Below are 72,089 nucleotides of genomic sequence, written 5' to 3' on the forward strand. Positions count from 1 at the left end.
AGATTCGAGCCTTGACTCGAATTTTTCAGTTCTCCTTCGAAGGTTTGGGTTTTTACTCAAGTCTTCTGTTCCTTCACAAATCTGAACCTTTCCAGTTTTCCCTTGAAATTCGGGCCCTGGCCCGAACTTTCCAACTTTCCTTCAAAAATTTGAGTTTTAAATTTTCTTGCCTTCAGTAAATAAACCTTCAAAATTTTGATTTGAGCCCTGACTCGAACCTTCCTGCTTCCCTTCGAAAATTTGAGTTCTGTCTCAAGTTTTCTTGCCTTCAATAAATGAACTTTCAAGTTTTCCTTTGAGATTTGAGCCCTGACTCAAACCTTCCTGCTGTCCTTCGAAAATTTGAGTTCTATCTCGAGTTTTCTTGCCTTCGATAAATGAACTTTCAAGTTTTCCTTTGAGATTCGAGCCCCGACTCGAACCTCCCAGTTTTCCTTTGAAAATTCGAGTTTTTACTCGAATTTCCCTATTTTCCTTGTAGAATCCGAGTCCTGATACTCTTTTCAAAGGATTACCTTCAAAATCCAGTTTTATATCAAGCTTACCTTCAGAACTTTAAATTCACATTTACCTTCAGAATTCAATCTCATGTTGGATTCTTCCCCAGAATCCCACTGATGTGTCAAAATTTGATGTTAAGCAAAGGTTTCATCATCAAAGGATTTCAGGAATATCTTGCCAAATTGCCATAAAATAGTTGTTGATCTCAAACTTTTATTACATAAAGAATTTCCTCAAATCTCCTTAAGTATTCCTTCCAAAAGGGTGAAGCTTCTGTGAAGAAAGGCTCAAACTCCAAATTTTCTGTTGGTCAACCAAGAGGATGAAAAAAAAATCTTCGACATGACCGGTAAAGAAAATATTCAATGATGCTGAAGAGCCATAAATGAGCTGATATTGATCATAGCTATGGCACATTCTTAAAGATTATTCTTTGGCATTAAGACAAGTGGAAATATCCTGGGCAGTCAGAAAAGAACCTACCCAATTCATGTCTCCTCAAGTCAGCTAAGCTGCAAATCAAATATCCACAAAGGGGATCTCTCAATTGTCGTCAAGATGAAAGCGAATTAAGCGAGTAGACCCCCGAAGCTAAAGAAGATTTGAAACATCTCCAAGATGACGGAGTTTGTGACGGATCCTTCCAGAGAAAGTTCGGATCACCGTCGAGATGAAGGCGGATATGATGGACCTACCGACAAACCCTAAAAGATATTTGATTCCAGCTATCATCTAGGTACCTTTGAGCCAATACCATCATATATAATCCCTGAGATAAATGAAGGATAGGAATATCTCCAAGATGAAGGAGTTTGTGACGTACCCTTCCCTGAAAAAGAGAGAAAAGTCAAGACATCTCCAAAATGAAGGATGATGTAAAAGCCCAAGAAAGCCCCATGACTCAAAAGAGTGCAAAAAGATCATCATGGGAAAATGCCCAGGATATCAAACTGCCCAAACTGCAAAGAATCTTCTTCATCTATGTGAAATTCTTCTATCAATATCTTCTCATTTAATTACTTTTATGAAGCTAAGAATATTTCCTCTCCTTTCATATCAAGGAAATTGATAGCATCCTTGAAGAAGACCAACAACTAAATTTGACTTTGATCCTGGATTCTATAGAGTTAACCTAGTTGGGGGTAATACTCTAGGCGGAAGAAGGAACATCTTTCGAAAGTGCTTACCTTAAAAATTACCTTGAAACAACGACAATTTTGTCACTTTGGCAATATTTTTCCAGCTTTCCTGATGAGAAATAAGAACTTGACATCTGTTTGGATATATCTTGGTGTTGCCTTCTTCGTCTTTCGCTCTGTCGAAAGACTTGCCTTCCCCTTTTCTAAAAAGGATTGCCTTCTCCGTCTTTCGCTTTGTCGAGAGACTTGCCTTCTCCTTGATAAAAGGATTGCCTTCTCTGTCTTTCGCTTTGTCGAGAGACTTGCCTTCTCCTTGATAAAAGGATTGCCTTCTCCGTCTTTCGCTTTGTCGAGAGACTTGCCTTCTCCTTGATAAAAGGATAGCCTTCTCTGTCTTTCGCTCTGTCGAGAGACTCGCCTTCTCCTTGATAAAAGGATTGCCTTCTCCGTCTTTTGCTTTGTCGAGAGACTCGCCTTCTTCTTAATAAAAGGATTGCCTTCCCCGTCTTTCGCTTTGTCGAGAGACTCGCCTTCTCCTTGATAAAAGGATCGCCTTCCCCGTCTTTTCGCTTTGTCGAGAGACTCGCCTTCTCCTTGATAAAAGGATTGCTTTATCCGTCTTTCGCTCTGTCGAGAGATTCGCCTTCTCCTTAATAAAAGGATCGCCTTCCCTGTCTTTTTGCGTTGTCAAAAGATTTGCCTTTCTCCTTGATTAAATGATTGCCTTCTTCGTTTTTCGCTCTGTCAAGAGACTTGCCTTCTCCTTGTTAAAAGGATTGCCTTCTTCATATCTTACTTTTTGCCTTCTCCTTACTAAAAGGATTGCCTTCTTCATATTTTACATTTTACATTCTCCTTGTTAAAAGGATTGCCTTCTTCATATTTCACATCTTACCTTCTCCTTGTCAAAAGGATTGCCTTCTTCATATCTTACATTTTGCCTTCTCCTTACCAAAAGGATTGCCTTCTTCATATCTTACATTTTACATTCTCCTTGTTAAAAGGATTGCCTTCTTCATAATTCACATCTTACCTTCTCCTTGTCAAAAGGATTGCCTTCTTCATATCTTACATTTTGCCTTCTCCTTGCTAAAAGGATTGCCTTCTTCATATCTTACATTTTACATTGCCTTCTTCATATCCTACATCTTACATTCTCCTTACCTAAAGGATTGCCTTCTTCATATCTTACATTTTACATTCTCTATGTTAAAAGGATTGCCTTCTTCATATTTCACATCTTACATTCTCCTTACCTAAAGGATTGCCTTCTTCATATCTTACATTTTACATTCTCCTTGTTAAAAGGATTGCCTTCTTCATGTTTCACGTTTGCCTTCTCTTGTCAAAAGGATTTGCCCTCCTTCATCCTTCACTTTGTCAAAAGATTCGCCTCCCTTATTCATCGTCCATTTTTGTATCACATCTCCTTACTTTCCATTTCTCACATTTTCCGGAAGAGTTACCCCATTCAGTTGAAGTATCTCTCTTGTCCCATCACGGTTTCGAGAAACCCGTGTGGTCGTTTCCCACTCAGGTTAAGGGTCAAAACCTGTACTCCCTGCGAGAGGTCATTAAATTCAAAAGCTGATTTAGTCTCAGCATTGAGACGTCCAAATTCATCCCCTTTTTAAAGCTTTAGGGAGCCCCATTTTCTTCCTCCTTTCGCAAAACCCCTTCCAGATTTGTTCGTCCAAACTCCGAAGGTCCCATCATGGTTTCTTCATTCGAGGATTCCATTTGGTCATCCCCTTCAGGTTAAGGGTTAAGCCTGAACCTCGCCCCTCAAGGTGTTTTTCCTTTTTCAGGTTTGGGTTAAACCTGAGTCTCGTTTCGATGAGGTGTTTTCCTCTAGTCCCATCATGGTTCTTCCTATCGAGGAATCCGTACTTTGTATATCCATCCAGAATAAAATCCTACTTGAGCTTCATCTCATGAGGCGTTTTCTCAAAAATGTCCCATCAAGGTCATCACATACTCCTTTTCCCATTTAGGTTATCTTGATAAATCTTCGTCCCATCCAGGCTAAGGGCTAAACCTGCGTCATTCCCCAAAAAGCTGATCTTGACTTGATCTAAAATCCTTATCTTTCATCATTTCGGGATCTTTGCCCAAAAATCCCGCCACGATGTCCTCATCTCCATCATTCAGTCATATCATTTCCGAGGATTTCGTCCCCCCAAGCCATTCAAGGATAAAGTTTTCAACCTGAAAACCATGTCTTTCAAATAAATTCTCCCACACCCAGTTCAGATCTGCTGACTGGGGCATTTTCAAAATTTGAAGTGTTATCTTTGCCACTAAGCTCGGCTTTCAACCGGCTTAGTAGCAAAGAGGGGCATCTGTGAACACCCCAAAATTTTCAAAATCTTTTAAATATTCCCCTTTTGCCCCTAAATTCATTTTTTGAGTGAATGGGTCATTTCAAATCTAAATTCCAGTTCACTTCTCAAGTTTTATTGAAATTAAATTCATTTCATATGTTTAAATTGATTTCTGATCTGGATCCATTGTCCAGATCCAAATCTGAGTCTCATTGTTCAAATTTTAAATTAAAATTACATAAAATACCAAAAAAAGTTTTTAAAATAGCTCGGACAGTCCCTCCGACATCTGTTTGGATCCATCGAATTGTATTTCTTGATTCGAATATCAAAACTCAAACATTTTCTCAAAACCTGGGTCCAAACCCCTTTTTCTGAAGAAATTTCCCCGAAATGGTCTGAAATTTTCAAGAAAATACTTTTGTAAATATTCCTTTTAGAAAAATACAAAAAAATTAGGGTTTTTGTTTTCTCAGATCTTCATTCCAAAAAAATACAAAAAAAAAAAATATTTAGAAAAGAACAAAAAAATTCAAAAATAAATGAAGAAAATTGCAAAATGGTTTTTAGAAACCCGTTTTAGAGAAAACTTTTTTGGAGAGGCCCTTCCGTGGAAAAACCATATTTTCATTTTAAGAGTCGAGTTAGGGTTTTGAAAAACCCTAACTCTCGCCATCTTCCTTGCTTCACCTCAGCCGCCTCTCTCTCTCCTCCATGGCCGAACCCTCCATTTCCAACCCCTCATCACCAACAACCCCCATCTTCACCCTTCATCCCCCAACCGAGACTTCTTTCTTCCCCTTTAAAATCGGCCAACGAAAACCCTTTTCCTTACCCGTTATCACCCCAGCACCCCTCTTTCATGATCAATCCTTGATCCTTCTCCCTTTTCCCTTCATCCTTGTCTTCCCCTCTATCTCTTCTTTCAGTCCTCGGATGTTCCCTCTGATCAAGGGAATGAAATGAAACCCTCAAGAAAGAAGGATAGCAAGCGACTGCCATTAACTCCTCCTTCACGGTGCCTCTTCTACAGAAGGTTATTCTTCCTCCTTCAGAATCCATACAGCTACAGGGAGTCGACCACTCTGAAGCTTCTGCAACTCGCTTCAAAGATACCATGTTCTTCCTCTCCTTCACATTTTCGTTTTGGCTTTTTCCCAACCGACAGAAAGGGATCGATCAATCTCGAAAGTTACAGGTAAGTAACCTTGCCCTATCTAATTCTTTCTGAAATTCCTCTCTTCCTCCCATAATATCGTCCTGTATTTCTTCTAGTTTTCTTTTTTTTAGGCAAAATGGTGGGTCGGCTTGCCTATAGCAGGATCGACCCATCCTATGCAACATCAACGGAATGTCTATTCCAACAAAAATTTTCTTTTCCCTTTCTCTATTTTTCCTTTTCTTCCATCGTTTTCCTTTTTTTTTTTTTTTGTTGTTTGTTGTTGTTTTGTTTCCTATTCCCTGCCTACATCGAAATCTTATTCCAACCCGATGAAGCAATATAGATCTTGATTTTTTTTTATTTTATGTTGATATTGAATTCGTTATTCTCATGCTTGATGGCTCAAAATGTCACCCCCTTTTATTTTTCTGCATCCTGTAATTAACACTATGTTGGGGATTGAGATTCATTAATGAAGGCATTTGCCTTACTGTACACGGTTGATGGAAGGATTCAGCGTATGGTAATTCTTTTTATGCCATCTGTATGATTGGATATGAAAACAAGGATGTCAATATGCGTGGCATAGTTTGAAGGTCACAAGCACATCTGAAGCATTGCGTTGGGAAAAGAGGAATTACTGCTATCAGTATATTAATATCACAACTACAGTTCATCGGTTGGTCATTGCTCTGAGAGATATGCATCTATTGTGGATAGTTTTGCTCTTCTTGAAATATCAATTGAATTGAAAATGTCAAATATAAGAGTCATATGTCCGAGAAGGGCATTGATGATGAGACATGTGAAATTCCACTAGAGGGGGGTGAATAGTGAAATATGATAATGATCGATAAAATAAAATAATTAAGCAATAAGGCACAACACATAAAACACAGAAGTTATACTGGTTCGGTCAATATCCAGACCTACAGCCAGTCCCCAAGCAAACCACTTGAGATTCCACTATAACATCCGAGTTATCGGATAAATAGTACAACACCCTCTTCCCAAGAGGTCTTCTTCTCTCAACAGAGAAGGGGCACACCCTCTTCCCAAGAGGTCTTCTTCTCTCAACAGAGAAGGGCAACACCCTCTTTCACAGAGGTCTACTTCTTTAAACAAAGAAGGAATACAGTGAATAACAGAGTTACAATACTTCCTATAGAACCTTCAGAATAATATGAATGCACGAATGAAGGATTCTAAGAATGTTCTGTTTGTCACTCAGAGGATACTCTTTGTCAAAGAGCTGGACTTGACTTTTTCTCTTTTCTTCCTTTTTCTTTTTCTCTTTCTTTTTCAAGGCTCTCTTTTCAAATCACGAATAGAAATTTTTCTCTTTGTAAGCTCACACGTCTATTCCATTCCTCTTGTTTGAATAGTTTATTTGAGTGTGTTTATATAGCCTTTAAAAAGTAGTCGTTACATTTTGGAATTGTAACTTTTTGAAATGTGAACTGTTATGTCATTTCAAAAATATCTTTTAGAGAAGATCGAGAATGCCTTTTTCCATAAGAGTAAAATAGAGGGTACACTAGTCGTTGTTTTGTTTTTAGGTAATACATATTTTATGTAAAAAGTCTATTTCTTACAATAGTACATTTGAACGTTGGGTTGTAGTTTTGTCTTTATTCTAATTAATGATTTGAGGTACATTAGTACTTCTTTGCTTTAAATGAGTGTAAGTACTATGAGTGTTTTGAGATATTTATTTGTACATAGTCATGTCAAGTGTTTTCTTTATGTTGTGTATTTCAAAGTCTCCAGAGAGAATGAGGACCAAAAAGAAGGTCGACATTCTTTGAGAAGGATATTTAACAAGGATTTGTTACAGAAGGCATTTAATGCTTTGTAAAGAGAATGATGACTTCAAGTAAGTCGACATTCTATGGTTATGAGAAAAAGTAACTATAGTCCTTTTAAAACCATATTTTATTTGTTTTTCTTATGTGTAGCCGATTTATGTTTTTTTTTGTCTTCTTTTTGTATTTAAGAAACATTTCATTAAAGAAGATAACTAAAGTCTTTTCAAAAACATATTTTATTTGTTTTCTCCATGTAGTCGATGTTATGTTTTTGTCTTTTTCCTACATTCCTTTTTTCATGTTGTCTTGTATATAGTGTAAGGTACAATGATTATATGACAAAAAGTCTTTTTCATAAAAGGTTGTAAGAAGGTACACTTATTGGTTTTCAAAAAAGAAGCTTTTTGAAACTATCGTATACTTTTATGATATAGAATGTATGAATGAGTATGTAATATGCAAAATGCAAGATCCTGAAGGTTCTGTTACATATGACTCTAAAGAAGAAAGAATCTTCATCTTGAGGTAGCCGATATCTTCATTTGAACTTTAGGAAAGCATGGCTCATCAAGCTTTTTCTTCAAGGAGTATGATTGCACCATAGTTGTACTTGAACAGGAAGTCTCCATCCTTATTGGGTGAGATATCCTTGCATCAAATACTCGTTAGATTTAAGGCAAAACATATTCAGTCATACTATAACATTATTTCAAGAGAACATATTATCATATCATACAAAATCAAATAAGACAGTGTATCATATTATGTGACATCAAAACCGAGTTTCTCAACATTCTCCCCCTTTTTGATGATGACAAAATATGCTCCCCCTGTCAAAAAGACATTATGCATAGAAATAATAATATGATAAAAAAGGTGAAATAATGTTTAAAGAGAGAATATTTCTCCAATAATGGAGACAGGTTTTCTCCCCCGTTGTCATGGACAAAAAGGAGGGATCAGAGTAAAAAAAATATTACAGACCGAAAGTATTTAAAAGTTATTACAGACCAAATAAAAAATGAGTCTTAGTCAGAGTCAGTGGTATTGAGCTTGCGGCGACGACGACGTGAATCTTGGCCCATTGTCAAGGAGTCAAAGGCCTGTTGCAGAGAGGCTTGATTCCTGAGAAGTAGAGCCTGGGTATTTTGGATGTCGACGAGGGTAGAGAAGATGTCGGGGTCAGAGCTTGCGGGAGGATCAGCTTCACTGGTGCTTTCATCGTCAGAGTGATCTCAAGGGGACCCTTCCTCAGGGAGGTATGAGTCATCGAAAGCATGATCAGACCGGTGAATGATGTCTTGGTGGAGAGGCACCTGGAAGTGCTGAAGGATATGGGTTATGAAGTACCCGAAAGGAAGAGAGTGGAAGGCCCGAAAATTGATCATGTTATTGAAAATGATACTGGACCAGTTGATGGGAAAGTTGCAGAAGATTGCATATAGGAGAAGGGAGATTTCATTTGCCACGAAACCCTTGGAAGGAAGCTTTGGAAAGACATTGGATGAGAGGATGTGTGAGAGTATTAGAGCATGAGGTTTGAGATTGCTCGTATGCCATGGGAAATGGATGCAGCGAGTGGAGAGAAGGACTTTCTTAAACACAATTCGATCTATCGGAACTATGTTAGGAAGCTCAATGCCATAGGAGGAAAGGTTTAGAATGCAGCCTAGTTGAGAGATATTGAAGGAGATGAGTTTTCCATGTACCATGGATGTAATGGTGGTGTGGTCACGGTCTACAGAGAGGTTGGTATAGAAAATTTTGATGAGATGAGGATAGTAGGTCATGGAGTTAGTCGTTTCTAAGATGGGAACGAAATCTTGAAGAGAGGTATGGAGGTCAAAGGATGTGAAGGCGTCGAAGTTTACTAGTTTGCCAGTTTGAATTGGCAAGGTGCTAATGTACTGAAAGTGGTGAATAAGGTCGGGGTATCTTAGATCTGCGGAGGTGATCGCATTGGTAGAGGAGGAAGCCATTTTCGAGTGTCTTGAAAATAAAGCACTAGGAGAGAAAGGAGCTAGAACCGAGATAAAGTTTGTATAAGGATAGAAAAGATCGAATGGAATGGTAAGAGATGAACCAATTGATTAAATAGAAGGAAGAAAATAATTGTTGATATGAAATGAATGACATTGGAAGTGAGTAATTTTTAGATTTTAGTCAAATAAGGAAATCCGTGAGGAGTAAGTTAATAGACTTGTGAATGACAAATCAAATCAATGTTTGAGGATAGTGTATTATATTAGATTGAGGAGGACATAGTTATTGAAATATATAGATTTTACTATGGGTGAGTTTATCGACTAGTGAGAGAACCCATTAATAGAGTATGGGGTGTCATGTTGAATAACAAAATGATTGATCTTTGAGAATAATGGCCTAACAAGACAAACAACTTGTTATTCTATGTGAAGGGATTCTAAATTCGTGAATGGAGAGTTAAAGACATAAAAAGGATGATGTGGATATCTAGAGAGGAGAGAAAGAAAATAAAGGACAACATTTACTTGATTGAGATATGACATAAAGTAAAGATAGAATAAATAAAGGTTCTCGATTTTAGAGAGATATACAATAAGAGAGAGACAAGGTCACGGATGGAAAGAAAGGTCATAGGGTGATCATGTGATATGACATTTTAACAAAATGTTTTATGATTAATATTTGTAATTTTTTTTTAAAGAGTATACGTGGATATGAGAATGACATATTTGGACTTAGACTAGTGGTGAGAGAGATGATGAGATAAAAAGGAGAAAGAGTTAAAAAAATATATAAGAATTGAAATAAGAATAGACATGTAGGAGTCGGTTTCAAAAATGTATAAAAAAAAACGTATTCGAGAGATGAAATGAGGAGACAAAGAAATATTTATGAATGAAGAGTAATAAATGTGAGTTGTCATAGAGAGAGGTGAGATGACATATATGGATTTTTGTGAAGGATAAAGAAGTAATAAAAAAAGGTTGATGAAAGACATGAGGTTATGATTGATATGAATTATTATTTATATTCTTAAAGAAACTCGACAAGGTTAGGTTAAAACAAGAGTTGACAAGAATGGAGGCTTAATATGTATATGAAAGAGATGATAATAGATAGTTTGTAGGGCTATGATATAACATATGATATAGTAAAAAATAATTTACGTGAGAATATAGCAACTAGATCTTTTAAAGGAACTAAATAGTCATTCGATTTTAACTAATGAAGAGTAATAAGTTCTCATAAACTAAGTAGGACCATTTATCGTAAGAAAAGTTTTTATAAAAGGACAAAAATAATAAAGGAGTAGAGTGATGTGAACATTGTTATGATGGCTTTTAATATAATTAGTTCTTATGGATATGAGAGAAAGGAGATAGGACAAGGAGTTATAATGGATGTGTACTTGAAAGATGACAAGTTTGAATGACATAAAGAATGTGTCTTATAAGAATACGTGAATATGGAAACTTAGTTTGACTAACTAAAAATGATAATAGGGAAAGCAATTTAAAATACGATTTAAACAAGATTTATAAGAAGTATTATATTAAGTGTAATTAATTTATAAGTCACTTAGTTTGCATATTCCTAGTTCTCTTCTAATTCGTGTGAAGTCTTCATGTTTTAATGGTTTAGTGAATATGTCTGCTAACTGTTGATTAGTGGGTATGAATTCTAGTTTAATTATGTTGTTTAAGACTTGTTCTCTTAAGAAGTGGTGTCTTATTTGAATGTGCTTAGTTCGTGAGTGTAAAATAGGATTCTTAGATAGGTTTATAGCACTCGTATTATCACAGAAAATAGTTGTATTTTCAAAATTTAAACCAAAATCTTTTAAAGTTTGTTTCATCCAGATGACTTTAGTACAAGCTAGGCTAGCAGCAATGTATTCGGCTTTAGTAGTTGATAATGATACACAATTTTGTTTCTTACTGAACCATGATACTAGTAAGTGCCCTAGCATGTGACATGTTCCACTTGTGCTTTTTCTGTCAGATTTACTTCCAGCAAAGTCAGCATCACTGTATGAGATTAGATCAAATGTAGAGGATTTTGAATAGAATAATCCAAAATCAACTGTCTTTTAAATATCTCATTATTCTTTTTACAGCTTTAAGACGTGATTCTTTTGGATTTGACTGGAATCTAGCACACAAGCAAACACTAAACATTATATCTGGACGGCTAGCAGTTAAATAAAGAAGTGATCCTATCATACCTCGGTATACTTTTGTATCAACAGACTTACCATCTTCATCTTTGTCCAACACAGTAGTAGTGCTCATAGGAGTAGATTTTGAAGCAGTTGAGTTCATGTTGAACCTCTTCAGAAGTTCACGAGCATACTTAGATTGGTTGATGAAAACTCCATCCTTGGTTTGCTTAATATGCAGTCCAAGAAAGTAGGTGAGTTCTCCCATCATACTCATTTCGAATTCCTTCTGCATGGACTTAGAAAAATCTTCACAGAGAGTGCTGTTAGAAGATCCAAAGATGATGTCGTCGACATAGATTTGAACAATTAGGGTATGAATATTCACTACTTTGACAAATAGTGTAGAATCTGCTTTGCCAACAGAAAAAACAGTTTTTAATAAAAAGGTTTTAAGTCTTTCGTACCAAGCACGAGGTGCTTGTTTTAAACCATACAAAGCACGTTTGAGTTTAAAAACATGATCTGGGTATTGTTCATTTTCAAATCCTGGAGGTTGTTTTACATAGACTTCTTCATTTATAAAACCATTTAAGAAAGCACTTTTAACATCCATTTGAAATAATTTGAAATCCATATAGCTTGCATATGCTAAGAGCATTCTAATAGATTCAAGTCTAGCAACAGGAGCAAATGTTTCATCAAAGTCAATACCTTCCTCCTGGTTGTATCCTTGAGCTACTAGTCTGGCCTTGTTTCTTATAACATTACTTGTTTCGTCTAGCTTGTTTCTGAAGATCCATCTTGTCCCAATGATTGGATAATCCTTTGGTCTCGGTACACGATCCCAAACGTCATTTCTTTGGAATTGATTCATTTCTTCAGTCATGGCTAGCATCCAGAACTCATCAATGATGGCTTCATCAATCTTCTTTGGTTCAAGTTGAGAAATGAATGCCATGTTTGCAATCCGTTCTAGCTGAGCTCTAGTTTGAACCCCCTTTGTTAGTTCTCCTAAAATCTGCTTTTGAGGATGATCTTTGATATCGACAAAGGTTCTTTGGTGATCATCTTCATTAGACTTAGCTGTGTTATCTAAACATAAATCTGTACTTTCAACATCATCATCATTAGTTTGTATATGAACAGATTGATCAATAGATTCACAAAAACTAACATGCATAGATTCTTCAATAGTATTATGACACTTATTGAAAACTCTGTATACTTTACTATAACTTGAATATCCTAAGAATATGCCTTCAACAGATTTAGCATCAAACTTATCCAGGCTATCTTTTGTGTTTAGGATAAAGCATTTACATCCAAAGACTTTGAAGTAGTCTATTCTTGGAGTTCTGTCATAGAATAGTTCATAGGGAGTTTTATTTAATAAGGGTCTAATGAGAACTCTATTTGTTATGTAGCATGCAGTATTAACAGCTTCTGCCCAAAAAGATTTTGCAAGATTATTGTGTTGGAGCATAGTCCTGGCAGATTCCTGAAGGGTTCTATTCTTTCTTTCTACTACACCATTTTGAGGTGCAGCTCTAGGAAAGGCAAAGTTATGAGAAATACCATGCAAGTTACAAAAATTTTCAAAGAGTTCATTTTCAAATTCTCCTCCATGGTTACTACGGATTTTAACAATAGAACATGATTTTTCATTTTGTAATTTTTTACATAAGATTTCAAACTGACAAAACGTGTCACTTTTGTTTTTCAAAAATATTACTCAAGTAAATCTTGAGTAATCATCTACAATGACAAAAGCATATCTATTATGATTAAGGCTAGCTACCCTAGAAGGACCAAAAAGGTCCAGGTGGAGAAGCTCTAAAGGTCTTTTACTTGAAATGACATTTTTTGATTTGAAAGAAGATTTTGACAATTTTCCTAATTGACATGCATCACAAAAATAATCTTTTTCAAAAGATATGTTGGGTAACCCACGTACTAATTTATTTTTAGCTAGTTTGGACATGTATTTTGAATTGACATGGCCCATTCTCATGTGCCATAGATGTTGAGTGTCATTATTAGCTATGAGACAATGTTCTGTGATGTTTTCTAGGTATAGTTCATATATATTATTCTTTCTTATACCTTTTAAGATGATGTTTTCATTTGTGTCAGCTATGAGGCATGCATCATGATTAAAGCTAACATTATAACCTGTGTCACACATTTGACTGATACTTAGTAGGTTATGTTTTAAGCCTTTAACAAGGAGAACGTCTTTGATAAGAGGTTTGTCTATGTTACCAATATTTCCAATACCAATTATCAAACCTTTGTTGTTATCTCCAAAGGTGACGGTTCCTCCTTCTTTATGATGAAGAACAGCAAAAAGGTCTGGATGTCCTGTCATGTGCTTTGAACATCCACTATCTAGTATCCATCTGTTATTCTTCTTTGGAGCCTACAAAACATTAAGTAAATCTTCTTTTTGGTACCCAATTGGGTCCTTTTTTGTTAGACTTTGGAACCCATATCCATTTGGATTTGGGTTTGTCTATCTCTTTAGAGGAGTTAAAAAGATTATCAATATAATACTCCTTATTTGGTTCAGATGAACTTTTCACAAACGTGGTCTTTTGATTTATACAAGAAGGTTTTTTGAAATGAGAATAGCCAATCCCATTCTTGTAAAAGGAGACCTTCTGAGAGGATAAGAGTTTATCCAAGTTCTCTTTACCTTTAGTAAACTTGAAAACGTTTTCATGAGGTTCTCAGTTTTACTTTTTAGCTCTGAAATTTCTACTTGCATATTTTTAGTTTTGGAGCTAGTAGAAGAAATTTCAGATATAAGCAAAAAAAAATTCTTTTTCAACTCAGAATTTTCACTGCTGAGTTTTTCATTCTCTTGAGAAAGCTCTAAATTTTCAGATTTTAAAACTTTATTTTTGAAACTCAATTTTCTAGATTCTTCAAATAGTTCTTGAAAGGCATCTAGAAGTTCTTCAAAGGAAAAATCAGAGATTTCACTTACCGAACTTTCGTTTGCCATGAAGCACATATTTGCAGTTTCGGCTTCATCATCACTTGACTCTTCACTAGTGGATGGTTCTGAATCATCCCATTGAGCATGCAGGGCCTTTTTTTTGAAGAACCTCTTCTTTGGTTTCTCAGTCTTGGACTTTCTTTTGAGAAGGGGACAGTCACGTTTTAAGTGGCCTGGCTTATTACACTGAAAGCACATGGGATCTTCTTTAAGATCTTTTCTTTCCTTGTGCCTGTTTGGAAGCCGGTTCCTTCTCATGAAGCGCTGGAATTTTCTGGTAAGTAGCGCAATTTCTGATTCTTTATCTGAGTCTTCATTCTCAGATAGGGCTGGGAAAGCTAGAGTTTTCTTTACTGGTTGCTCTTCTTCCCTTCTTTCTTTCATGTGGACTTCATAGGCCATAAGATTGCCTATTAAGTCATCCAATGTAAGCTTAGATAAATCTTGAGCTTCTTCAATAGCAGTGGTCTTTTTCTCCCAATCAGTTGTGAGAGATCTCAAGATTTTCTTCACCTTTTCAGTCTGGGAATATGTTACACCCAGATATTTCAGATCATTGGTGATGTTGGTGAATCTGGTAAACATCTCTGTGATGAGTTCATCTTTGTTCATTTTGAACAACTCATATTTTCTAACAAGAGATGATATTTTGGCTTCTTTAACTTTGTTGGTTCCTTCATGAATAACCTCCAAAGAATGCCAAATGTCATATGCAGATTTACATATAGATATTCTATTGAATTCATTCTGATCAATGGCACAATATAAGGCATTCATAGCCTTTGCATTTAGGTTTGCCATTTTCTTTTCTTCATCAGACCATAAGTTATAGTCTGCGGATGGAGATGTGTATGGATGCTCAACAATTTTCCATACAACAAAGTCTATGGATTTGAGAAAGATAGCCATTCTGCACTTCCAATATCCATAGTTGGAGCCATTGAAGAAGGGAGGACGAGATGCGTGTTGACCTTCAATATCACGAGCATAAGAGGTAGATGTCATTTGTGCTGGAAGACTTGTTACGTCGAAACCAGCAAACCTGCTCTGATACCAAATGAAATTCCACTAGAGGGGGGGTGAATAGTGAAATATGATAATGATCGATAAAATAAAATAATTAAGCAATAAGGCACAACACATAAAACACAGAAGTTATACTGGTTCGGTCAATATCCAGACCTACATCCAGTCCCCAAGCAAACCACTTGAGATTCCACTATAACATCCGAGTTACCGGATAAATAGTACAACACCCTCATCCCAAGAGGTCTTCTTCTCTCAACAGAGAAGGGGCACACCCTCTTCCCAAGAGGTCTTCTTCTCTCAACAGAGAAGAGCAACACCCTCTTTCACAGAGGTCTACTTCTTTAAACAAAGAAGGAATACAGTGAATAACAGAGTTACAATACTTCCTATAGAACCTTCAGAATAATATGAATGCACGAATGAAGGATTCTAAGAATGTTTTGTTTGTCACTCAGAGGATACTCTTTGTCAAAGAGCTGGACTTGACTTTTTCTCTTTTCTTCCTTTTTCCTTTTCTCTTTCTTTTTCAAGGCTCTCTTTTCAAATCACGAATAGAAATTTTTCTCTTTGTAAGCTCACACGTCTATTCCATTCCTCTTGTTTGAATAGTTTATTTGAGTGTGTTTATATAGCCTTTAAAAAGTAGTCGTTACATTTTGGAATTGTAACTTTTTGAAATGTGAACTGTTATGTCATTTCAAAAATATCTTTTAGAGAAGATCGAGAATGCCTTTTTCCATAAGAGTAAAATAGAGGGTACACTAGTCGTTGTTTTGTTTTTAGGTAATACATATTTTATGTAAAAAGTCTATTTCTTACAATAGTACATTTGAACGTTGGGTTGTAGTTTTGTCTTTATTCTAATTAACAATTTGAGGTACATTAGTACTTCTTTGCTTTAAATGAGTGTAAGTACTATGAGTGTTTTGAGATATTTATTTGTACATAGTCATGTCAAGTGTTTTCTTTATGTTGTGTATTTCAAAGTCTCCAGAGAGAATGAGGACCAAAAAGAAGGTCGACATTCTTTGAGAAGGATATTTAACAAGGATTTGTTACAGAAGGCATTTAATGCTTTGTAAAGAGAATGATGACTTCAAGTAAGTCGACATTCTATGGTTATGAGAAAAAGTAACTATAGTCCTTTTAAAACCATATTTTATTTGTTTTTCTTATGTGTAGCCGATTTATGTTTTTTTTTGTCTTCTTTTTGTATTTAAGAAACATTTCATTGAAGAAGATAACTAAAGTCTTTTCAAAAACATATTTTATTTGTTTTCTCCATGTAGTCGATGTTATGTTTTTGTCTTTTTCCTACATTCCTTTTTTCATGTTGTCTTGTATATAGTGTAAGGTACAATGATTATATGACAAAAAGTCTTTTTCATAAAAGGTTGTAAGAAGGTACACTTATTGGTTTTCAAAAAAGAAGCTTTTTGAAACTATCGTATACTTTTATGATATAGAATGTATGAATGAGTATGTAATATGCAAAATGCAAGATCCTGAAGGTTCTGTTACATATGACTCTAAAGAAGAAAAAATCTTCATCTTGAGGTAGCCGATATCTTCATTTGAACTTTAGGAAAGCATGGCTCATCAAGCTTTTTCTTCAAGGAGTATGATTGCACCATAGTTGTACTTGAACAGGAAGTCTCCATCCTTATTGGGTGAGATATCCTTGCATCAAATACTCGTTAGATTTAAGGCAAAACATATTCAGTCATAATATAACATTATTTCAAGAGAACATATTATCATATCATACAAAATCAAATAAGACAGTGTATCATATTATGTGACATCAAAACCGAGTTTCTCAACAACATGCTCGCAAGATGACATCACATTGCCTTTAGAGCTCAAGGCTTCGAGACCAATGGCATACGAGCAATCCAAATAGAACTATCTGTTGTATCATTGAATTTTACATGTGATTATATGGTATATTCTATCTTATTTGCAGCACAACATCACTGCACCATGTTCTACATTAGTTTGGTATCATCCATATCATCTTCTGTGTCTTATTTTTCATAACCCAGGCTTACGATTTTATTTCTTACAACATTTTCGTTACAGCTCATTTGATTCTAGTCAATCGGTCATACAGTATCATTTCCATGAGTTGTTGAATCTTCATAAGCATTCACCACATGATCTCCCTTTTTCAACTGCAAAAACAACAAAAAAAAAGGGAAAAGGGACACTTTACATTTACCGGTAAGTATAATATTTGCATCTATTAAACATGGTTTTGATAGTACTGTTACTTTAGCATCATTATATTATCACATTCTGCATGTAATATTTGATCTATCGCATCATGATTTATTCTGCAGATTTCTGGAATAATTGTGCACCCAGTGTCAATATTGTGCCAGTTCGGATTTGCGAGGAGTGCATGTATGGCTCATATATGACTTACCCAACTGGTTCATTTCTTTCAGCAGGCCTTAATGTTAGAAACTGTTTCCTGGCTGAAATTTTGATGTGGTATGTCATTTGCAGTTCAGGCTGCACTGATGTGGTAGTGCAGAAATTGAAATGTACATAGACCAGAAACGCTAAGTGCAGTGATTGAACTCTGTAATCAACCGAAGATAATTTCCTTAGAGGCTAAAGATATTGCAGATTTAGGCTCATTGAAAGAGGTAGCTCAGATCTTCGTTCTTGAAGGAACAACCTCACAGCCGGCACAAACAATAAAGATCAAGGAAGAAGGTCTCAGGACCTATTACTTCTACGAGTTCAATGTGAAGCAACAACATGTGGCTTTAGTTGCATCCGTAAGCAATGGCGAGAAGGATTATGTTGCACCGTCAATTTCTGCAAATGAGAAAAAGATTTCAGTTCAAGGGCCTGGAAATGCTTCCATTTTCTGAGGGGATGATGACCCACAAACACTTGATATGTCAGAGTTATGCTCTAATAATGGTTTCCTCATGACATATTGAGTGGCTATTCTGAAAAGGCTTGAGAAAGCCTCTTCCCAATCAGGTATGAAATAATGAAAATTTAGGTAATTTTATCCGAAATTATCTCCAACTTCATATTTTTCTGTAACATGGATACATCAGATTGATATTTATGTCTTCCCTGTTGTTCAATACAATACATTTTTATATGATATATCTGGTATTTTTATACCCAGCAACTGTACATTGTTTGCCTTCACTGCTGACAAAACAAAAGATCATCAATATAGTCACTTTTTCTGCTGTAATTACCATCCCTTTATCAGCATACATACAGACCCTTCCCCCTGTCCCACCATTGTTTAGCTTGCACAGCATCATCACCTATTTTCAACTACCACAACACTTCATTCCACAGTTGTTATCATCGCAAAATTTTACTTTTACAAATCAAACTGACCTTTGAAAAAGATTTTGAAAATAACTCGCCTCCGTTTTTAAAATGCGGGATAATTCCGAAGAATGAGACTCGCCTGTCGGTACGAGGTTCGACCGTTCCTGCCACCTTTAACAGGGGTAATCGAACCAAGGATCAATCTTAAACTCTGCTCTATTCAACTTGTCTAAACCATATTCTAATTTCTAAATGCACAAAGAATCAGGCATGTGCTATGAATTTCTGAAAATGCACATTTGAAAACATGATGTTTGCTTCAAAGATTGGAAAATAAACCCTTTTGAAATCATGAATCATGATTGAGATACTGTATTTGAGAAAGTGAAAATCGATTTCTGAAGTATTCAAGAGATTTTTGTGAAAATCGATTTTGAGAAATATGAAATAACTTTAAAAAAACTTGATTTCTTTGAATTCAAACTTTGAAATTGAAAATATAACTTAGAAAATCGAATTTGGAACTTGGGAATTACTTGAAATATCACTGGCAAATCCATATTTTGAGAAAATCGATTTTGAAAAAGACTTAGGAAATTTTGAAGAATTTGATTCCTTTGACTTGGAATTTGATATGGAATTGAAATTCAAAAATTCATGAAATGAATGAATATGATTTTGAGGAATTGGGAAAAACTCTTTGTATTTTTGAGAAATGCAGTGCATTTTGAAGTTAGCCTAAGAGTGTAGGCTGAATGTGGCTAATGTGAAGATCATAAATCTGGGTATCATTCGCATTCTGACTATAGCCATAAATACAAATTCCACCAAGTTTATAAACTTCATAAAATCTAGTGTATGTGCCATTTGTGTAGACCATAGTGAGTTTGAATATGCATGAATCATCATCCATCACACATTAACATTATTTAAAAAAATAAACTATATGCAATGCAAGTTAAGCTAAGCAGGAATGTAAATTCTTATTCCAAAGCTTAATTACAAATTACATCACTATTGAAATTTAAATACATGAAAAATAAAGTCTTCAATGTACCTGCAAAACTAGAAAGCTTGGTTAGTGAATATATGTTGACTTTTCTAGGTTTATCCAGTAATATCTAGAAATTATTGGATTTTGCTAGATATAAGCCTTTTTCATGATTCCCTTAAATAAAAATGATAAAGTATGAAATAAAATTGAATAAATATGAAAGAGAAGATATGAAATTTCGAAATTGGGCTCAAAATGACCAAAATACCCCTAATAACAAGACTGTGGCCTTGAAATTAGGGTTTTTAGAAAGATATTTTGATAAAATGCAAGTTTTGAAATTTGAATGGAATAAACTCAAACCAAATATGCTATGACATGATTAAAAATATGAAATTAGGGTTAGGTATTTCGAAATTTAGGTCAAATGACCAAATTGCCCCCGATAGCAAGACTATGGCCTTGAAATCAGGGTTTTTAGAAATAGATTTTTTTGTAAAAACTTAGGTTTTATGCACTAAATGAAATCAAATGAGCACAAAATTAAACCTAAAGCATCCTAATATGATTATGAACATGATTAAATCCTAAAAATATATGCTCATGCACGAAAATCCAATAATATCACAAAAACTGTGATTTCAGCAGTGTTTTGGATCTTTCAGGAACCCAGTTTTGCAATTTGCTTAATTCAGCCATCAAATGGATTCCAAAATCCATAAAAATTGGTACCTGCACTTGTTATAACCCTAATGTTGAATTGGAATTATAAAAATAATTTTTTGACATTGAATAAATCCGAACATTGCATTAAACCCTAAAAATATGCTATTTTTGACCTAATTCACCAACCAGTTTCAATCCAAGACCTGAACCAGGGGCCAAATCTTCATGGAAATTTATGCAGTTTTACAGAGACTAACTAAGAAGAAATACAGATATTTCCCAATTTACAGATCGGAAAAATCATCTCCGGTTAGGGAGAAACCCTTCCGGCAATCTGAGCTAAAATATATCACTTTTAACAGGGATTAAAACGGCTACTTCAGATTGAAAATACAGACATAAACAGCAATCCTAAACAAAAATCTCTTAAATTTTAGTGGTGAACAGTAGCCAGAAAAATAACAATACTCACTTTTTACAGTTTATGAATCAGATCTGTGGTTTGGGATTTATGACTAACACAAGTCTGATTAGGGTTTTGGTAAACCCTAACGAGTGTTAAATTTAAAAACAGATTCTCTAAAAGTGGAAAAATACTAAACAGTGATCAAAAAATCCAAAAATTTCACAGCAGACAGATCTACTCAACGTGAATCTATAGCACTTTACAGATCTAAAATTGGATATAAGATGAGAGAAATATCATAGCAGCAAATTACCTTCTTGATTTTAACCACGATTTTAAAGCTTTAAAAACCTGATTTGATGTCTGATTTTTTTGACAGGGTTCCCGAGATCCAAAACCTCTGATTTTTCTACAGTAACTTAATAACTCATGCATGCATCACATATAAAAAAATCAGAAATAAACAATGAGTACTTCAATCTGAAATAACATTATCTTTACTGTTCTAAACCTAAAACACACAGAAATTTAAGAAACTTGAAAAACCATGCATTAACTAATGTAAATAAATAAAATAAACCATAAAACAGTAAATAAAAATTATTTCTATGCTGTAGAACGTAAAACAAACATGAATAAACCATGAAAATAAAATAAAAACAGGGAATCAATGGCTCGAATTTGATATCACCTTTAAAACATAGATTTAACCCATTAAAAGGGTAAATCATATATTTTATTGGTTAATAATGTAAAGAATCATATTAAAATCAATTCTAACGGATTAAAATCCCTGTAAATCATCCAAAACAGGGTTAGATCACCTTCTTGGATCGTTCTTGCTGATTCTTGATGTTTCTTGAGGTTGAATCCATGGTTTAATCCATGAAGGTGATGGTGCCAATGGCTAAATCATGCTCAAAACAATAAAAAATATTAAATAAAAGCTAAAAATTAAAGAAAATAATTACCTTGAGATTGCTGCAATGGAGGAAGGGCTAAAGAGGAGAGAGAAGCTCCAAGAATCCAATAGGAAAGAGATGGGAAAAATCGACCCCCCTTATGCATCTATTTATAATAAAAAAATTAGGTTTAAATTTTAACACTTTTGAAAATCTTGGACTCTCTAAGGGGGGCGATTTTGGTGTGAGTTTACCTAACTAACCCTAGCCTAGATTATCCTAATTAAGTCCTAATTATACCCTAGCTAAACCTAGAAAATCCCCAAATGTGGTGCCACTTGGCATTTTCTCACATTGGGTTTTTAAAACACCTTTAAAAACCTTTAAAAACACTAGTTTTTAAAACTAACTTTTAAAAATGAGTTTTTCAAAATGGTTTTGACTCTTCTAAACCTCTAACACTAACCAAGACATCAACTAACCCTAGTCTAGCCCTGACTGACACGAATATGGCACCACCCCGAGTGGGCCCTACTTGAGTTTTTACAAAAAGATGATTTTAAAACTTGAAATTGAAGGAGTTTTCAAAAGGATTTTCAAAAGTAATCTTAAAATTAGGATTTTTGAAATGGCATAGGGTTCTAACTGAATTAGAATTCCTCTGGATATGGTGCCAACTGAGTGGGCCCACATCGAGTTTTAGAAATTTTGAAATAAACACTGAAAATGGCTTTGAAAAGGGGTTAAAATCGATATTTGAAATTCAAGATCTTTGAAAATAGGGTCTCAAGCGAACTGGAACTCCGAGTTAGAGTCCTGAACTCTTAGGACTCTGAGATTTTAGATTTTAAAAGCCAAATGAAAGAATTTTCAAAAGATTTTATCAAGAAATGATGAAATAAGTCAGAAAACACAGTCAGGGTTAGACTCCTAACTCAACCGAACTCTAAAATAGAATCCTGAACTAACTGGACTATGTAAAATGACCTAAATTTTGAAAATAATCGAAAAAGACTGAAAATGGAAGTAAAACAGACTTAAAAACCAAACTCCTGACCGGATTAGGACTCTGAGACAGAGTCCTGATCGGACTGAAACTTTCAAAGATTTGAGAAATTTGATGAATAGAGGAATTCAGAAGCGACACCACCTCAATGGGTCTCATCTGTGAATTGAAATCGATTAAAATTTGAATTTGAAATGAATCCAGATTGTTTTCTGAGAAAATATTTCGAAATATAAAGTCCTGGGGTTGGAAAATGACAGAGTATTGAATAAAAACCCAGGTTTTGAAATTGATTTTGAAATAAAAGCTTTTAAAATTCAAATCTGGATTGAATGTTTTGAAATAGGAGTGCTGGATCTCGAAAATGAGATGCAATGACATGCAATGCTTTGCAATGACATGCAATGCTATGCAGAATACATGCAATGATCTGTAATGACCCTGGATGAGGGTGAAAATTTGGGGTGTTTACAGATGCCCCTCTTTGCTGCTAAGCCGGTTGAAATCCGAATTTGGATTATAAAAATGCCCCGGTTAGATGAATCTGACTGGGTATGAAAGAATTAGTTCAAGTGATGATGGTAGATATGAAATGGAGAATAAGGAGAAAATTTTACTTCAAAAAGAAATGAGATTCAGGTTTTGCCCTTAACCTGGATGGGACGGGAAATACCTCATATGGAACGAAGCTCAGGCTTAACCTTTAACCTGATTGGGAAATGAAATACCTCATCAAAGGAGGCTCAGGTTTGTACCCTTAACCTGATTGGGTGGAAAATGGAATACCTCATCAAAGGAGGCCTAGGTTTATACCCTTAACCTGATTGGGCAGAAAAATGGAATACCTCATCAAAGGAGGCTCAGGTTTATACCCTTAACCTGATTGGGCAGAAAAATGGAATACCTCATCAAAGGAGGCTCAGGTTTATACCCTTAACCTGATTGGGCAGAAAAATGGAATACCTCATCAAAGGAGGCTCAGGTTTATACCCTTAACCTGATTGGGCAGAAAATAGAATACCTCATCAAAGGAGGCTCAGGTTTATACCCTTAACCTGATTGGGCAGAAAAATGGACGGAATCCTCGAAAGAAGAAACCGTGATGGAACCTTCGGATTTCCGCACAATGAATCCGATAGGGGTTTTGCAAAAGGAAGGAAATTGGGGTCCCTAAAGTTTGAAAAGGGAATGATTTTGTGCGCCTCATTGCTGAGGCTAATTAACTTTTGAAATTGCCTTTTGCTGAAAATGGTGGCTTAACCTCAAGCCGAAATTGGACTGTCTATGGTGGGACAGTGGGGACACAGGGAAGTGTGCGAATCTGAGAGCCCGTGCGCTCAAATTATACCAAAGAAGGGAAGGAATCTTGAAAACTCCCGTAATCAAGTCCTAAAAGGGATGGTGTCAGGATGCGCCAAAGATGAACCTCAAGCTCTCGCTTCATGCCAGGATAGCTAGAAAATATTGTCAAAATGTTGAAAATTGTTGTTGATTGAAAATGATGCACATTGTTTTGAAAGTATTCCTTCTTTTCTACCTGAAGTATTACCTCCGACTGAGCTTAACTCCGTAGAATCAAGATTCGAATTCAAATTGCTTGCGATTGACTTTCTTTCAAGGAAGCTATCAATTTCCTTGATATGGACGAAAAAGAAAGTATTCTTGATATTGCGAGAGCTATTGGTGAAAGAATATTGATAAAAGAATTTCACAAAATTAAAGAAGATTCTTGAAAGATTTGGAAGTCTGATATCCTGGGATCCTTTTCTCATGATGATCTTTCTGCACTCTCTTTTTAGAAGATTGGAGCTCTCTTGGATTTTTCAGGAATTACATCATCCTTCATTTTGGAGATGTCCTGACTTTTCTCTCTTTTTTTCTTGGGAAGGGTACGTCACAAACTCCTTCATCTCAGAGATGTTCCGATCCTTCTTTTCTCTCAGGGATTATCTTGATAGCTATTGGCTCTTTGGTAGGAAATCTCTTGATGATAGCAGAAATTAAACACCTTTTAGGGTTTGTCGGTAGGCTCATCACACTCGCCTTCATCACGACGGTGATCTGAACTTTCCCTGGAAGGATCCGTCACAAACTCCGTCATCTTGGAGATGATTCAAATCTTCTTTGGCCCCGGGGGTCGACTCGCTTAATTCGCCTTCATCTTGACGACAATTGAGAGATCCCTTTTGCAGATATTTAATTGCAGCTTAGGTGATTGAGGAGATATGGAGATTGAGTGGATTTTTTTTTTGTATCACCCAGGATATTTCGACTGCTTTATTTTTCAAGAAAGGTCTTTAAAAATGTGCCATTGACTGCGATCAATATCAATCACTTATGACTTTGCAACAACATTGAGTTTTCTTTACTGGCCATATCGCGGATTTATTCTTCATCCTTTTGGTTGGCCAATAGAAAGATTTTGAACTTTGAATCCTTTTTCGTGAAAGCATTGCCCTTTCGGAAGTAATAGTGGAGGTATTTTGAAGTAATAATTTTGTACAATAAAGATTTTTGAAATCAACAAATATTTAATGACAAATTGGCAAAATTTTCTTGAAATCCTTTGTGAAAGCGAGCATTTGAAGCACAACGCAACACATCCATGACAGAAATTCTCTTCTCCTTTCCCCAAAGGAGAAGATTCAGAAATTAGAATTGGGAATTACTCCTCTCTTCCCTGAAGAGGAGGTGTTTGCAAAACGAACTTTCGAAGAGAAATTAAGCTTTCGTCAAAACTTCCTAACATTAGGCTTCTCTTATGGAAAGGGGCCGGAATTGGTGAGGTTGGTAAATTGGTCATGAAGGAACGAGTTCATCACACTCTCCCTGAAAAGAGGGTCTTTCATGATGAAATGACCTAGTCTGAAATTATGGGGCCACAAGGAAAGCAAGTCTCCGTCGAGTTTTTCCCTATAAAAAGGGTTCCTTGTGTGAAATTTGGAATTTTGTTTTGCAAACGGTTCACAAAGACACGAGTCCCTTCAAACTCTCCCTGAAAAGGGGCTAAGTGAACGAATTGGATAGCATGCGAAAAGAGCGAGCTCCCTCGAACTCTCCCTATACAAAGGGTCTCTCGCAAGAGAAATTTTTGGAATTGGTATTGAGTGACCAAAAGGTCGAAATTTGGAATTTTGAATTTTGAATTTTGCTATTTGAAATTAGAAATTGGAAGTTTGGAATTTGGAATTTGATATTCGAAAATTGGAAATTGGAAATTGGAAATTGGAAATTGGAAATTTGGGAATTGATTGGCTAAAAAAATCGAAATTGTGAATTGGTTTACTGAGAATGACATGGGTTCTATTGGGATTCGACCTACAAACTATCTATTCCATAGGGATTTAACCTAAGGATCATAGTTTAAGAAGGAATGATTCCAACTTGTGAGCTTTGAATGGACCAGGTGCTAAACTGGGTTTTTGAGGGAAGATTCGAATCGGAATTCAACTCTTCAAGGAAAACTAGATGAATTGGATTTTGAAAGAGAATTCGAGTCGGAACTCGAATCTTCTAGACCAGTTCTGAATTGGATTTTGAAGAAGATTCAAGTCGGGACTCGGATCTTCTAGACTAACTCTGAAGGAAAGGAAAACTCGGATCGGAACCCAAATCTTTGAAGGAAAACTAGATCCATCGTGGAAGGAGAAGAAATTCGAGTCAGAACTCAAATCCTGAAGGAAAGGTAGATCAATTTGGAAGGAGAAGAAATTCGAGTCGGAACCCGAATCCTGAAGGAAAGGTAGATCAATTTGGAAGGAGAAGAAATTCGAGTCGGAACCCGAATCCCAAAGGAAAGGTAGATCAATTTGGAAGGAGAAGAAATTTAAGTCGGAACCCGAATCCCAAAGGCAAGGTAGATCAATTTGGAAGGAGAAGAAATTCGAGTCGGAACCCGAATCCCAAAGGCAAACTGGATCAACTAGAAGGAAAGAAGATTCGAGTCGGAACTCGAATCTCGAAGGAAAACTAAACCGGTTAGAAGGAAAGGAAATTCGAGTCGGAACTCGAATTCCGGAGGAAAACTAGATTAATTAGAAGGAAAGAAGATTCGAGTCGGAACTCGAATCCCGCAGGAAAACTAGACCGGTTGGAAGGAAAGGAAATTCGAGTCGGAACTCAAATTCCAAAGGAAAACTAGGTTAACCAAAAGGAAAGAGGATTCGAGTCGGAACTCGAATCCCGCAGGAAAACTTAAACCGGTGTGGAAGGAAAGGAAATTCGAGTCGAAACTCGAATTCCGAAGGAAAACTAGGTTAACCAGAAGGAAAGAAGATTCGAGTCGGAACTCGAATCCCAAAGGCAAACTTAAACCGGTGTGGAAGGAAAGAAAATTCGAGTCAGAACTCGAATTCCGAAGGAAAACTAGGTTAACCGGAAGGAAAGAAGATTCGAGTCGGAACTCGAATCCCAAAGGCAAACTTAAACCGGTGTGGAAGGAAAGGAAATTCGAGTCGGAACTCGAATTTCAAAGGAAAACTAAACCGGTTAGAATGGAAAAGAAATTCGAGTCGGAACTCGAATTCTTGACGGAAAACTAGATCAATTATAAGGAAAGGAAATTCGAGTTGGAACTCGAATCCCGAAGGAAAACTAAATTAGTGGACACTGAATTTTAAAGTGTACCAGTGCAAACACCGGATTTTGAAAATGTGCCAATACAAGCATTATGTTTTGAAAAATTACCAGTACGAATACCGAGTTTTGGAAGATTATCAGTACGAGCGCTGGATTTTGGAAGGTTACCAGTACGAGCACTGGATTGTAAAAGGTTACCAGTACGAGCGCTGGATTTTACATGGTTACCAGTACGAGCACTGGGTTTTGGAAATTTACCAGCACGAACAGTGGATTTTTGAAAAATTACCAGCACAACACTAGATTCTGAAGAATTACTAATTGATTTTGATGGAAAATTTTCAGTCTTCACCCTCACGACGACTTGGACAACTGTCGGGGTCTCAGGATTTATCCCTTATCCTGAATGGGTAATCGATGTAAATGCAAATTGATGCAGATGAATGTGAATGAATGCATGTAAATGCAAATGAATGTAAATGGGTGCGCATGCGTGCAAAATGAGAGATTTGTTTGATCCTGCCTGCATACAGAAAGTTTTGAAGATAAAATGAAAATTTAAAAATGCCCCAGTGTAACTGGGAAAGAAGAATTTGAACAAAAGGATAAATGATTGTTGTTCGAAGAGCGCTCTCCGAAGGTGACACGACAACTGGCTTTTAATTGATTTAGAAGAGACTCGGAAGAGGTTATTCCTCATAAAAGAACATTTTGCCGAGGAGAATAAAAAAAAAAATGGCACCGAGCTTGCGAGAAAAATTGAAACTTTATTGATGTATTGAAGGAAAGGTAACAAATAAGGGAAAGACAGACGGGATTACATCATCCCTTTGAAATAGTAAAAGCAAGATGAGAAATTGGGAAAGCACTAGTGTTATCAACTTTTGAATGATTGGGGAGAAACATGATCAAGATGAATGGTCCTCCTTTTCATCTCCAACGAGGAGATTCTTGTCAATGTCGTCTTGAACAATATTTTTAAGGACAAAACAATGCTCGGTATCGTGACCCATTGCCCGATGAAATTCGCAGAACTGATCTTTAAACCTTCCCATGGCTGTTGCGGGATCAGCTACTTTAGGTAAACGGATCATATCTTTTACGAGCATGTATTTCAGAACATTCTCTAGTGTCTGATCTAGAGGGGTGAACTTTCGATCCGTATTCCAATCCTTGTGCTTTGGCTTTTCTTGATCTTTCCCTTTATGCTGAGGACTAGATTAGAGAGACTTATCATTGTTGGAGAACTTTCCTTTTTGGCCCTTGGATCCCTCTGAAGGATGATCATAATCTTTCTTGTTGCTTTTGCTATCATTGGCAGAGAGAGTGAAATGAGACTTCAGAGATCTGACTGTATCTTTTGTAAGCATGTATTTCAGAAAAGTATCAAATATTTAATCCAATGGGGCTATCTTGCGATCCTGGTTCGGATCATCACACTGCACCTCTTGTCGAGTGTTTGATTTCTGCTGAGACTTGGATAAGACAGTCGATTGGTATTCTTTCTTATTCTCAACGAAGAAATTCTTGTTGATATGATCTTGGACAATGTTCTTGAAGACGAAACAATGGTCGGTATCATGTCCTACTGCCCTATGAAATTTACAGAATTGATCCCTGAATTTTCCCATGACTGTGGGAGGATTTGCGACTCTTGGGAGTTTTACCAATTCCTTGGCCAACATATATTCAAGGATTTCGTCGAGAGGCTGCTCAAGAGGAGTAAACTGGCGATTGCAATCCCAACCGTCCCGCTATATCTTTTCTTTCTGCTGACTCAATTTTCCACTCTGCTTTAAAGAATTCTCTTTCTGACTTGTGTGATTGCCTTTGTTATCCTTGCACCCCTCGCGGTGGGCCTTGACAGAATTTGTCTTTTTTGAATCTTGATTATTCCTGACGGGAGTGATGCTCTTGTAGAAATCTTTGCCCGTGAAGACCTTCTTGCCCTTGTCGCAGGCTTCCAAATCTTTAATCTTCTTTGCCATTTCCTTCAGTTGTATTTGGATTGGATCATCCATTGCTTGATTTTTCAATTTATAGGCTGTCCCTTGTCTATGAGGGGATCTTTGAAATGCTTGCTGAACTTCATACTCTTCATCGGTGTTACCTACCGATCCTGATTCATCCGATGTATCTTCCTGTTGGATATGTTTCTTGGATAGCTTCAGAACTTTCTTGACTGCCTGGTCTTTTTCCTTCTGCTTAACCCGAGTCTCTTCTATACTAGTTTCAGTTTGTTCTGCCAGCATCTTGGTCATCATTTCTTTGAACATAACATACATTCGGGGATCGATGCCATCATCCGCTTGCTGACTCTGACTTATGACTGATCGGAGTGAGTCCATTTCCTCTTCTGAAGCGATCGACTATGCCACACCTTCTACTGATGCAGTTTTCTTTCCGGACCTTGTCTGAACCACTAAGTATCACGAATACTCTTTTGAATGTTATTAATGCTATCTCTGTAAGGCAGAACTGATGGTTAGGCTTCTGAAGGAAATTTGGTTGGAGGAAAATATTTGTTGAGAATTTTGGTAGACAATTGAAAGAGTATCCCATTTACTAGGGATTGAGTCGTCGCTGGACTTACGACAATTGCGCTGCTATTCTTTGCAAAATAAACAACTGGAAATATGCCTTGTTACCTAGGCGAGGTCGTCAAACCAAGATGAGATGTAGAATAAAGGAATTTTATTAAGGGGAAAAACATGATTTTATCAATAATACTCTTGACAGAGGGGAGGGGGACAAACAATTTTCCACCACTCTGGATAATCAGAGGACACTCGAGGACCAGGAAAAATAGTAAGATTGACAAAGGAATCCTAGCCATGTCTGGCAGAATGGTATGCTTCGGACCACTGATCTGATGAGAGGTTGAATTCTGGCAGAACCCCTGATAATGGATGAATTTCTACGCGCTTCTGTCTCTGAGAGAACTGCCTGACACACCGCTCGGGATGATAGTATGCGTAGAAGAACGGGCCAAGTAGTCTGAATCGCTTGCCGTAAGCATAAGTGTATCTGGGAGGTGATTCCTGACGATCAAAGTAATCCCATACGACTTCTTCATCCTGAAGGTTGTCGATCAGGAATCAGTATCGCGCAACTGGCAGAAGCTTTTCACCATTGTATCTGAATGAACGGGCTCGGCACATGCTGGAGGAACCAAGATTGTAATGCATAGGTGCACCCTTCGACTAGAATGGATTCTCCCAGTGTGAAACGAGTCAACCCTCGGTATAGAAAGGCGAGTGCGGCCATGGCTATTGAGAGGTGGCTGGTCTGTCGACTTCCCCATCTCCTTAGAAGCTGAACTATTCTGATATCCATGTAATTCCGTCCATCTGGAAAGAAAGCTAATCCTACCGTGCACAGAACCATCACGTGCTGAATTCTCTCTCAAGCTGTCCTGGACAACGAGCTGACTTCCACAAATATCCCATACTGTCTGTAGATTTCGAGCAGGTCCACATATTCATTTCCATCTTCTTCAATCAGAGGCCAAGACTTGTGTCCCGTCATGCGAGCTAAAGCATCTTTTGGGTCCAGACCCTTGACATTAATCAGAAACTGCTTCTCCAATGGATCTCCAGGCTGACCGGCTGGCTCGGGCAATCCCATAATCTCTGAAAATTCATCCATCAGTACTGTCATCTCGCCCCACGGGAACCAGAAGGTAGAAGTGCTCGGATTCCACCGCTCTGCTAGTGCATGAATCAAGTTGCCGTTGACTGTCTGCTTTCCCACTGCGGACGCCAGTTCCAATCCACACTCGTCCAGATGGTCCGAAAACATACGAGAGAAGTTCTTGAACCATGAATAATACCACCGGGGAAAGAAGGATCCGGTGCTGAGGACTCATTATTCGGGAAGACTTTGTCGCACCTCGTAGGAGATGTGACCCTCAGGAAAGACTGAATCAAGTTGACTGGATGCCATCAGAGTAGACTGGAAAATATGGAAAATTGAAATAAGACTTTGGAAAACATAGAGATTTTGAAAAAAATGCAGGCAGGATAAAATGAAGCAGAAATTCGAGATCCAGAAGAAAGTGAGGATGGAAAATCACCTGGAGTTTTGAAGGAAATTAAGGGAAATTTGGAAAATCGTCCAGGGTTTGATGAAATATGAAGAAATAAATGAAGTATTTGAAAAATCGTCCAAGGTTTAAAACATGGACAGCACATGGACATAGATTGGGGAATTTTGAGAAAATCGTCCAGTATTTTTAGAAAATTGGGAAAATATGGAAAATAAAAGGAAATGACTATAACATATTCAATCACATTCCGCACAAACAAGTATGCACATACAGCATTCCCTAAAAGCTGACTCTAGATGCACAAATTTTGAAATGGTTGTAGGACCTTAATTCTAACTCTAAGGTTCAGATCAACTGTGTCCAATCATGCTATGCCTATATACTCAAGCCAAGGCTCGATGTACGTGGCATAAAATCAATTTCTTCGATTCTAGGTTCAAGTTTTCCAACATCCTTGAGCACCTGCCGATATACGTTAGACTATGGCCCTTGGTACGTGGCAGGGGGGTTTTCACCCAAATAGGTGACCCAGTTGTGAGGCTCTGTCCCGAACTATGGTTCTGGAAGAGAGCCCAGCAACGTGAAGACCGGGACAATATTGGTAGGGTGGTTTTTGAAAAACATGAGCACATGCAGGCAAATAGAATGCTCTAAGTCCTAAAGAGATAGATTTTTGAAATATTTGAAGAAGCAAGCATTGTTTTCATACAATTCCTAAATTGAGGAGTGTTGTATTAGACCTAAGTCTATGTGAGCATGAATAATTCTCCTCAATATGGTCCTACCAAACCATACCTAGTCTATATGCATTCCATGTCAGCTGGGTTCAAGTTTAGGCTCCTAGGTTCACATGATATCATAAAGCAAAGCTGACATTCTATGGAAATCGATTTTGACAATTTGAACTAAGTAGAGCATTAAATTGATCAGGCGAAGACAGGTCTCATCACGGTCGCCAAACCTGTTATCATCGCAAAATTTTACTTTTGCAAATCAAACTGACCTTTGAAAAAGATTTTAAAAATAACTCGCCTCCGTTTTTAAAATGCGGGATAATTCCGAAGAATGGGACTCGTCTGTCGGTACGAGGTTCGACCGTTCCTGCCACCTTTAACAGGGGTAATCGAACCAAGGATCAATCTTATACTCTGCTCTATTCAACTTGTCTAAACCATATTCTAATTTCTAAATGCACAAAGAATCAGGCATGTGCTATGAATTTCTGAAAATGCACATTTGAAAACATGATGTTTGCTTTAAAGATTGGAAAATATTTGGAAAATAAACCCTTTTGAAATCATGAATCATGATTGAGATACTGTATTTGAGAAAGTGAAAATCGATTTCTGAAGTATTCAAGAGATTTTTGTGAAAATCGATTTTGAGAAATATGAAATAACTTTAAAAAAACTTGATTTCTTTGAATTCAAACTTTGAAATTGAAAATATAACTTAGAAAATCGAATTTGGAACTTGGGAATTACTTGAAATATCACTGGCAAATCCATATTTTGAGAAAATCGATTTTGAATAAGACTTAGGAAATTTTGAAGAATTTGATTCCTTTGACTTGGAATTGAAATTCGAAAATTCATGAAATGAATGAATATGATTTTGAGGAATTGGGAAAAACTCTTTGTATTTTTGAGAAATGCAGTGCATTTTGAAGTTAGCCTAAGAGTGTAGGCTGAATGTGGCTAATGTGAAGATCATAAATCTGGGTATCATTCGCATTCTGACTATGGCCATAAATAGAAATTCCACCAAGTTTATAAACTTCATAAAAGCTAGTGTATGTGCCATTCGTGTAGACCATAGTGAGTTTGAATATGCATGAATCATCATCCATCACACATTAACATTATTTAAAAAAATAAACTATATGCAATGCAACCTAAGCTAAGCAGGAAATGTAAATTCTTATTCCAAAGTTTAATTACAAATTACATCACTATTGAAATTTAAATACATGAAAAATAAAGTCTTCAATGTACCTGCAAAACTAGAAAGCTTGGTTAGTGAATATATGTTGACTTTTCTAGGTTTATCCAGTAATATCTAGAAATTATTGGATTTTGCTAGATATAAGCCTTTTTCATGATTCCCTTAAATAAAAATGATAAAGTATGAAATAAAATTGAATAAATATGAAAGAGAAGATATGAAATTTCGAAATTGGGGTCAAAATGACCAAAATACCCCTAATAACAAGACTGTGGCCTTGAAATTAGGGTTTTTAGAAAGATATTTTGATAAAATGCAAGTTTTGAAATTTGAATGGAATAAACTCAAACCAAATATGCTATGACATGATTAAAAATATGAAATTAGGGTTAGGGATTTCGAAATTTAGGTCAAATGACCAAATTGCCCCCGATAGCAAGACTATGGCCTTGAAATCAGGGTTTTTAGAAATAGATTTTTTTGTAAAAACTTAGGTTTTATGCACTAAATGAAATCAAATGAGCACAAAATTAAACCTAAAGCATCCTAATATGATTATGAACATGATTAAATCCTAAAAATATATGCTCATGCACGAAAATCCAATAATATCACAAAAACTGTGATTTTAGCAGTGTTTTGGATCTTTCAGGAACCCGGTTTTGCAATTTGCTTAGTTCAGCCATCAAATGGATTCCAAAATCCATAAAAATTGGTACCTGCACTTGTTATAACCCTAATGTCGAATTGGAATTATAAAAATAATTTTTTGACATTGAATTAATCCGAAAATTGCATTAAACCCTAAAAATATGTTATTTTTGACCTAATTCACCAACCAGTTTCAATTCAAGACCTGAACCAGGGGTCAAATCTTAATGGAAATTTATGAAATTTTACAGAGACTAACTAAGAAGAAAAACAGAGATTTTCCAATTTACAGATTGAAAAAATCATCTCCGGTTAGGGAGAAACCTCTCCCGCAATCTGAGCTAAAATATATCACTTTTAACAGGGATTAAAACAGCTACTTCAGATTGAAAATACAGACATAAATAGCAATACTAAACAAAAATCTCTGAAATCTTAGTGGTGAATATTAGACGAAAAAATAACAATACTCACTTTTTACATATCATGAATCGGATCTGTGGTTTGGGATTTATGACTAACACAAGTCTGATTAGGGTTTTGGTAAACCCTAACGAGTTTTAAATTTAAAAACAGATTCTCTAAATAGAGAAAAATACTAAACAGTGATAAAAAAATCCTAAAATTTCACAGCAGACAGATCTACTCAATGTGAATCCATAGCATTTTACAGATCTAAAATTGGATATAAGATGAGAGAAATATCATAGCAGCAAGTTACCTTCTTGATTTTAACCACGATTTTAAAGCTTTAAAAACCTGATTTGATGTCTGATTTTTTTGACAGGGTTCCCGAGATCCAAATCCTCTGATTTTTCTACAGTAACTTAATAACTCATGCATGCATCACATATAAAAAAATCAGAAATAAACAATGAGTACTTCAATCTGAAATAACATTATCTTTACTGTTCTAAACCTAAAACACACAGAAATTTAAGAAACTTGAAAAACCATGCATTAACTAATGTAAATAAATAAAATAAACCATAAAAAAGTAAATAAAAATTATTTCTATGCTGTAGAACGTAAAACAAACATGAATAAACCATGAAAATAAAATAAAAACAGGGAATCAATGGCTCGAATTTGATATCACCTTTAAAACATAGATTTAACCCATTAAAAGGGTAAATCATATATTTTATTGGTTAATAATGTAAAGAATCATATTAAAATCAATTCTAACGGATTAAAATCCCTGTAAATCATCCAAAACAGGGTTAGATCACCTTCTTGGATCGTTCTTTCTGATTCTTGATGTTTCTTGAGGTTGAATCCATGGTTTAATCCATGAAGGTGATGGTGCCAATGGCTAAATCATGCTCAAAATAATGAAAAATATTAAATAAAAGCTAAAAATTAAAGAAAATAATTACCTTGAGATTGCTGCAATGGAGGAAGGGCTAAAGAGGAGAGAGAAGCTCCAAGAATCCAATAGGAAAGAGATGGGAAAAATCGACCCCCCTTATGCATCTATTTATAATAAAAAAATTAGGTTTAAATTTTAACACTTTTGAAAATCTTGGACTCTCTAAGGGGGGCGATTTTGGTGTGAGTTTACCTAACTAACCCTAGCCTTGATTATCCTAATTAAGTCCTAATTATACCCTAGCTAAACCTAGAAAATCCCCAAATGTGGTGCCACTTGGCATTTTCTCACATTGGGTTTTTAAAACACCTTTAAAAACCTTTAAAAACACTAGTTTTAAAAACTAACTTTTAAAAATGAGTTTTTCAAAATGGTTTTGACTCTTCTAAACCTCTAACAATAACCAAGACATCAACTAACCCTAGTCTAGCCCTGACTGACTCGAATATGGCACCACCCCGAGTGGGCCCTACTTGAGTTTTTACAAAAAGATGAATTTAAAACTTGAAATTGAAGGAGTTTTCAAAAGGATTTTCAAAAGTAATCTTAAAATTAGGATTTTTGAAATGGCATAGGGTTCTAACTGAATTAGAATTCCTCTGGATATGGTGCCAACTAAGTGGGCCCACATCGAGTTTTAGAAATTTTGAAATAAACACTGAAAATGGCTTTGAAAAGGGGTTAAAATCGATATTTGAAATTCAAGATCTTTGAAAATAGGGTCTCAAGCGAACTGGAACTCCGAGTTAAAGTCCTGAACTCTTAGGACTCTGAGATTTTAGATTTTAAAAGCCAAATGAAAGAATTTTCAAAAGATTTTATCAAGAAATGATGAAATAAGTCAGAAAACACAGTCAGAGTTAGACTCCTAACTCAACCGAACTCTAAAATAAAATCCTGAACTAACTGGACTATGTAAAATGACCTAAATTTTGAAAATAATCGAAAAAAACTGAAAATGGAAGTAAAACAGACTTAAAAACCAGACTCCTGACCGGATTAGGACTCTGAGACAGAGTCCTGATCGGACTGAAACTTTCAAAGATTTGAGAAATTTGATGAATAGAGGAATTCAGAAGCGACACCACCTCAATGGGTCTCATCTGTGAATTGAAATTCATTAAAATTTGAATTTGAAATGAATCCAGATTGTTTTCTGAGAAAATATTTCAAAATATAAAGTCCTGGGGTTGGAAAATGACAGAGTATTGAATAAAAACCCAGGTTTTGAAATTGATTTTGAAATAAAAGCTTTTAAAATTCAAATCTGGATTGAATGTTTTGAAATAGAAGTGCTGGATCTCGAAAATGAGATGCAATGACATGCAATGCTATGCAATGACATGCAATGCTATGCAGAATACATGCAATGACATGCAATGATCTGTAATGACACTGGATGAGGGTGAAAATTTGGGGTGTTTACAACAGTTAAACACCTTCATTCACCTCTTTAACATTCACCACAACATGTGCTGGTTTTATTTCATGCGACAATGTCATTATATACCCTGCATTCATTACTTACACTTATCATTCCATCTTCACATGTTAGCATCACCCTCATATTGATAGGCTTCCACCCTTCAGCATAATCTCCATATCAGAGCCAGATCTTCCAAAGTATACCATTGGCGGAAGGAGCTGTACAATGCTTACAGTTGACGAGTTTACCTTATCTAAATCAAGGCAGCCAGAATTTCCGGATATTTGTTTTGACATGAAGCTATCTTTTTGATAAATAGGCTCTAGAGCTCCTTTGGGTTTGGGTTATATATCATGTATCAAGTTTTACATACGGCTGGGCATGGGTTTTAAGGAAACAGGAGTGCCTACCTGTAAACACCTCAAATTTTCACCCTCATCCAGTGTCATTACAGATCATTGCATGTCATTGCATGTATTCTGCATAGCATTGCATGTCATTGCATAGCATTGCATGTCATTGCATCTCATTTTCGAGATCCAGCACTCCTATTTCAAAACATTCAATCCAGATTTGAATTTTAAAGCTTTATTTCAAAATCAATTTCAAAACCTGGGTTTTTATTCCATACTCTGTCATTTTCCAACCCCAGGACTTTATATTTCGAAATATTTTCTCAAGGAAACAATCTGGATTCATTTCAAATTCAAATTTTAATCGATTTCAATTCACAGATGAGACCCATTGAGGTGGTGTCGCTTCTGAATTCCTCTATTCATCAAATTTCTCAAATCTTTGAAAGTTTTAGTCCGATCAGGACTCTGTCTCAGAGTCCTAATCCGGTCAGGAGTCTGGTTTTTAAGTCTGTTTTACTTCCATTTTTAATCTTTTTTGTTTGTTTTCGAAATTTAGGTCATTTTACAGAGTCCAGTTAGTTCAGGATTCTATTTTAGAGTTCGGTCGAGTTAGGAATCTAACCCTGACTGTGTTTTCTGACTTATTTCATCATTTCTTGATAAAATCTTTTGAAAATTCTTTCATTTGGCTTTTAAAATCTAAAATCTCAGAGTCCTAAGAGTTCAGGACTCTAACTCGGAGTTCCAGTTCGCATAAGACCCTATTTTCAAAAATCTTGAATTTCAAATGTCAATTTTAACCCTTTTTCAAAGTCATTTTCAGTGTTTATTTCAAAAACTCGAGGTGGGCCCACTCAGTTGGCACCATATCCAGAGGAATTCTAATTCAGTTAGGATCCTATATCATTTCAAAAATTTCAATTTCAAAGTTTGCTTTTGAAAAGCTTTTGAAAACTCCTTCAATTTCAAGTTTTAAAATTGCTTTTTGAAAAACTCAAGTAGGGCCCACTCGGGGTGGCGCCATATTCGAGTAAGTCAGGGCTAGACTAGGGTTAGTTGATGTCTTGGTTAGTGTTAGAGGTTTAGAAGAGTCAAAACCCTTTTGAAAAACTTATTTTTGAAAGTTAGTTTTTAAAACTAGTGTTTTTAAAGGTTTTTAAAAGTGTTTTAAAAACCCAATGTGAGAGAATGCCAAGTGGCACCACATTTGAGGGATTTTTAGGATTAGCTAGGGGTTAATTAGGAACTATTTAGGATAATTTAGACTAGGGGTAGTTAGGTAACTCCACCCCAAAATCGCCCCCCCTTGTTAGAGTCCAAAAAATTCAAAATTCCCAATTTTTAAACCTAAAAAAATTCTATAAATAGTCTCCATAGGGGGGTCGATTTTTCCAATTGGCTTTCCTTTGGATTCTTGGAGCTTCTCTCTCCTCTCCAGCCCTTCCTCCATTGCAGCAACCTCAAGGTAACTATTTTATCTAATTTTTAGTTTTTATTTAATGTTTTTCATTGTTTTAAACATGATTTAGTCATTGGTACCATCATCTTCATGGATTAAACCATGGATTCAACCTCAAGAACCATCAAGAATCAGCAAGAACAATCCAAGAAGGTGATCCAACCCTGTTTTGGGTGATTCACAGAGATTTTAATCCATTAGAATTGATTTTAATATGATTCTTTGCATTAATAACCAATAAAATATATGATTTGCCCTTTTTAATGGGTTAAATCTATGTTTTAAAGGTGATATCAAATTCCAGCCATTGATTCCCTGTTTTTATTTTATTTTCATGGTTTATTCATGTTTGTTTTACGTTCTATAGCATAGAAATAAGTTTTATTTATTGTTTTATGGTTTATTTTATTTATTTACATTAGTTAATGCATGGTTTTTCAAGTTTCTTAAATTTCTGTGTGTTCTAGGTTTAGAACAGTAAAGATGATGTTATTTCGGATGGAAGTTCTCATTGTTTATTTCTGATTTTTTTATATGTGATGCATGCATGAGTTATTGAGTTACTGTAGAAAAATCAGAGGTTTTGGATCTCGGGAATCCTGTCAAAAAAATCAGACATCAAATCTGGTTTTTAAAGCTTTAAAATCGTGGTTAAAATCAAGAAGGTAACTTGCTGTGATGATATTTCTCTCATCTTATATCCGATTTTAGATCTGTAAAGTGCTATGGATTCACATTGAATAGATATGTCTGCTGTGAAATGTTTGGATTTTTTTATCACTGTTTAGTATTTTTCCCCTTTTAGAGAATCTGTTTTTAAATTTAAAGCTCGTTAGGGTTTACCAAAACCCTAATCAGACTTGTGTTAGTCATAAATCCCAAACCACAGATCCGATTTTAGATATGTAAAAAGTGAGTATTGTTATTTTTCTGTCTACGGTTCACCACTAAAATTTCAGAAATTTGTGTTTAGAATTGCTATTTATTCCTGTATTTTCAATCTGGAATAGCTGTTTTAATCCCTGTTAAGAGTGATATATTTTAGCTCAGATTGCCGGAAGGGTTTCTCCCTAACTGGAGATGATTTTTACGATCTGTAAATTGGGAAATCTCTGTTGTTCTTTCTAGTTAGTCTCTGTAAAATTTCATAAATTTACATGCAGATTTGACCCCTGGTTCAGGTCTTGGACTGAGACTGGTTGGTGAATTAGGTCAAAAATAGCATATTTTTAGGGTTTAATGCAATTTTCGGATTAATTTAATGTCAAAAAATTATTTTTATAATTCCAATTCGACATTAAGGTTATAACAAGTGCAGTTACCAATTTTTATGGATTTTGAAATCCATTTGATGGCTGAATCAAGCAAATTGTAAAACCGGGTTCCTGAAAGATCCAAAAACACTGCTAAAATCACAGTTTTTGTGATATTCTTGAATTTTCGTGCATAAGAATATATTTTTAGGGTTTAATCATGTTCATAATCATATTAGGATGCTTTAGGTTTAATTTGATGCTCATTTGATTTCATTTAGTGCATAAAACCTAAGTTTTTACCAAAAATCTATTTCTAAAAACCCTGATTTCAAAGCCATAGTCTTGCTATCGGGGGCAATTTGGTCATTTGACCTAAATTTCGAAATACCTAACCCTAATTTCATATTTTTAGTCATGTCATAGCATATTTGGTTTGAGTTTATTCCATTCAAATTTCAAAATTTGCATTTTATCAAAATATCTTTCTAAAAACCCTAATTTCAAGGCCATAGTCTTGTTATTAGGGGTATTTTGGTCATTTTGACCCCAATTTCGAAATTCCATATCTTCTCTTTTGTATTTATTCCATTTTATTTCATACTTTATCATTTTTATTTAAGGGAATCAAGGAAGAGGCTTATATCTAGCAAAATCCAACAATTTCCTGATATTATTGGATAAATCTAGAAAAGCCAATATATATTCATTAACCAAGTTTTCTAGTTTTGCAGGTACATTGAAGACTTTATGTTTCATGTATTTAAATTTCAATAGTGATGTAACTTGTAATTAAACTTTGGAATAAGAATTTATATTTCCTGTTTAGCTTAGGTTGCATTGCATATAGTTTATTTTTATAATTTTAATGTGTGATGGATGATGATTCATGCATATTTTTACAAATTCACCATGGTCTACACGAATGACACATGCACTAGCTTTTATGAAGTTTATAAACTTGGTGGAATTCGTATTTATGGCCATAGTCAGAATATGAAGGATATCTAGATTTATGATCTTCACATTAGCCACATTCAGCTTACACTCTTAGGCTAACTTCGAAATGCACTGCATTTCTCAAAAATACAAAAAGTATTTCTCAATTCCTCAAATCCATATTCATTCATTTCATGCATTTGACAACACCAATTCAAAATCCAAGTCAAGGAAATTGAATTCCTCAAAATCTCCTAAGCCTTATAGCAAAAATCGATTTTCCTAAAAGCATTGAATTTCAAAGAATATTTCAAATATTTCCCAAGTTCCAAATTCAAATTTTCTAAGTTAGAATTTCAATTTCCAAGTTTGAATTCAGAGAAACCAAGTCTCTCAGAATCGATTTTCACCAAATGTCAAGAATTTCTCAAAATCGATTTTTATTTCTCTCAGAATTATATTTTAAATCCCAATTCACGATTTTCCATGTGATACCTATTCTAAATATTTCAATCATTCAAAGCAAACATCATGTTTTCAAAATGTGCATTTTCTGAAAATTCATAGCACATGCCTGATTCTATGTGCATTTAGAAATTAGAATATGATTTAGACAAGTTGAATAGAGTAGAGCATAAGATTGATCCTTGGTTCAATTACCCCTGTTAAAGGTGGCAGGAACGGTTGAACCTCGTACCGACAGGCGAGTCCCATTCTTCGGAATAATCCCGCATTTTAAAACGGAGGCGAGTTATTTTCAAAAACTTTTTCAAAGGTCAGTTTGATTCGCAAAAGTTAAAAATTTTGCGATGATAACAGGTTTGGCGACCGTGATGGGACCTGTCTTCGCCTGATCAATCTAATGCTCTACTTAGTTCAAATTGTCAAAATCGATTTCCATGGAATCTCAGCTTTGTTTTATGATATCATGTGAACCTAGGAGCCTAGACTTGAACCCAGCTGACATGGAATGCATATAGACTAGGTATGGTTTGGTAGGACCATATTGAGGAGAATTATTCATGCTCACATAGACTTAGGTCTAATACAACCCTCCTCAATCTAGGTTTGATTGAAAACAATGCTTGCTTCTTCAAATATTTCAAAAATCTATCTCTTTAGGACTTAGAGCCTTCTATTTGATTGCATGAGCTCATGTTTTTCAAAAATCACCCCACCTATATTGTCCCGGTCTTCACGTTGCTGGGCTCTCTTCCAGAACCATAGTTCGGGACAGAGCCTCACAACTGGGCCACTTATTTGGGTGAAAACCCCCCTGCCACGTACCAAGGGCCATAGTCCAACGTATATCGGCAGGTGCTCAAGGATGTTGGAAAACTTGAACCTAGAACCGGAGAAATTGATTTTATGCCACGTACATTGAGCCTTGGCTTGAGTATATAGGCATAGCATGATTGGACACAGTTGATCTGAACCTTAGAGTTAGAATTAAGGTCCTACAACCATTTCAAAATTTGTGCATCTAGAGTCAGCTTTTAGGGAATGCTGTATGTGCATACTTGTTTGTGCAGAATGTGATTGAATATGTTATAGTCATTTCCTTTTTATTTTCCATATTTTCCCCAATTTTCTAAAATACTGGACGATTTTCTCTAAAATCCCCAATCCATGTCCATGTACTGTCCATGTTTTAAACCTTGGACGATTTTCCAAATACTTCATTCTCTATTTATTTCTTCATATTTCATCAAACCCTGGACGATTTTCCAAATTTCCCTTAATTTCCTTCAAAACTCCAGGTGATTTCCCATCTTTCCTTTCTTCTGGATCTCGAATTTCCTGCTTTATTTTTATCCTGCCTGCATTTTTCTCAAATTTCCTGTATTTTCCCAAGTCTTATTCCAATTTCCATGTCTTCCAGTCCGATGGCATCCAGTCAGCTTGATTTAGTCTTCCCTGAGCGTCACATCTCCTACGAGGTGCGACAAAGTCTTTCCGAACATCAAGTCCTCAGCACCGGATCCTTCTTTCCCCGGTGGTACTATTCATGGTTCAAAAACTTCTCTCGTATGTTTCCGGACCATCTGGATGAGTGTGGATTGGAACTGGCGTCCGCAGTGGGAAAGCAGACAGTCAACGGCAACTTGATCCATGCACTAGCAGAGTGGTGGAATCCGAGCACTTCTACCTTCTGGTTCCCGTGGGGCGAGATGATAGTACTGATAGATGAATTTTCAGAGATTATGGAATTGCCCGAGCCAGCCGGTCAGCCTGGATATCCATTAGAGAAACAGTTTTTGATCAATGTCAAGGGTCTGGATCCCCGAGATGCTTTAGCTCGCATGACAGGACGCAAGTCTTGGCCTCTGATTGAAGAAGATGGAAATGAATATGTGGATCTGCTCGAAATCTACAGACAGCATGGGGCATTTGTGGAAGTCAGTTCATTGTCCAGGACAGCTCGAGAAAGAATTCAGCACGCGATGGTTCTGTGCACGGTGGGATTAGCTTTCTTTCTCGATGGACGGAATTACATGGATATCAGAATAGTTCAGCTTATAAGGAGATGGGGAAGTCGACAGACCAGCCACCTCTCAATAGCCATGGCCGCATTCACTTTTCTATACCGAGGGTTGACTCGTTTCGCACTCGGAGAGTCGATCCTAGTCGAAGGGTGCACCTATGCCTTGCAGTCTTGGTTCCTCCGGCATGTGCCAGTCCGAGCCAGTTCCTTCAGATACAATGGTGAAAAGCTTCTTCCAGTTGCGCGATACATATTTTCAGTTGTTTATCTTGCAAAGAATAGCAACACAATTGTCGTAATCCCAGCAACGACTCAATCCCTAGTAATGGGATATTATTTCAATTGTCTACCAAAATTCTCAACAAATATTTTCCTCCAAACCAAATTTCCGTCAAAAGCCTAATCATCAGTTCTACCTTGCAGAGAGCATCAGTAACATTCAGGAGAGCATTTGTGATATTCGATGGGTCAGACAAGGTCCGAAAAGAAAACCTCATCAGTTGAAGGCGTTGCATACTCAGTCACTTCAGAAGAGATGGACTCACCTCGATCAATCCAGAGTCAGGATCAGCAAGCAGAGGATGATGTTGATCCTCAGATATATGCTATGTTCAAAGAGATGATGACCAAAATGTTGACAGAACAAGCTGAAGCTAGTACAGAAAAGATCCAAGTCAAGCAGAGGGCAAAATGCCAGTCAACCAAGAAAGTCTCGAAACTATTTAAGAAACATATCCAACACGAGGATACATCTGATGAGTCAGAATCAGTAGGTGGCACTGATGAAGAGTATGAAGTCTGGCAAGCACTTCAAAGATCCCCTCATAGGCAAAGGACAACCTATAAAGGGAAAAATCAAGCAATGGATGATCCGGTCCAAATACAGCTGAAGGAAATGGCAAAGAAGATTAAAGATTTGCAAGCCCGCGACAAGGGCAAGAAGGTCTTCAGGAGCAAAGATTTCTACAAGAGCATCACTCCTGTCAGGAATAATCAAGATTCAAAAAAGACAAATTCTGTCAATGCCCACCGCGAGGAGTGCAAGGATAACAAAGGCAATCATACAAGTCAGAAAGAGAAATCTTTAAAGCAGAGTGGAAAATTGAGTCAACACAAAGAAAAGATAAAGCGGGACGGCTGGGATTGCGATCGCCAGTTTACTCCTCTCGAGCAGTTTCTTGATGAAATCCTTGAATATATGTTGGCCAAGGAATTGGTAAAGCTTCCAAGAGTCTCAAATCCTCCCACAGTCATGGGAAGATTCACAGACCAGTTCTGCAAATTCCATCGGGCAGTAGGCCATGACACCGACCACTGTTTCGTCTTCAAAAACATTGTCCAAGATCATATCGACAAGAATCTCTTCATTGAAAATGAGAAAGAGTACTGGTCAATTGTCTTATCCAAGTCTCAGCAAAAATCAAGTACTCGACAAGAGATGCAGCGTGATGATCCAAACCAGGACCACAAGATGGCCCCGTTATCTCAAATACTCGAGAGTTTCTTGGAATACATGCACACAAAAGATACAGTCGGATCTCTGAAGTCTCATTTCACTCTCTCTGCCAATGATAGCAAAAGCAACAAGAAAGATTATGATCATCCTTCAGAGGGATCCAAGGGCCAAAAAGGAAAGTTCTCCAACAATGATAAGCCTCTCCAATCTAGTCCTCAGCATAAAGGGAAAGATCAAGAAAAGCTAAAGCACAAGGATTGGAATACGGATCGAAAGTTCACCCCTCTAGATCAGACACTAGAGAATGTTCTGAAATACATGCTCGCAAAAGATATGATCCGTTTACATAAAGTAGCTGATCCCGCAACAGCCATGGGAAGGTTTAAAGATCAGTTCTGCGAATTTCATCGGGCAATGGGTCACGATACCGAGCATTGTTTTGTCCTTAAAAATATTGTCCAAGACAACATTGACAAGAATCTCCTCGCTGAAGATAAAAAGGAGGACCAATCATCCTAATCATTCTCAATCATTCAAAAAAATTGACAACACTAGCGCTTTCCCAATTTCTCATCTCACTTTTATTATTTTAAAGGGATGATGCAATCCCGTTTGTCTTTCCTTGATTTATCACTTTCCTTCAATACATCAATAAAGTTGTCAATTTTTCTCGCAAGACGTCCTTTTATGAGGAATGACCTCTTCTGAGTCTCTTCTGAATCAATCAAAAGTCAATTGTCGTGTCACCTTCAGAGAGCGCTCCTCGAACATTAATCATTTATCCTTTTATTCAAATTCTTCTTTCCCAGTTACACTGGGGCATTTTTAAAATTTTCATTTTATCTTCAAAACTTTCTGTATGCAGGCAGGATCAAACAAATCTCTCATTTTGCACGCATGTGCACCCATTTACATTCATTTGCATTTGCATGCATTCATTTGCATTCATCCGCATCGATTTGCATTTGCATCGAATTACCCATTCAGGATAAGGGATAAATCCTGAGGCCCCGACAGTTGTCCAAGTTATCGTGAGGGTGAAGATTGAAAATCTCACATTGCAATCATCAAGCGCTTTCTAAACACCAATCTTTTTCAAGTTCGGGCCGAGTTTTTATCAAAACCATTTTTACCAGTCAACCTTCGGGTGAAGCGAACTTCCAAAATCCAGTTTTCGCTGGTCGAACTTCTAAATCCAGTTTTCACTGGTCAAACTTCTTAAATCCAGTTTTCACTGGTCGAACTTCTTAAATCCAGTTTTTACTGGTCGAACTTCCTAAATCCAGTTTTTGCTGGTCGAACTTTCTAAATCCGGTTTTCGCTAGTCGAACTTCTTGAATCCAGTTTTTACTGGTCGAACTTCCTAAATCCAGTTTTCACTTGTCGAACTTCCTAAATCCAGTTTTCACTGGTCGAACTTCCTAAATCCGGTTTTTACTGGTCGAACTTCCTAAATCCGGTTTTTACTGGTCGAACTTTCTAAATCCGGTTTTTACTGGTCGAACTTCTTGAATCCAGTTTTTACTGGTCGAACTTCCTAAATCCGGTTTTCGCTGGTCGAACTTCCTAAATCCAATTTTCACTGGTCGAACTTTCTAAATCCATTTTTCATTAGTCGAATTTCCTAAATCCAGTTTTCACTGGTCGAACTTCCTAAATCCGGTTTTTACTGGTCGAACTTCTTGAATCCAGTTTTAACTGGTTGAACTTTCTAAATCCGGTTTTCGCTGGTCGAACTTCTTGAATCCAGTTTTCACTGGTCGAACTTCCTGAATCTGTTTTTACTGGTCGAACCCTCTAAATTCAGTATTCACTAGTCAGACTTTTTCAAAGCCCAGTATTCGTGCGGGTACTTTTAAATCCAGTGCTCATGTTGGTATCCTTCCAAAATCCAGTGCTCGTATTGGTAGTCTTTTAAAGTCCAGTGCTCGAACTGGTATCCTTTAAAAATCTAGAGCTCGTACTAGTAATCTTCCAAAATCCAGCACTCGTACTGGTAATCTTCCAAAGCTCGGTATTTGTATTGGTAATTTTTCAAAACATAGTGCTTGTATTGGCACATTTTCAAAATCCGGTGTTTGCACTAGTACACTTTAAAATTCAGTGTTCATTAATTTAGTTTTCTTTCGGGATTCGAGTTCCGACTAGAATCTTCTTTCCTTCTGGTTAACCTAGTTTTCATTCAGAATTCGAGTTCCGACTCGAATTTCCTTTCCTTCCACACCGGTTTAAGTTTTCCTGCGGGATTCGAGTTCCGACTCGAATCCTCTTTCCTTTTGGTTAACCTAGTTTTCCTTTGGGATTCGAGTTCCGACTCGAATTTCCTTTCCTTCTAATTGATCTAATTTTCCTTCAGGAATTCGAGTTCCGACTCAAATTTCTTTTCTTTTTGACCGGTTTAGTTTTCCTTTGGGATTCGAGTTCCGACTCGAATCTTCTTTCCTTCTAGTTGATCTAGTTTTCCTTCGGAATTCGAGTTCCGACTCGAATTTCTTTTCCTGCCAACCGGTCTAGTTTTCCTTCAGGATCCGAGTTCCGACTCGAATCTTCTTTCCTTCTAGTTAATCTAGTTTCCTTCGGGATTCGGGTTCTGACTCGAATTTCTTCTCCTTCCAAATTGATTTACCTTTCCTTCAGGATTCGAGTTTCGACTCGGATTTCTTTTTCTTCCATAATGGACTTGGTTTTCCTTCGAAGATTCGGGTTCCGACTCGAGTTTTCTTTTCCTTCAGAGTTGGTCTAGAAAATCCAAGTTCCGACTTAAATTTTCTTTCAAAATCTAATTCATCTAGTTTTCCTTGAAGAATTGAATTCTGATTCGAATCTTCCCTCAAAAACCCAGTTTAGCACCCGGTCCATTCAAAGCTCACAAGTTGGAATCATTCCTTCTTAAACTATGATCCTTAGGTTAAATCCCTATGGAATAGATAGTTTGTAGGTCGAATCCCTACAGAACCCATGTCATTCTCAGTAAAACCAATTCACAATTTCGACTTTTTTAGCCAATCAATTTTCAAATTTCCAAATTTCCAATTTCCAATTTCACATATCAAATTTCAAAATTTCAATTTCCAAAATTTGACCCTTTTGAGTCACCCAATACCCAATTTCAATTATTTTCTCTTGCGAGAGACCCTTTTTATAGGGAGAGTTCGAGGGAGCTCGCTCTTTTCGCATGCTATCCAATTCGTTCACTTAGCCCCTTTTCAGGGAGAGTTTGAAGGGACTCGTGTCTTTGTGAACCGTTTGCAAAACAAAATTCCAAATTTCACACAAGGAACCCTTTTTATAGGGAGAGACTCGACGGAGACTTGCTTTCCTTGTGGCCCCATAATTTCAGACTAGGCCATTTCATCATGAAGGACCCTCTTTTCAGGGTGAGTGTGATGAACTCGTTCCTTCATGACCAATTTACCAACCTCACCAATTCCGGCCCCCTTTCCATAAGAGAAGCCTAATGTTAGGAAGTTTTGATGAAAGCTTAATTTCTCTTAGAAAGTTCGTTTTGCAAACACCTCCTCTTCAGGGAAGAGAGGAGTAATTTCCAATTCTAATTTCTGAATCTTCTCCTTTGGGGAAAGGAGAAGAGAATTTTTGTCATGGATGTGTTGCGTTATGCTTCAAATGCTCGCTTTCACAAAAGGATTTCAAGAAAGTTTTGCCAATTTGTCATTAAATATTTGTTGATTTTAAAAATCTTTATTGCATAAAATTATTACCTCAGAATACCCTCAGTATTACTTCCGAAAGGACAAAGCTTTCGCAAAAACGGATTCAAAGTTCAAAATCTTACTATTGGCCAACCAAAAGGATGAAGAATAAATCCGCGATATGGCCAGTAAAGAAAACTCAATGTTGTTGCAAAGTCATAAGTGATTGATATTGATCGCAGTCAATGGCACATTTTTAAAGACCTTTCTTGAAAAATAAAGCAATCGAAATATCCTGGGTGATACAGAAAAAATCTACTCAATTTTCATATCTCCTCAATCACCTAAGCTGCAATTAAATATCTGCAAAAGGGATCTCTCAATTGTCGTCAAGATGAAGGCGAATTAAGCGAGTCGACCCCTAGGGCCAAAGAAGATTTGGATCATCTCCAAGATGACGGAGTTTGTGACGGATCCTTCCAGGGAAAGTTCAGATCACCGTCGAGATGAAGGCGAGTGTGATGAGCCTACCGACAAACCCTAAAAGATATTTAATTCCAGCTATCATCAAGAGATTTCCTACCAAAGAGCCAATAATCATCATGATAATCCCTGAGAGAAAAGAAGGATCGGAACATCTCTGAGATGAAGGAGTTTGTGACGTACCCTTCCAAAAAAAAAAGAGAGAGACAAGTCAGGACATCTCCAAAATGAAGGAGGATGTAATTCCCGAAAAATCCAAGAGAGCTCCAATCTGCTAAAAAAAAAAAAGAGTGCAGAAAGATCATCATGAGAAAAGAATCCCAAGATATCAGACTGCCAAATCTATCAAGAATCTTCTTTAATTTTGTGAAATTCTTTTATCAATATTCTTTCACCAATAGCTCTCGCAATATCAAGAATACCTTCTTTCCCGTCCATATCAAGGAAATTGATAGCTTCTTGAAAGAAAGTCAATCGCAAGCAATTTGAATTCGAATCTTGATTCTACGGAGTTAAGCCCAGTCGGAGGTAATACTTCAGGTAGAAAAGATGGAATACTTTCAAAACAATGTGCATCATTTTCAATTATTTTGAATCAACAACAATTTTCAACATTTTGACAATATTTTCTAGCTATCCTGGCGTGAAGCGAGAGCTTGAGGTTCATCTTTGGCACATCCTGACATTAGTTGTTATCCCTTTTAGGACTTGATAACGGGAGTTTTCAAGATTCCTTCCCTTCTTTGGTATAATCTAAGCGCACGGGCTCTCAGATTCGCACACTTCCCTGTGTCCCCACTGTCCCACCATAGACAGTCCAATTTCGGCTTGAGGTTAAGCCACCAATTTCAGCAAAAGGCAATTTCAAAAGTTAATTAGTCTCAGCAATGAGGCGCCCAAAATCAATCCCTTTTCAAACTTTAGGGACCCCAATTTCCTTCCTTTTGCAAAACCCTTATTGGATTCATTGTGCGGAAATCCGAAGGTTCCATCACGGTCTCTTCTTTCGAGGATTCCGTCCATTTTCTGCCCAATCAGGTTAAGGGTATAAACCTGAGCCTCCTTTGATGAGGTATTTCATTTTCTGCCCAATCACGTTAAGGGTATAAACCTGAGCCTCATTTGATGAGGTATTCCATTTTCTGCCCAATCAGGTTAAGGGTATAAACCTGAGCCTCCTTTGATGAGGTATTTCATTTTTTGCCCAATCAGGTTAAGGGTATAAACCTGAGCCTCATTTGATGAGGTATTCCATTTTCTGCCCAATCAGGTTAAGGGAATAAACCTGGGCCTCATTTGATGAGGTATTCCATTTTCTGCCCAATCAGGTTAAGGGTATAAACCTGGGCCTCATTTGATGAGGTATTCCATTTTCTGCCCAATCAGGTTAAGGGTATAAACCTGGGCCTCCTTTGATGAGGTATTTCATTTTCCGCCCGATCAGGTTAAGGGTTAAACTTGAGCTTCACTTTGATGAGGTATTTCATTTCCCGGTCAGGTTAAGGGTCAAACCTGAGCTTCGTTTCTACACGAGGTATTTTCTGTCCCATCCAGGTTAAGGGCAAAACCTGAATCTCACTTCTTTTCGAAGTAAAATTTTCTCCTTATTCTTCATTTCATATCTATCATCATCACTTGAACTAATTCTTTCATACCCAGTCAGATTCATCTAACTGGGGCATTTTTATAATCCAAATTTGGTGTGTTTTCTTTGCCACTAATCTCGGCTTTTAACCGGCTTAGCAGCAAAGAGGGGCATCTGTAAACACCCCAAATTTTCACCCTCATCCAGTGTCATTACAGATCATTGCATGTCATTGCATGTATTCTGCATAGCATTGCATGTCATTGCATAGCATTGCATCTCATTTTCGAGATCCAGCACTCCTATTTCAAAACATTCAATCCAGATTTGAATTTTAAAGCTTTATCTTAAAATCAATTTCAAAACCTGGGTTTTTATTCAATACTCTGTCATTTTCCAACCCCAGGACTTTATATTTCGAAATATTTTCTCAAGGAAACAATCTGGATTCATTTCAAATTCAAATTTTAATCGATTTCAATTCACAGATGAGACCCATTGAGGTGGTATCGCTTCTGAATTCCTCTATTCATCAAATTTCTCAAAATTTTGAAAGTTTCAGTCCGATCAGGACTCTGTCTCAGAGACCTGATCCGGTCAGGAGTCTGTTTTGAAGTCTGTTTTACTTCCATTTTTAATCTTTTTTGTTTGTTTTCGAAATTTAGGTCATTTTACAGAGTCCAGTTAGTTCAGGATTCTATTTTAGAGTTCGGTCGAGTTAGGAATCTAACCCTGACTGTGTTTTCTGACTTATTTCATCATTTCTTGATAAAATCTTTTGAAAATTCTTTCATTTGGCTTTTAAAATCTAAAATCTCAGAGTCCTAAGAGTTCAGGACTCTAACTCGGAGTTCCAGTTCGCATAAGACCCTATTTTCAAAAATCTTGAATTTCAAATGTCAATTTTAACCCTTTTTCAAAGCCATTTTCAGTGTTTATTTCAAAAACTCGAGGTGGGCCCACTCAGTTGGCACCATATTCAGAGGAATTCTAATTCAGTTAGGATCCTATATCATTTCAAAAATTTCAATTTCAAAGTTTGCTTTTGAAAAGCTTTTGAAAACTCCTTCAATTTCAAGTTTTAAAATTGCTTTTTGAAAAACTCAAGTAGGGCCCACTCGGGGTGGCGCCATATTCGAGTAAGTCAGGGCTAGACTAGGGTTAGTTGATGTCTTGGTTAGTGTTAGAGGTTTAGAAGAGTCAAAACCCTTTTGAAAAACTCATTTTTGAAAGTTAGTTTTTAAAACTAGTGTTTTTAAAGGTTTTTAAAAGTGTTTTAAAAACCCAATGTGAGAGAATGCCAAGTGGCACCACATTTGAGGGATTTTTAGGATTAGCTAGGGGTTAATTAGGAACTATTTAGGATAATTTAGACTAGGGGTAGTTAGGTAACTCCACCCCAAAATCGCCCCCCCTTGTTAGAGTCCAAAAAAATCAAAATTCCCAATTTTTAAACCTAAAAAAATTCTATAAATAGTCTCCATAGGGGGGTCGATTTTTCCAATTGGCTTTCCTTTGGATTCTTGGAGCTGCTCTCTCCTCTCCAGCCCTTCCTCCATTGCAGCAACCTCAAGGTAACTATTTTCTCTAATTTTTAGTTTCTATTTAATGTTTTTCATTGTTTTAAACATGATTTAGTCATTGGTACCATCATCTTCATGGATTAAACCATGGATTCAACCTCAAGAACCATCAAGAATCAGCAAGAACAATCCAAGAAGGTGATCCAACCCTGTTTTGGGTGATTCACAGAGATTTTAATCCATTAGAATTGATTTTAATATGATTCTTTGCATTAATAACCAATAAAATATATGATTTGCCCTTTTTAATGGGTTAAATCTATGTTTTAAAGGTGATATCAAATTCCAGCCATTGATTCCCTGTTTTTATTTTATTTTCATGGTTTATTCATGTTTGTTTTACGTTCTATAGCATAGAAATAAGTTTTATTTATTGTTTTATGGTTTATTTTATTTATTTACATTAGTTAATGCATGGTTTTTCAAGTTTCTTAAATTTCTGTGTGTTCTAGGTTTAGAATAGTAAAGATGATGTTGTTTCGGATGGAAGTTCTCATTGTTTATTTCTGATTTTTTTATATGTGATGCATGAATAAGATATTGAGTTACTGTAGAAAAATCAGAGGTTTTGGATCTCGGGAACCCTGTCAAAAAAATCAGACATCAAATCTGGTTTTTAAAGCTTTAAAATCGTGGTTAAAATCAAGAAGGTAACTTGCTATGATGATATTTCTCTCATCTTATATCCGATTTTAGATCTGTAAAGTGCTATGGATTCACATTGAATAGATATGTCTGCTGTGAAATGTTTGGATTTTTTTATCACTGTTTAATATTTTTCCCCTTTTAGAGAATCTGTTTTTAAATTTAAAGCTCGTTAGGGTTTACCAAAACCCTAATCAGACTTGTGTTAGTCATAAATCCCAAACCACAGATCCGATTTTAGATATGTAAAAAGTGAGTATTGTTATTTTTCTGTCTACGGTTCACCACTAAAATTTCAGAAATTTGTGTTTAGAATTGCTATTTATTCCTGTATTTTCAATCTGGAATAGCTGTTTTAATCCCTGTTAAGAGTGATATATTTTAGCTCAGATTGCCGGAAGGGTTTCTCCCTAACCGGAGATGATTTTTATGATCTGTAAATTGGGAAATCTCTGTTGTTCTTTCTAGTTAGTCTCTGTAAAAGTTCATAAATTTACATGCAGATTTGACCCCTGGTTCAGGTCTTGGACTGAGACTGGTTGGTGAATTAGGTCAAAAATAGCATATTTTTAGGGTTTAATGCAATTTTCGGATTAATTTAATGTCAAAAAATTATTTTTATAATTCCAATTCGACATTAAGGTTATAACAAGTGCAATTACCAATTTTTATGGATTTTGGAATCCATTTGATGGCTGAATCAAGCAAATTGTAAAACCGGGTTCCTGAAAGATCAAAAAACACTGCTAAAATCACAGTTTTTGTGATATTCTTGAATTTTCGTGCATAAGAATATATTTTTAGGGTTTAATCATGTTCATAATTATATTAGGATGCTTTAGGTTTAATTTGATGCTCATTTGATTTCATTTAGTGCATAAAACCTAAGTTTTTACCAAAAATCTATTTCTAAAAACCCTGATTTCAAAGCCATAGTCTTGCTATCGGGGGCAATTTGGTCATTTGACCTAAATTTCGAAATCCCTAACCCTAATTTCATATTTTTAATCATGTCATAGCATATTTGGTTTGATTTTATTCCATTCAAATTTCAAAATTTGCATTTTATCAAAATATCTTTCTAAAAACCCTAATTTCAAGGCCATAGTCTTGTTATTAGGGGTATTTTGGTCATTTTGACCCCAATTTCGAAATTCCATATCTTCTCTTTCGTATTTATTCCATTTTATTTCATACTTTATCATTTTTATTTAAGGGAATCAAGGAAGAGTCTTATATCTAGCAAAATCCAACAATTTCCTGATATTATTGGATAAATCTAGAAAAGCCAATATATATTCATTAACCAAGTTTTCTAGTTTTGCAGGTACATTGAAGACTTTATGTTTCATGTATTTAAATTTCAATAGTGATGTAACTTGTAATTAAACTTTGGAATAAGAATTTATATTTCCTGCTTAGCTTAGGTTGCATTGCATATAGTTTATTTTTATAATTTTAATGTGTGATGAATGATGATTCATGCATATTTTTACAAATTCACCATGGTCTACACGAATGGCACATGCACTAGCTTTTATGAAGTTTATAAACTTGGTGGAATTCGTATTTATGGCCATAGTCAGAATATGAAGGATATCTAGATTTATGATCTTCACATTAGCCACATTCAGCCTACACTCTTAGGCTAACTTCGAAATGCACTGCATTTCTCAAAAATACAAAAAGTATTTCTCAATTCCTCAAATCCATATTCATTCATTTCATGCATTTGACAACACCAATTCAAAATCCAAGTCAAGGAAATTGAATTCCTCAAAATCTCCTAAGCCTTATAGCAAAAATCGATTTTCCTAAAAGCATTGAATTTCAAAGAATATTTCAAATATTTCCCAAGTTCCAAATTCAAATTTTCTAAGTTAGAATTTCAATTTCCAAGTTTGATTTCAGAGAAATCAAGTCTCTCAGAATCGATTTTCACCAAATGTCAAGAATTTCTCAAAATCGATTTTTATTTCTCTCAGAATTATATTTTAAATCCCAATTCACAATTTTCCATGTGATACCTATTCTAAATATTTCAATCATTCAAAGCAAACATCATGTTTTCAAAATGTGCATTTTCTGAAAATTCATAGCACATGCCTGATTCTATGTGCATTTAGAAATTAGAATATGATTTAGACAAGTTGAATAGAGTAGAGCATAAGATTGATCCTTGGTTCAATTACCCCTGTTAAAGGTGGCAGGAACGGTTGAACCTCGTACCGACAGGCGAGTCCCATTCTTCGGACTAATGCCGCATTTTAAAACGGAGGCGAGTTATTTTCAAAAACTTTTTCAAAGGTCAGTTTGATTCGCAAAAGTTAAAAATTTTGTGATGATAACACTACCTGGGCTAGAGATAACAGATGGGAGCCATTGTCTGTAACTAGCAGCTGGATTGTTTAGGGATTGAAGAATCAACTAGCCTTAACTGATATATCATCTGGCCGTAAGCCTTAGCTTAATCTTTAGATACTATTGAAAATTTGGTAATTTTCTGAATAGTGAAAGATGTAGTTTGAAAAAGTAGCTGAATATGATTACATATCCTTAGGTATACTGTTTAATGGCTATCTGTGATCATCGCAAAATTTTTCCTCTCTTTATGGTTTCTCTCTCTTCCTTCTCTTTTCCTTTTCTAACCTCTATTCTCCTCCTTTTTGAAGGGAGAAGGATAAAAGAAAGAAAAGAAAGAGAGAAGAGAAAAGAAAGAAAGAAAGAGAGAGAAGAGGAACTATTTTGCGGGTTTTCACTTGACCTTTATTTGAAAATATTTAGAAAATAACTCGCCTCCGTTTTGAAAATTTGCGGGAAAAATGGAGAGACGGGATTCGCTCGTCGGTACGAGGTTCGACCGTTCCTGGCGCCTTTACCAGGGGTAATCGAACCAAGGATCGAATCTATGCCTTTTGCTTTGCCTAAATATAATCTAAGAATTTATTCTACTTCTAAATGCTGCAAGGATGTATGCTCTTTTTGAAAGATGTTTTGAAAATTTCCAAGTGTTCTGAGATGGATTTGATAAGGGAGTGAAGAAATGATTTGAATCTAACTTAGAACTTTGAGACAGATCAGAGAAGTTCTAAGTCTTTGAAGTAAATTAGAGTTGGAAGAATAAATGAGAAAGAATGATTTGAACTTTTGAAAATGAAATTTTAAAGTCAGAAAGGGACTTTGAATTTGAACTTTGGATTTAGGAGGGGAAATGAATATATGAGACGGAATTGAATTTAGATTTTGAAGTTTGAAATTGGAATGGATTGGGAAAATCAAATGGCATTTAAGAATAGAAAAATGGATTTAGGGAGTTCAGATGAGATCTGGAAGTTGACTTGGATTTGAAATCTAGATTTTGAAATTGGATCTCAAAATGGACTTAAGGTCTGGGATCTGAGATCCGATATAAAATTGGGTTCTGGATTCTAAGATGGATTTGGATCTGAAGTCTGAGATCCAAAATGTGATTGAATTCTGGATCCTAAAATAGAACCGGATCTGAAGTCTGAGATCCAATATAGAATTTGGATTCTGGATCCTAAAGGGGAATTGGATCTGAAGTCTGAGATCCAATGGTGAAATTGGAGTCTGGATCCTATAAGGAATATTGGATTCGAAATCTGAGATCCAAAAGTGGAATTGGAGTTTGGATCCTAAAAAGGAATTGGATCTGAAGTCTGAGATCCAATATGAGTGTTGGATTCTGGATCCTAAAATGGATTTGGAGTTGAATTTAGAAGATGAATCAAGAACTTCCAAGTTTAAATTGAACTTAAAAATGAAATTTAGAATTTGAATATACAGATGAATTTCGAAGTCAAAATAAACCTTGAATTTTTTAATTTGGAATTTAGAAGATGAATCAAGAGTCTCAAAGTTAAAATTGAGCTTTGAGTTTAGAGTTTTGAATGTAAAATGAATTTGGAATTTCAAAACCAATTTGAACTTTGAAATCTGATTTGAATTTAAATATAACAATGACTTTGAAACCTCAAAGTTAAATTGAACTTTGAGATTGAAAATGAAATTGAATTTGAAAATGAAAGGATGAATTGGATTTTATAAGGGTTGAAGATAGATTGAGGAAGATATTTACATCACTTGGAGTTTTCGAAAAAGGAATTTTGAAAATATGATGCAATTCTATCCTAGATGATGAATGAATTTAAAGAATTTAAAATTGGATTTTGAAAAGCTATTCCATTCTTTAAATGAATTTGAAATAAGATTGAAAATATAATACATCCTTGACTATGGTCATTGAATGTATTACATAATAATCTGTATTTAAATTCAGGTGAAGAATAAAACCCATTTGGTGCTTTTATAGAATTTAAAATGAAATTAACTCTCAATATACCCTGACTATGGCCATTGGTATATATTTTGAATTAATTTTAAATTAAATTCTAATAAAAGGAGAAAATATTTAAGGAAATATGATGAATTTTGAAAACGGATCCAGTGTGGATCCAGTGTTATTTCGTAAGAGATAAAAATCCTAAGTTTTGTCAACACCCTGACTATGGCCATTGATGTGGATCATCAACTTAGGATTGATTTACCTCTTACGAGATGGTGCACGTGCCATTCGTGTTTCACCATTGTGAGATTTTGAGAAATAAAGGAAAATGCATGAAGAACAAGTAATTCATGATATTTATAATGCTCATTCATCCTAATCTAAAACTGGAAATGTAATTTCTTATTAGTATCTAACTATTACAGATTTTGAATGAAATTGAATTTACAAGATTTCCTAATTTTAAAGGGAGGCGATACCCTTTACACATTTCCGGGATTCTATCGAAGTTCTGAAAGAGGGGCTTCTCTTCCTTCTGTGATGGAAGTCTCCTATTTCTGCAGAAGAGGAGGTAGCCGGTATGGATGAGCTGGATCAAATCGTCTGGCGGATCGGTGATTCGCCGCTGCAATAGATGCCTTGGATGAAGACTCGATGCTGAAGTTGATGAATCTTTTGCAGTTGATCGTTCCTTCCGCCAATGGGGAGGGTCAGGAAGAGGAGACGATAGGAAAGGACAAGGGAAGAAGAGTTGCAGAGGGATTGTGGGTGTCGATAAGGGTTGCCAATGGGTTAATTCTCAATCCTTTCTCCCCTCTCATTGCGCCTCTTTTATAGAGAGAGGAGGAAAAGTCCGGAAGAAAGGAGGTTCTTGTTGGAGATTGACAGGTGAGGACGAGGCGAGGGCCATCGATGGCCATGGGATGAAGGACGATGAAGGATAATTCGAGAAGGGGATTCTGTTGGGAATCAAGGGTGGAGAAGGAAGGTTCGGAGATGGAGGGCGATGGGGCCACCGGATCGCACATGGGGGGGGGGGGGGGGGGGTTCTAGAGGGTTTGGTGGGAGCTTCGTGAAGGAGGAAAGTGGTTAAAGATGAAGGGTTCAGGGTGCTTGTTGATGGAAGAAGAGGATCGGAGGGTGGAGGCCATGGAGGAAGACTCTCCTCCCTCAGAGGCGCCGCCCTCTCCTCTCCTACACAGGAAAACCCTAAGCCACCAATTTTACGAAAAAGGGGCTCTTTCAAAAACAATTTCAAAAAGATGTTTTTCTAAAATGATTTTTTTCCAAAAACGGGTTTTCAAAAACCACTGCAACTTCCTTCATTTACTTTTGATTTTGATTGATTTTTTTTTTGTTCTTTTCTCAATATTTCTATCTTTTTTTATATTTTGGAATGAAAAACTAAGAAAACAAAGACTAAACCCTAATTTTTTTGTATTTTTCTAAAAAAGAATATTTACAAAAGTATTTTCCTGAGAATTTCAGACTATTTCAGAAAAATTTCTTCAGAAGAATGGGTTTAGATCCAAGTTTTGAGAAAACATTCGAGTTTTAAACCTCGATTTGAGGACTATAATATGATGGATCCAAACGGATGCCGGATGAAGTGTTTGAGCTTTTCAAAAAGTTATTTTTGATAATTTTGAGAATTTGATTTAAAATTGGATAATGAAGCTCAGATTTGGATTTTGATGTAGATCCGGATCCGAAATTGAGTCAGATATGTAAAATGAATTTAATTTCAACAAAATTTGAGAAATAAAAATGGAATTTAGATTTAAAGCCGACTCAATTACCCAAAAGATGGGGGAAAAGGGCAAAAAGGGGATATTTACAACATTTTGAAAAATTTGGGGTGTTCACAGATGCCCCTCTTTGCTACTAAGCCGGTTGGAAGCCGAGCTTAGTGGCAAAGAAACACTCCAAATTTTGAAAAATGCCCAGTCAGCCGATCTGAGCTGGGTGTGGAGGAATTATTTCAAAAACATGGCTTTTCAGGCTTAAAAACCTTATCCTGAATGGTCCTGGGGGGGACGAAATCCTCGACAATGATACGACTGAATGATAAAAATGAGGAAATCGTGATGGGACTTTGGGCAAAGATCCCAAAATGGTGAAAGGTAAGAATTTTGATCAAGTCTCATGGGTGAGACGAGATCTACCTTTTGGAATGACTCAGGTTTAGCCCTTAACCTGGACGGGACGAAGATAGATCAAGATAATTTGGATGGGGGAAGGAAACATAAACGGACCTCGATGGGACATTTTGAGAGAAATGCCTCAGGAGATGAAACTCAAGGACGATCCTTTTTCTGGATGGATGTACAAAGAGCATGGATTCCTTTGTGGGAAAAACTATGATGGGATGGGAAGGATTACCTCGTCTAAGCGAGGCTCAGGTTTAACCCAAACCTGAAAGGAAGGTAACTCGCGAAGCTTGGTTCAGGCTTCACCCTTATCCTGAGAGGGACGACCATACAGAATCTTTGAGTGAAGAAACCGTGATGGGACAACCAATGCATCGCTGAAGCGAGGTTCAGGTTTAACCCTTGACCTGAGTGGGAGATGATGCAGAATCTTCGAATGGAGAAACCGTGATGAGACTAGAAAGGATATGTAGTCGGAAAATGGGACTCAGGTTTAACCCTAACCTGAACGGAAGGTACCTCGTGAAGTGAGGTTCAAGCTTAACCCTTAACCTGAAAGGGATGATCACACGGAATCCTCGGACGAAGAAACCATGATGGGACCTTCAGAATTTGGACGAACAAATCCGGAAGGGGTTTGCGAGAAGAGAAAAACAAAGGATTCCCTAAAGCTTGGAAAGGGGATGATCTTGGGCGCCTCATTGTTGAGACTAAAAATCAACTTTCTAAAACAGACGACCTCTCGCAGAAGGTTTGGGTGATACCTCGAGGAGCGAGGTAACAGGTTTAATCCTTAGCCTGAATGGATACAGAATCCTCGAGGAGCAAGGAAAACTGCGAAGGGCCTCTAGACTTTGCACAACAAGTCCAAGAGGGGTTTTGCAAAAAGGATAAAAATGGGGGTCCCTAAAGCTTGAAAAGGGATTGTTCTTGGGCGCCTCATTGCTGAGACTAAAAATAGCTTTTGACAATAACAGATCTTTTGCAAAAAGTTCAGGTTTAACCCTTATCCTGAGCGGGAACTGTCTATGGCGGGACAGTGGGGAGCACACGGAAGTGTGCGAATCTGAGAGCGCTCAGATCAGACGGAAGGAAAGGACCTTTCAGTCCTAAGGAGGGATGACGTCAGGATACGTCAAAACGATCTCAAGTTCACACTTCATGTTGGGATAATTAGAAAATATTGCCAATAAGATGCCAAAAATTGTAGTTGATTCAGAATGATTGAATTGTGCTCATGTGTGAAAATATCACCTCTTTCTACCTAGAGTATTAGCTTCAATTGGGCTAACTCTGTAGAACTTAAGAATCAATTTCAAATTTGTTGTTGTTGAGTTTCTTTAAGGAAGATATCAATTTCCTTGACATGAAAAGAGAGGAAAACATTCTTAGCTTCATAAAAGCAATTAAGTGAAAAGACATTGACAAAGAATTTCACATAGATAAAAGATGATTCTTGACAGTTTCGGGCAGTTTGATATCCTGGGCATTTCCCACGATGATCTGTTTGCACTCTTTTGAACCATGGATCTTTTCTGGGTTCTTTTACATCCTCCTTCATTTTGGAGATGTCCTGACTTTTCTCTCTTTTTCGAGGAAGGGTACGTCACAAACTCCTTCATCTTGGAGATGCTCCGATCCTTCTTTTTCTTTCTCGGGAATTATGACATTGGCTCTTGGGTTGAAGTCTCTAAATGATAGCAGAAATCAAATATCTTTTAGGGTTTGTCGGTAGGTTCATCGCATCCGCCTTCATCTCGACGGTGATCCGAACTTTCTCTGGAAGGATCCGTCACAAACTCCGTCATCTTGGAGATGTTTCAAATCTTCTTTGGCCCCGGGGGTCCACTCGCTTAATTCGCCTTCATCTTGACGACAATTGAGAGATCCCTTTTGCGGATATTTGATTACAGCTTAGCTTGGATGACTGAGGATATATGGATTAGGTAGGTTCTTTTTACTGCCCAGGATATTTCCACTGTCTTACCGCCAAAAGAATAATCTTTAAGAATGTGCCACTGCTATGATTAATATCAGTTCACTTATGGCTTTTCAACATCATTGAATTTTCCTTTGCCGGTCATATCAAAGATTTTTCTTCAACCTCTTGGTTGACCAACAAAAAAAGCTTGAATTTAGTTCTTATTTCGCAAGAGTCTTGCTCTTTTGAAAATGATACTGAAGGTAGTTTGAGATAATTCTTTGTGCGATGAAAGTTTTGAGGTCAATAATGACTTTTGATAGCAAATTGGCAACGTATTCTAGAAGTCCTTGATGAAAGAGATTGCTTGATATCGAACTGACACGTCCATGACAAAATTCTCCTCTCTTTTTCCCCAAAAGAGAGACTCAGGCTTAAACCCTTACCTGAATGGGAAGTTGGAAATACTCCTCTCTTCCCTGAAAAAGGAGGTGTTTGCAAAACGGAACTTTCGAAGAGAAATTAAGTTTTCGTCAAAACTCCCTATCTCTAGGCTTCTCTTATGGAAAGGCGGCCGAAAAACAAAGTTAAGAAAGTATCACAGAGGAACGAGTCCATCATACTCTCCCTAGAAGAGGGTCCTCTGTGAAGGGGTTGGCCAAAGATGATAAAACAGGGGCCACAAAAGAAACGAGCTTCCGTCGAAGCTCTCCTTGGAAAAAGGGTTCTCTTGTGTAAAGTTGGTTGTTGTTTTGCAAACAGTTCGCTAAGAAAACGAGTCCCTTCAAACTCTCCCTGGAAGAGGGTTCTTGCGAACGGAAGATGGTTGCATGCGAAAGGAACGAGCTCCCTCGAACTCTCCCTGAAGAGGGTCCTTCGCAAGAAAAGATTGATTTTTGATAAAATGATAACCCGAAGATTGAAATTGAGAATTTAAGACTTGAGTTGTTGCTTGGTTAGTACAAAGACTGAACCTGGATAGCTAACTGATCAGTCAGCCAAACACTAGCGCAAGCGCTAGATGCACCAGCACGAGTGCTGGATTTCGAAAAATGCCCCAGTACGAGCGCTGGGTTTTTGAAAAAATGCACACCAGTACGAGCATTGGGTTTTCGAAATGCACACCAGTACGAGCACTGGGTTTTCGAAATGCATACCTAGTACGCGCACTGGGTTTTCGAAATGCATACCTAGTACGAGCACTGGGTTTTTCAAAAGGAGGATTTGAAAAATGAGACTGACATTTGAAGATACTTGAGAATTAAGCGAGAATGACTACCGGTGTTTCAGGATTATCGCTTGTCCTGAAGGGAAAGTTCAAGGAGGAACTTTGGGAAAATAAGGGTATACAAAAGCGAAAATCCAAGTCGAAACTCAGTTTTTCAAATATAAGAAATCAGTGAAAATCGAGTTTGAAAACTCGGATTTCTCAACCCAATAATTTTGTCCAACACGAGCATTGGATTCAAAAGAAAGTTCAAGTAGGAACTTGAGACTTCAAATAAAAGGAAAAACCCGAGTCGGAACCCGGATCTTTAAAACAATGATAAAAATGGGGAATCCGAGTTTCGAAAAAAAAATCGAGTCTTCAAGGGTACGATCGATTCCAACACGAGCATTGAATCCGATAGGAAGTCCGAGTCGGAACTCGAAACTTCAGATGATATATAAAAGAGAAAACTCGAGTCGGAACCCGGATCTTCAAAATAATGATAAAAATGGAAGAACCCGAGTTTTGAAAAACTCGAATCTTCAAGGGTACGATCGGTTCCAACACGAGCGTTGAATCCGATAGGAAGTTCGAGTCGGAACTCGAAACTTCAAATGATATATAAATATGAAAAGGGAAGACCCGAGTCGGAACCCGGATCTTTAAAAATAATGATAAAAATGGAAGAACCCGAGTTTTGAAAAACTCGAATCTTCAAGGGTACGATCGGTTCCAACACGAGCGTTGAATCCGATAGGAAGTTCGAGTCGGAACTCGAAACTTCAAATGATATATAAATATAAAAAGGGAAAACCCGAGTCGGAACCTGGATCTTTAAAAATAATGATAAAAAGTGGAAGAACCCGAGTTTTGAAAAACTCGAATCTTCAAGGGTACGATCGGTTCCAACACGAGCGTTGAATCCGATAGGAAGTTCGAGTCGGAATTCGAAACTTCAAATGATATATAAATATGAAAAGGGAAGACCCGAGTCGGAACCCGGATCTTTAAAAATAATGATAAAAAGTGGAAGAACCCGAGTTTTGAAAAACTCAAATCTTCAAGGGTACGATCGGTTCCAACACGAGCGTTGAATTCGATAGGAAGTTCAAGTCGGAACTCGAAACTTCAAATGATATATAAATATGAAAAGGGAAGACCCGAGTCGGAACCCGGATCTTTAAAAATAAAAATGAAAACAAAAAACAAAAACAAAAACCTGAGTCGGAACTCAGACGAGAAGGAAATAATTTCCACCCAAGAGTCGGAACTTGAAGGATTGACAGAAGCATGAGTAGATTTTGATGATGAAGATGAGGGATTTATTCGAGATCCTAGACCCAAGACGGCCTAAGGTTCGAACGGCTTCAGGATCTCCTCCTATCCTAAAGGAGTATGGAATAAAATTTGATGAGAATTGAAGAATTTTTTGGGGGAATAATCCAGATTTATCCCTTAATTTGAAGAAGAATAAAATTTATAAACATGGAGAGGAATTTAAATAGATTTATTTGGAAATTTGTTTTTGGAAAAGAATTCTCACGGGTAGCAACGATGCTCCTATGAGGGGTATCAGGATTATCCCTTATCCTGAATGGGAAAAGAATAGAATTTAAGAAAAATTTAAATGAAGAGAAATTGATATAAATTTAGAAAATCAAATGAAGGTTGATAAAACTTGTTATTTACAAAAGAATCCTCATAGGTAGCACTATCGCTCCTGCGAGAGGTTTCAGGATTATCCCTTATCCTGAATGGAAAGAAGAATAGAATTTAAAGAGTTTTAATGAAGAGAAACTGATATAAATCTAGAAAATCAACAAAGATTAATAAAACTTGTATTTACAAAAGAATTCTCATAGGTAGCGTCGTGGCTCCTACGAGGGGTTTCAGGATTATCCCTTATCCTGAATGGGAGGACCTCGGACAACGAGGGTCAGGTTTTTCCCTTAACCTAAAAGGGCAGCACCTCGGACAACGAGGGTCAGGTTTATCCCTTAACCTGAAAGGGGTTTTCAAGAATAAAAATTGATAGAATTTAATGAAATTGATGAAAACTTGACAAAAAATTGATAAAGATAATAAACTGACGAAAATTTGATTAAATTGAAGATGAAATGAATGCAACTAATAAAGATAATAAGATTAACTGAAAAATTGAGAAGATTTTTTTGAAAAAGAGTTTGTCTGATCCTGCCTGTACGTGGGATCTTTAAAGGAAAATGTTTATTTAAGTGAAACATCATTTTTGGAAAGAAAATCCACCGTAAGAAGAATGATCAGTGCGAGGACTGATCCTTCAAATCAACATGAGAGATCATCATGAGGGTCAATTTTTGAAGAAAATGGTTTGAAATCTAATTTTCGAAAAAGAATATCAATAGTAGATCTGATTTCTGAAAGTAATAGTTCGAAACTGATAATAAGATCAACACAAGGGTTGATGCTTTTGAAACCAATTTTTAGAAGATAAGACCAACACAAGGGTTGATCTTTGGATATACTGTTCTAGAAACCAATCTTGGAAGATAAGACCAACATAGGGGTTGATCCTTGAATACGATGATTTAAATTTAATACAAAGATTGATTTTTTTGAATGATTTGAAAACCATTTTGAAAGATTAGACCAACACAAGGGTTGATCTTTGAACATAAAGATTTGAAATCCATTTTGGAAGATAAGACCAACACAAGGATTGATCTTTGAATATAAAGGCTTAGAATTCATTTTGGAAGATAAGATCAACGCAAGGGTTGATCCTTAAATGCAATGGCTCAAAAAAAATCTATTTTGGAAAACATGATCAACACGAGGGTTGATTGCCAATGCAATGGTTCGAAAACCTATTTTTGAAGATATGATCAACACGAGGGTTGATTTTTGACAAAGGTCGGGCCAAAGAACATTTGAACTCCTTGGTCATAACAAAGATTTTCAAAATTTCATGATTTTTTTGAAAAGCCCTCATAGGTAATATCATTTCTCTCATGAATGATGTCAGGATTGTCCCGCATTCTGGAAAGAACAGGAATTTAAATGCCCCAGTATGGCAAAAGAAGAAGGTATTTGAATACCAAAGATATAAAGAAAACTTGACATTTCATTGATAAGTAAAGGTTCGATGACAAAAACTGAATATTTACAAGAACTTTTAAAAAGGAAAAGATCTATAGAAGGCTGAACCGACTTGCCCCTACAAGACAACTAACAAAAAGAGACGAAAGCAGGAAACTTTGGCTTTATCAATTCTTTGGGTGATCCGGAAGAGTCTAGGTTGGAACTGCAGGTTGCTCCCCTCCTTCCTCTGGTACCAAAATTTCTTTGTCGATGAAATCCTGTATGATGTTTTTTAGGACGAAGCAATGCTCTGTATCGTGCCTCCTTACTTGATGAAATTTGCAAAAACACTCTTTCCATTTTCCCATGGTGACTGAAGGATCAACTCCCCTGGGAAGCTTGATCATGTCCTCAGTGAGCAGGTATTCGAGAACCTCCTCGACTGGCTGACCTAAAGGGGAAAACTCGCGATCGTAACTCCAGCCATCATGCTTTGTCTCCTTTGGCTTGCCTGATTTTTGTCGAGAGCCGTCCCTTTCCTGAGAGTTAGACTGAGCATGCTTGGTTAGGGGAATCGAGCACTTTTCTTCTTCGTCTTCAGTAAAAAGATTCCTATCAATGCAGTCTTGAATAATATTTTTGAAAACAAAGCAATGATTAGTGTCATGTCCTGTTGTCTGATGGAATTTGCAGAATTGGTTCTTGTATTTTCCCAAGATAGTGGAAGGACTCGTGGCTTTTGGGAGCCTGACTAGTCTCTTGGTTAACATATATTCAAGAACTTTATCCAACGGCTCATCCAAGGGAGTGAAATCTCGGTTACTACTCCAATCTTTAAGCTTTAGCTTTTCCTGATTCTTCTCCTTCTGCGGAGGATTGGATTGAAGTGGTTCATCTTGGTTTCTGGTGAACTTTCCCTTCTCGTTCCTAGATGACTCCAAATTGCTGTTTTGATTGCCCGGGTTGCCTTTGTTGCCACTCCTGCTGATTTTAGAACTTCCTGCACTGCCATCGTTGTGCTTGCTCGTTCGGAAAGTGACAGGTGTCTCTTCCTTGGTGGGAGCTTTTCCAAAACTGGCTTCAGCCTGCTCGGATAATATCTCAACCATCATCTTTTTGAACAACCGATATATGGCAGGATCAATCTCGTTCTGGCTGTCCTGACCTCCTTCTCTGGCAAACCTCTGAGAGTCCATTTCTCAATTCTTGCTTCTGACTGGTGCGGCCTCTGATCTTAGTCTGAACCACCCGTTAATACCAAATGCTCTCTCTGCAGGACAAAATGGGACCCTTTTAGAAAGATTTTGGAGGAAACTTTGATAAAGGAAGAAATCGAATTTGACAGAGAGATATCCCACTACTAGGGATTGAGCCCGCACGAGAGGCATGACAATCGCATTATTTTTCCGTGAGAAGAAATAAACAATTTAGAATATGATTAAAAGGACATCTCTTGATGAAAGAGATTTCTGTTACAAAATAGATTTAGAAGATATGTAGAAAAAAATTTTAGAATAATGGATGGTAAACTTTGAAAAGTTGGAAAAATTGCAGGCAGGATCAGAAAAGAATTTAAAGAAATCAAGAAAAGAAGAAGAAAAAAGGATACACCTGGGGTTTTAAAAGAGGAAATTTTAAATAATATATACCCAGGGTTTTGGAAAATATAAGAAAGATATAAAGTATCACACAATCACAGATATACAAACAAGGATGTACAAACAACACTCCCTAAAGCTGACTCTATATGTAATATTTGAAATGGCTGATAGGACCTTAATCCTAACTCTAAGATTTAGATCATCTGATTCCAATCACGGTATGCCGATATACTCAAGCCGAAGCTCGAAGTACGTGGCATATAAGATATCTTTTCGGTTCTAAGGTAATGCTTCCCAACATCCTTGAGCACCTACCGATATACCTCGGACTATGGCCCTTAGGTACGTGGTAGGGGGGCGCGAACCCAAATAAGTGGTCCAGTTGTGAGGCTCTCTCCCGAACTATGGTTCAGTGAGACAGCCCAGCAACGTGAAGACCGGGACAATATAGGTAGGGATGTTTTCAAAATATGATCAACATGCAGATAAAACCAGAAGGCTCTAATGCAAGTCCTAAAGAGATAGATTTAAATAAAGAGAAGCATACACTTGCATACATTGTTTTGCATTCAATCCCTAAAATTGAGGAGAGTTGTATTTTAGACCTAAGTCTAATGTGAACATGGAATATTCTCCTCAATATGGTCCTACCAAACCATACTTAGATCCTATATGCAATGATGTCAGCTTAGGACAGAGTCTAGGCTCCTAAGGTTTGCATGGAAAATGTAGCTGACATATGTTAGAATAAAGACTTAGATTATATAAAAGCAAAGCAAAGGCATAGATTCAACCGGACGAAGACGGGTCCCATCTCGGTCGCCAAAACTGTGATCATCGCAAAAATTTTCCTCTCTTTATGGTTTCTCTCTCTTCCTTCTCTTTTCCTTTTCTAACCTCTATTCTCCTCCTTTTTTAAGGGAGAAGGATAAAAGAAAGAAAAGAAAGAGAGAAGAGAAAAGAAAGAAAGAGAGAGAAGAAGAACTATTTTGTGGGTTTTCACTTGACCTTTATTTGAAAATATTTAGAAAATAACTCGCCTCCGTTTTGAAAATTTGCGGGAAAAATGGAGAGAGGGGATTCGCTCGTCGTTACGAGGTTCGACCGTTCCTGACGCCTTTACCAGGGGTAATCGAACCAAGGATCGAATCTATGCCTTTTGTTTTGCCTAAATATAATCTAAGAATTTATTCTACTTCTAAATGCATAATGAATCAGGCTTGTGCAGTGCAAGGATGTATGCTCTTTTTGAAAGATGTTTTGAAAATTTCCAAGTGTTCTGAGATGGATTTGATAAGGGAGTGAAGAAATGATTTGAATCTAACTTAGAACTTTGAGACAGATCAGAGAAGTTCTAAGTCTTTGAAGTAAATTAGAGTTGGAAGAATAAATGAGAAAGAATGATTTGAACTTTTGAAAATGAAATTTTAAAGTCAGAAAGGGACTTTGAATTTGAACTTTGGATTTAGGAGGGGAAATGAATACATGAGACGGAATTGAATTTAGATTTTGAAGTTTGGAATTGGAATGGACTGGGAAAATCAAATGGCATTTAAGAATAGAAAAATGGATTTAGGGAGTTCAGATGAGATCTAGAAGTTGACTTGGATTTGAAATCTAGATTTTGAAATTGGATCTCAAAATGGACTTAAGGTCTGAGATCCGATATAAAATTGGGTTCTGGATTCTAAGATGGATTTGGATCTGAAGTCTGAGATCCAAAATGTGATTGAATTCTGGATCCTAAAATGGAACCGGATCTAAAGTCTGAGATCCAATATAGAATTTGGATTCTGGATTCTAAAGGGGAATTGGATCTGAAGTCTGAGATCCAATGGTGAAATTGGAGTCTGGATCCTATAAGGAATATTGGATTCGAAATCTGAGATCCAAAAGTGGAATTGGAGTTTGGATCCTAAAAAGGAATTGGATCTGAAGTCTGAGATCCAATATGAGTGTTGGATTCTGGATCCTAAAATGGATTTGGAGTTGAATTTAGAAGATGAATCAAGAACTTTCAAGTTTAAATTGAACTTAAAAATGAAATTTAGAATTTGAATATACAGATGAATTTCAAAGTCAAATTAAACCTTGAATTTTTGAATTTGGAATTTAGAAGATGAATCAAGAGTCTCAAAGTTAAAATTGAGCTTTGAGTTTAGAGTTTTGAATGTAAAATGAATTTGGAATTTCAAAACCAATTTGAACTTTGAAATCTGATTTGAATTTAAATATAACAATGACTTTGAAACCTCAAAGTTAAATTGAACTTTGAGATTGAAAATGAAATTGAATTTGAAAATGAAAGGATGAATTGGATTTTATAAGGGTTGAAGATAGATTGAGGAAGATATTTACATCACTTGGAGTTTTCGAAAAAGGAATTTTGAAAATATGATGCAATTCTATCCTAGATGATGAATGAATTTAAAGAATTTAAAATTGGATTTTGAAAAGCTATTCCATTCTTTAAATGAATTTGAAATAAGATTGAAAATATAATACATCCTTGACTATGGTCATTGAATGTATTACATAATAATCTGTATTTAAATTCATGTGAAGAATAAAACCCATTTGGTGCTTTTATAGAATTTAAAATGAAATTAACTCTCAATATACCCTGACTATGGCCATTGGTATATATTTTGAATTAATTTTAAATTAAATTCTAATAAAAGGAGAAAATATTTAAGGAAATATGATGAATTTTGAAAACGGATCCAGTGTGGATCCAGTGTTATTTCGTAAGAGATAAAAATCCTAAGATTTGTCCACACCCTGACTATGGCCATTGATGTGGATCATCAACTTAGGATTGATTTACCTCTTACGAGATGGTGCATGTACCATTCGTGTTTCACCATTGTGAGATTTTGAGAAATAAAGGAAAATGCATGAAGAACAAGTAATTCATGATATTTATAATGCTCATTCATCCTAATCTAAAACTGGAAATGTAATTTCTCATTAGTATCTAACTATTACAGATTTTGAATGAAATTGAATTTACAAGATTTCCTAATTTTAAAGGGAGGCGATACCCTTTACACATTTCCGAGATTCTATCGATGTTCTGAAAGAGGGGCTTCTCTTCCTTCTGTGATGGAAGTCTCCTATTTCTGCAGAAGAGGAGGTAGCCGGTATGGATGAGCTGGATCAAATCGTCTGGCGGATCGGTGATTCGCCGCTGCAATAGATGCCTTGGATGAACACTCGATGCTGAAGTTGATGAATCTTTTGCAGTTGATCGTTCCTTCTGCCAATGGGGAGGGTCAGGAAGAGGAGACGATAGGAAGGGACAAGGGAAGAAGAGTTGCAGAGGGATTGTGGGTGTCGATAAGGGTTGCCAATGGGTTAATTCTCGATCCTTTCTCCCCTCTCATTGCGCCTCTTTTATAGAGAGAGGAGGAAAAGTCCGGAAGAAAGGAGGTTCTTGTTGGAGATTGACGGGTGAGGACGAGGCGAGGGCCATCGATGGCCATGGGATGAAGGACGATGAAGGATAATTCGAGAAGGGGATTCTGTTGGGAATCAAGGGTGGAGAAGGAAGGTTCAAAGATGGAGGGCGATGGGGCCACCGGATCGCACATGGGGGGGGGGGGTCTGGAGGGTTTTGTGGGAGCTTCGTGAAGGAGGAAAGTGGTTAAAGATGAAGGGTTCAGGGTGCTTGTTGATGGAAGAAGAGGATTGGAGGGTGGAGGCCATGGAGGAAGACTCTCCTCCCTCAGAGGCGCCGCCCTCTCCTCTCCTACGCAGGAAAACCCTAAGCCACTAATTTTACGAAAAAGGGGCTCTTTCAAAAAGATATTTTTCTAAAATGATTTTTTTCCAAAAACGGGTTTTCATAAACCACTGCAACTTCCTTCATTTACTTGTGATTTTGATTGATTTTTTTTTGTTCTTTTCTCAATATTTCTATCTTTTTTTATATTTTGGAATGAAAAACTGAGAAAACAAAGACTAAACCCTAATTTTTTTGTATTTTTCTAAAAAAGAATATTTACAAAAGTATTTTCCTGAGAATTTCAGACTATTTCAGGAAAATTTCTTCAGAAGAATGGGTTTGGATCCAAGTTTTGAGAAAACATTCGAGTTTTAAACCTCGATTTGAGGACTATAATATGATGGATCCAAACGGATACCGGATGAAGTGTCTGAGCTTTTCAAAAAGTTATTTTTGATAATTTTGAGAATTTGATTTAAAATTGGATAATGAAGCTCAGATTTGGATTTTGATGTAGATCCGGATCCGAAATTGAGTCAGATATGTAAAATGAATTTAATTTCAACAAAATTTGAGAAATAAAAATGGAATTTAGATTTAAAGCCGACTCAATTATCCAAAAGATGGGGAAAAGGGCAAAAAGGGGATATTAACAACATTTTGAAAAATTTGGGGTGTTCACACTATCTTGGTGATGCTATGCCGAAATCGTTTGGGTATGCTGTTATAAAAATCGGTGGTTTAATATTGCTGGCATCCACATGATCAAAACTCATTGAGTGATTTACATCAAATCAATTTGCTATCATAAACTGTTTTTGATTTATAGCAGAATCAGATTGATATTGTTAAGCATTGAAAGCATCATTTTCAGCATACATTCTCATGGCTCTTCATATACATTTCCAGTGCATCTCATATGTCAATCCTTATATGCATTCTTTTCTTAATTGAATATGAATACCTATTCAGGTATGTCTATCTAATTATTGAAACCCTTAGATTCAATGTAAATATTTTGCCTCTCACTTTATACTAACTACGTGTTTTCCTTTTCAGGAAGTATTCAAGAATTGTTGAAATTTCTTTTTAGGATTTCATTATTTCTTTGTATTTCCAAACTTCTAATAACTAGATATAATGGAAATATTTACATTTTCAATATTAGCTTAGAATGAATGAGCATTGTAAATATCATGAATTGCTTGTTTTCATGCATCTTTATATTCATTTCTCAAATTCTCACAAATGGTGAAACACGAATGGCACGTGCACCATTTCGTAAAAGGTAAATTAATCCTAAGTTGATGATCCACATCAATGGCCATAGTCAGGGTGTGGACAAAACTTAGTGTTTTTATCTTTTACGAAGTAACACTGGATCCGCACTGGATCTATCCTCAAAACTCATCATGTTTCCTTAAACATTTTCTCCTTTTATCAGAATTTAACTTAAAATTAATTCAAAATATATACCAATGGCCATAGTCAGGGTATATTGAGAATTAATTTCATTTTAAATCCTATAAAAGCACCAAATGTGTCTTATCCTTCACCAGAATTTAAATATAGATTATTATATAATACATTCAATGACCATAGTCAGGTATGTATTATATCTTCAATCTTATTTTAATTCAGTTCAAGAATAAGATAGCTTTTCAAAATCTAAATTCAAAGTCTTTTAATTCATTCATCATTTAGGATAGAATTGCATCATATTTCAAAATTTCTTTTTCAAAAACTCCAAGTGATGTAAATATCTTCCTCAATCTATTCTTATAAAATCCAATTCATTCTTTCA

Source organism: Nuphar pumila, chromosome 4 (assembly GCF_984573655.1).
Source record: "Nuphar pumila chromosome 4, dmNupPumi1.hap1.1, whole genome shotgun sequence".
Classification (NCBI taxonomy): Eukaryota; Viridiplantae; Streptophyta; class Magnoliopsida; order Nymphaeales; family Nymphaeaceae; genus Nuphar; species Nuphar pumila.